The following is a 72,089-nucleotide window of genomic DNA, read 5'->3' on the forward strand; positions in this document are numbered from 1 at the left end:
CACTTGTGTAATCTATACAGACGGACATGCTCAACCCTCCGTTTGGGGAGAACAAGCATACAACCCCACATGTGAGATTACAAAAGAGGTGTGGCGCGGAGGTAAACTAAGACCTCTATTAACAAAAACACACTCAGTAGAAACTAATTCAGAACAACAGACTGAAATAATAGCATTGAAAATGGCGCTAGATAATGCGGATTGCGAATTCCCGACACTTATAGTGTCTGATTCATATTACTGCGTCAAATCATATAACAACGATTTGCAGACATGGATTCAAAACGGTTACAAAGATGACGCAGGTGCAACAATAAAGCAAAAACTGCTTTGGGAACAAATAGTTCTGCTACAAAAAGAACTACCAAAGACTCACGTGATACATACACTGAGTCATCAGCGTGATGGCGTTCACGTTGCAGGGAATTCATTGGCTGAGACAGCCACAGCGGTAGCAACTAAATCGGCTTCCGTAGCTAGAAAAAAGCGTACAATGAAATACATTGACGGTGAAACAGTGCTGGCGGTGAGAACGTCATCAAAAGGCGACTGCTCAGCGCTACCGATCAACTATCCACTCAATTATACATACATAATCGATGCAAACTCCGTTCCTTTTGCTCGAATCCCTGGAGTGGGGGATAGAGTAATTCCAAACATGGACAGGAGAACTTTGTTAATTGTAGACGCACATATAGGCGAGGGTCTTAGTCATCTCAAACTAAAAGATTCTCTGGAAGAACTACAATCAGTGTACTGGTGGCCAGGCATGAGCCTGCAGCATCACATTTTTGTAAAAAAATGCCCGGACTGCAACAGAGATCGCAGCGGCGAGAGAAACGGTGTAATACCATGGCGTTTCACTCAAGAAGGGCTAAGCAATAATCAATAAGACCAGTGTGAATAAGGCGTCCTATTAACAAACAAAGACTAGTTTCCACTTATAATGTAGACCCCAGCACTCGGCTGACGTCGGGACTGTTATACAAAGATTTGCGAGTCTAAATGGCATATACGCTAGGAGCATGCTACGTTTGACCAATGTTTTCACTTTAGCCCTCAAGCCTGTGGGGAAACATGGCCAAATGAGCATAGCACAGCGGGATTCTTCTCACTTCCTTCCTGAGGGATACGGGATGGTGTAAAGAAAAAACCAAGGCATAAAGCTATCTATAACGGAAAGGATATTAGGTTCGGGAGCTGGGTGGGTCAAACATCTAATAAGTGTCCAACGTAGTCTAAATAACCTGCCAAGAAATTCTCTGAAGGGATTCAGTCCGTACGAATTACTGTTTGGAACTAGGATGTTGGTCTTAGATCTTGACAGTCAGACTTCAGTGGTGAAGGAAAAAAGCTTTGATATCAAAGATCGTTTGGCTATTTTGCAGGACTTAAACGAAACAAGAAAAGACCTGAGCAACATAAAGTTGAAACAGCAGCCAACAACCACTGAAGAACCACCACCTGTCCCAGCAAGACCTGTCTGGATTCCAAAAGTCGGGGATCTAGTCAGAGAAAAGATCGCGGTAAAGAAGGAATTTGGGCCTTCTTACAGAAAAGCAGTTCCTGTCTTGTCTATCAACGGGACAAGATCAGTTGTACTACCGCCGCTTGCTGGTAAAAAGGAGAACCGAGTTGTATCCATCGACCTGGTAAAACCACAATCATGTGGCCGATAACAAATAGTAGGCCAAGTGGACTCCCGATAAGTAGTAGAACACCAAGGTTTGCTACCAATACAGAGGTCCTAACTAAGAGGCTAGTCACATTCAAAACACCTACAGAAGAACAACAAGGACTGTGCAACAATGCAATGGAACTTAAACCTCTGAAAACCCAAATAAAAACATTTAGTAGAGACACACCAACCTACAATGAAGTAACAAACGACTATGCAAGAAACAGTAATCCTGAAGCAATTGGAACAATTGACAGAACTGCATCCGGCTACTTCATAAACTTCGATGATTCCTCTGAAGACCTCAGTGAATCAAAAACACAGCCATCATCAAAAACCTTTAAAGATAAAGCTAAAGAACTTTTGAAACAACTGAAAGAAACCTATCTGATTTCTCCATGGATTGAATTTTGGGTGGCCTTTGGTGCATTTATCCTCATACTTTTGCTCATCATGGTACTAACTTTGGGACGCTTCATTGAGGGAAAATATGCTAAAATGGACACAGCAAGTCAGAAAATCAACTTGATCCTCAAGCCACACACATCTTCACACGTCGAGAAAAGAGAACTTTCTTCAGTCAACTTCACAGCCAATCCTATACCGGGTGGGGTAGCATGGGACAATACTGACTATGAAATTTATGGTCCGGTTGAGATCCTGAAATATCCACACTAAATCAAGATCTCGTTGAGTGACTTTGTAAAACCAAGCTCATTTGCTGATGATTGGGACTTTGAAAGCGTTAATAATATGATGTCTGACTTAGTGATGTCTGCTAAATTTACCAAACATGATTATTTGCAGGGTTCGACTAATTATGATAGTATGTACTGTTACAACCACTATGGTAACCATTTTCTACATAAATCGGCACAACCTAGAAATGTTTTAAATTATAATCAATGGGAACATTGTGCAACCCCTCCAAAAGGAAGCTCAAGAACCTTTTATGACAAATATTCATACTTTTCAGGGTTCAACACAAGTAATGCTGAAACATTTTATTTCAAATTGTCAAATAAGACAGGGACAAAGACCATGCTAACGAACACAAAATTGATATATTCAGACTCATTTTTTGAACAAATGAATACTTTTGGTTTTGATTATTGGGAAAAAAATGTTGAAGTAAAAAGTGTTTGGGGTACAAAAGAATGGCAAGTACAAGGTATAGAATCATTGTTTAGAGCCTGCATGATCCCAGAACAAATTATATTTTTAAATGACACTGTTCAACAGACTACCTGTCTTGGCCTAGCCAAAATCAAAGACTTAAATAAACCGTCTATTCCAAAGCCAACAATGAACAGCAATAGCTCTACAGATGAAGAGATAGACGTAAACTATGTATTATACCAAAACAGAACACATCCTGATTGGAAACAGTGGTTGATCTGGCCCACAGATACTAATAACTGTCAAGATAGATTCCTGAACAAAACACAGGGGTTCACGTTGACCAGGCCAGACCCTAGATATTCCCAAAGACAACACCCAGGGATAATAACCACCTACAGTGTGGGCAAACTCTGCCTTCAATGGCTACAAACTTCCACACTGACAGAAATTAAGCAACACCTAACTTTACTTACTGATGGTGCTGACTTGCGTGATTTCATTATGGGACCGCGCAAACAGCGTCAAAAACGCTTCATAGCAGCCTCTGTATATGCAGCTTACAACGAGGCCTGGAAGGTGACTCAAATTGAGACAGCAGAAAGCATACGGGAAATTGACCGTATTCATTTGGAAAAATCACTTTCTGTAGTGGACAATGGGTTAATGACTCTGTCCTCCAGAATTTTTTCTCTGGACAGCATTGTGTCTTCAGCAATCGACATAATATCGCAAGACTTACTGTTGTTACAACACGGTCAGTCTCAATTGCGTTCTATTGTACAGCTTGGCTGGACGTTACAAAATCTGCGTTCAGGCTATGTGCCTTGGCGTTTAATCAACACAACGTCACTATTCAATATCTTTAACCTTACTGATAAACAAATCAGTATGGCACAGAAGGGTGCTGATTATACAATCCTGAGCAATGAGAAACTCAAGAGATTACCAGTGACAATGTCAGAACGACCTGTCAGTGAATGGATAATACATGGGATAATTAATATTCCAATATCAACCTTCAGGTTTCAATACTGCCAAAAATATATACAAGCTGGCATGTACGAAAAATTGGGAAAAGGGTACATTAAGTCAACATGGAACTTGCCCTATTCACATGCATGTGTCAGTAATAAAGGACAGAAAGTGTTTCTTAGTGGGATTAATTGTGCGATGTCACTAAGCGGTACACTTGTGTGTAATGGAATTAGTTTGCATGGAGCCTGTGAAGGGAACTCAAATAACCTTTCATGTCACCAGCTAGGCGCACCTGCAACAGAGATAGAACCATTCTTTAAAAGACTCTATAACGGGAGTTACATTCTAATTGTGGATCGCAGATGTTGTAGTTTATTGCCTGGGATTCCTTATCTCATAACTACGACTGCGAAGGTCATGTGCTGTGGACACTCATTGTTCCCCAGCTCCTTTCCAGACAGGGAGGCAAGGGCATGGCCTAACTTGAAAATGACTTCTATACGAATAGATACTTTAAGCAGAATGAAAACAGTGCTTCTTCAGACGCCGACCAGACTCACGTCATCAAAAGAAACGTATGATCTCCTAGTCGCATGGACGACTGCAGAGATTCCCTCGTTGTTATCAACTAATTCCCCCATACATTTTGCAGAAATCCTAAATGAAATCTTAAATATTTCTGATACCAGTGGAGTCTCAAAAGTATTTAAGACAGTATTTTCGATGGCATTAACACCATTCAAAGCCATACTGGGTATTTTTCCAGATTTCGTCCATTCGATTTTTGGCGGACTTCCCCTCATTTTGGGACTAATTGCAGGAATCCTATTCTTGGTCCTTATATTTCGTTATGGCAAACCGTGTCACAGACAAAACACCTGCGACAAGGGAAGAAACAATCCGAGCCATTGGATACCAGGACCGGATATCAAAAATCCTGGGACTATCCCGGCTTAGAGACCTGAACATGACTTGGTTTCTTTCATTTCGACCAATGTGGCATCGATGTGTTTTACCTGTATTAAGGTGCTTGCTGTGCGGAGAAGAATGCGTGTTGGACACCTGTCTGACGCTACAATCGGATGCGCCAATGGATGCAGAAACATTGTTGGGTCCGGTAACGGCCCATGCTTTGTGCTGCCCTCAACGGCTACCAATCCTGATGACGGCATTCGTGGAAACTTCACCACTACGATTGAGGGGTAGTGAAGTTCAAGATGAAAAAAGCATCGATCAGGTACGACCTTCTGTCAGCAATACTAATCAAAACGTCAATGGAGACAATCATGCACACGAATGCATGGTTACATCTTTTTCCGAGTTAGTGGAACTCTCCCAGGAAGCTGCTGACAGCTTTTTCGACAGTCTAAATGATATGATGTTCTCACCAGAGCAGAAATAACGACTTTTGAGCAAGCTAGCACACGGCGTTCCCAACACCCTGAATTTGGCCTTCAACTTTAATAATAAAGTAGCATGAACAATTTTCCCTCCAGTTCACGGACAGCAATTTTTTCAGCAGCCCCAAAATATTTTTACGATTTTTCGGGACACTTATCTTCTGCTTAAAGTAAGAACTATTGTTGGGGAACTAAATTTCTATTTTTAGAAACTTTATAGACATTAGCTGCCCGCTGGTATGTTCATAAATATTTTATTCTGTGATGGAATGGTCTCGAACTTTTTCTTCTGTATTAAGAGCCATTTCATGTGTTATTCTCATATTCAAATAGTAATAATGTATACATATGCGTGATTACTTTAGCATTATTCTACAGCTTGAGTGCATATAGTAGATGTGACTGTTTTTTCCGTATATTACATAATTTCGAAATGCATTATATGTATTTTGGGGTGGTAAGGTATACACGATACTCTACAGTATGTTTTACTATGCCTAGATTCGTAAATATGGCCATAGTTAGCGTGGAGTGGGTGTGATGTATTCCTATAGGTTCTGTATCGATCCCCCTATTCCTGACCCTGTTCTGGTTAACAAGTTAACTAGCAGCCATCCCATGATGCAGAAACCGTTATCTGATTAAGCCACACCACGGCACAGGAACATGTTATCTGATTAGGTCATAACGCTTGCCATCTAATTAGACAAGCGATATTCCTCCAGCCCCTGATAAGGCATACGGAGTTCTCAAAACAAATCAAACCTATGACAACCTGGGAAAAACCCTGCGGCCATTGTTTTGATTTCACCGAGAACTTCAGCAAAAGAATGTGCTAACAACCAGTTCGTATGACATCCTTATTGACGTATCTATGTCCATCCTTACGTCAATCTCGGCACCTTACAGGTATAAATATTACCGGTATTGCCTTAAGCAAACACACGCGGTGGTGACGAGATCGGAGCAGCCAGACTTGCCGAAGCCCAGAGCAGAGCAGACCCCGCTGGCGCAGCCCCGCCTTCCTGACGCGCTGAGAACGAGACGCTGCTTTCTCCTGCCGAGAAATCCAGCTCTGGCGCTTCCGGGCAGCCCTCGCAGGCAGCCTGGAATATCGAGACCAGAGACGAGAGATACCATCCCTCATTCATCCTAAATTCCAGGTACAGAACTGAATAACCCCTTGCAGAGAATTCTTGAGTCAGTCACTTGGCAAAACAAACTTAACTTAAACTGCTACTTTCTATTCCCGCCCACGTATTAGGCTTAGGTCAGGTACACTGGGGTAGGCGTAGTTAGAAACACCAGTTGAGTACGATTAGTCAAATGTATATGTGTATGTATCTATGTTATCCATTTTAAACCACCATATGGCTTAGAAACCATATAAATGTTTTTACAGTATTATTTTATACTTCTGCTTTTATTGTATGCACTTTACTTAACCATAAGTATTGCGATAATATCGATCCATTTCTCTTGTATGAGAAAAGAGACTGATCAATAAATACCATCTTTTATTGAACACGCCCGTCTCTTCCTTTTCTCTACAATCTGGTGAAACTAAGAATGCACGTACTGACTGAGTAAAATAAGTTGTCTTTTGTTTTCACACGACTCTAGAGATACACTCTTGATTAGGGGAGAGCAAAGTTGTCATGTTCTATGGTTGTCAGAAACTAAATCCCTTCTTGTCTATCCAGGGAGGTTCAACTCCTCCTTGCCTATTCGAGAAAGTTTCTAGTGAACTCTGAGCTAGCTGGCAAACCCAAAACTTTAAGTCTAATATCGACAATAGAAGACCTAGTTAACGTCTGGTCTAGGCCTATACTATTGAAGGTATTATTCCAATGCGCAGAGCCTATTGGGATAATAGGAACTACACTACAAGATCTTGAGACTGCAGGTCAGGTCAGTGTGTGGGGTTGATTTTTTTTGTCTGTTTATGTGCTTGTCGGGCTAGGTGGCTAGGCTGGACTGCTGAATTTTCTGGAAATAAAATCCTGCATTAAGCTTAATTGGATGGAATATGACATGTGCAAAATATGTATATAGCATATTAGGAAAATCTGAAAATGTGGCAGCTATGGTGTAAGTCATGATCTCCTACTGTTGCACTGACTTGCTATACTATTAAAATGTGCTTTTGCTGGCACAGTCACGTTGCTCAAATGGGTGTAATTTCTGATATTTTTGTTTCCCTCCTCTTTAATGCTTGATTTTGCTTGCAAAAAAGTGTTACTCATATTCGTTGAATTTCACTCATAATTTCACTAAAATTATGAAAACGTCACAAATTCACAAATAGCAATTCGAAACCTTGGCAGCTATGATGGCTGGTTCAGCCAGTCTACATTGTATTTGGCATCCTGCTTACCGATTTACAGGACAAATATTATGCTGTGTTGTTAGGCTAATATGACCCCTGTGACTGTTGGACAGACATCAATTACCACACTACACTAGCCAACTTCCACCCTGGAATTTAATGGCGCAGAGACATTTGCTTTTTGGGCTTTGTGTCGGGAACAAGATGTGTGGCACAGGCACAATGCACCTTGGAAAAAGTCTAATCGAAATCTGTTTGCCTATGGTATGACCATCACGAGTCCAGCTTCAGTAGGCCAGACAAGTGTGATTTTTTATTTATTTATTCATGAATCCTGACTGCCAATATATATATATATATATATATATATATATATATATATATATATATATATATATATATATACATAGTCCCTACATTGCATTACTTTGCATTAGAGAGGGATTCCCTCACTTTTCTTTTGCATGTGGGTAGCCATGCACATCCGCTGTAAATATGTGCATATACTGAAAGATGACACCCGGCAGACCTGTAGAGCATCAGTGACTGCTACCTTCACTGGAGTGATAGCACATGTAGTTACACCTTACCATTTAATATTTCCTTCTATTTTATTGGTATCCTGTGTACAACAACACACACAGTTGGAACACTGGGGCAAACAGCAAAGATAGGTTATCAGTAAGACACACGTTTACAATTGAATCCATTTCTAGTTGTAACAGTCACATCCTTGCCTCGTGCGGCAAGTGTGCCTGCACTGGCCCTAGTTTGCCATTTCAGTCCCCGCACAGGTCAAGAGGTAAAAAAAAAAAAATGTAATCTGTTTTTATTGTTTTCATAAAAAACATTGGCATGAATAACAGAAAGCAAATAATCACATGTTGCAGTTAGTTTGCAGAAACTTTGATACACATCCTTGTGAAAACCAACAAAAATCTGGCTACTGTCAATTAGACCCTCCGGCGGTCCACCCAACCCATGTCTCCTACCCATCCTCAAACTCCTCATCTGAACTATCATCAGCAGAATCAGGTATCGGCTCACAGATGTCTCCCCGGTCTGCATTCCATGCCGCCCATATTTTGGTCCATTTCTGAGGGCATTTCTGATTAATGTAGACTGTCCTTTCAGCCATCATAGCGAGGTCCATATCTCTACACCAGTTCTACTGCTCCCCATTTTTGTGCTATGTTCCGTTTCACTACCATGAGTCCCAACGTGACCCATGCTTGCCCAGGACGTGTAAGGTCGTTGGGCTCCCACACGTTGAGCAAGCATCTGCACGGCTCCAGCAGAAGTGACATTCCCACTGTCTGCGATATTGGTCGCAGTACAGTCCACCAATATTCCGCTATTGCTGAACATTCCCATAATGTGTGGAAAAAGTATACCTCCTCCCCACACCCTCTGTGGCAATATGGATGTTGTGCCCTACCCATTTTGTGTAGAGTGGTTCTGGTATAGTACGTGCGGTGTACGATCTTAAGCTGCACCAGTCTAAGTCTTGCGGGTTTTCCTACCTCTTTGGGCGAGGCTAGGGCCTCCTGCCATTCTGTGTCATCCACGTCCCCCACGTCCGCCCCCCACCTGTTCCGTAGTGAGACTGTAGGGTCCGGCAGGTTATTGAGTAGTTTGCGATACGTGAAGGACGTGGCGCGTTTTGACATGTAATCTGTAAGCAATCGATATTTCAGTGGGGAAGCTTCAGGGACTTTAGTGTCCTGTGGCAATACCACAAGTAACAAGTGGCGTATTTGTGTGTATCTGAAAGCCTCAGTCGGGCCTAATTCATATTGTTGCCTGAGTTGGTCAAATGGCAGTATATTCCCTCTGTCCCACAGATCCCCCACTGTGGAAATACCTATGTTGTTCCATTGCTCAAATCCCTTTCTACTTCTCAGGCGTCCCAACTGCTTAGTGTACCAGAGAAGGGTAAGTTTGGTGATGACCCCCTTCCATCCCAACCGTGTCTGCGCTGTGTGCCATAGCATGGCCATGTGTTTGGTGGGGCCCACCATTTTTCCCGCTTGCCCTTTATTATACAGGACTGCAAGCATATTTCCTGTTCCTAGTTGAGCCCTATCTGCCCTATATGCTGGGTCGGCCTGTGAAGCGTGAATCCATTGATTAATGACCTTAAGGTGTGCCGCCAAGTAATACAACAGGATATTGGGGAGTGCTATTCCTCCATCATACCAGCTTCGGTGCAATTTCGTTAGTGCTATTCGTGCCGGCCTGTTACCCCAAAGGAGTGTGGACACCAGGAGCTGCTATTTGTTTAAAGTATTTTAATGGCACTGGAAACTGCGTGTTTTCGAGAGCATACAAAAACCGAGGCAAGGCCATCATTTTGTACAGTGCCGCCTTCCCCAACAGGGTCAGGGAAAGGTATTCCCAATGCACCAGGTCTCTCTTTAGATGCTCCAGGGGGGGGGTGCCAGGTTTTTGGAGAAGAAATCTGCAGAGTCAGTCGTGATGTGTATGCCTAGGTATTTAGAGGAATCCTGCGAGATTACAAGTGGGCAATGGTCTGGGAGCTGTGGTGCGGGGCCCTGTAGTACATATAGGACCAACTTTGACCAATTTATAGTGTAACCCGATATCCTTCCGAAGCTGTCACATGTCTTAAGGAGCACTCATATGGAGTTTTCGGGATCTGTGAGGTACACCAGAATATCATCAGCATACAGGGAAAGACGGTCCTCCCACCCTTCCTCCCATCGGATGCCTTTTAATAATGGAGCTCCTCTAATCCACGTCGCAAGGGGTTCTAATACTAACGCAAAAAGGAGCGTCAACAGGGAGCATCCCTGGCGCGTCCCTCTCGCCAGCGGTATAGCATCCGATAGGTACCCATTAGCTGTCACATATATCAGGGGCCCTGTGTAAGGAGACGGATCCACGCGCAAAACTTAGGGCCAAACCCCAAATGTGGAAGGACCGCAAAGAGGTAATTGCATTCCACCATATAAAAAGCCATCCTCGCATCCAGGGATATGATAACTGCCGGCTCTGACATGGATGGTGCCTTAGCCAGTGCTCCCTGCAAGCGCCTGAGGTTTAGTGCGGTATTTCTATTTGGCATGAAGCCGGATTGATCAGGGTGGATTAAGTGTGGGAGGTGCACCAACAATCTGTTCGCTAGTAGTTTGGCCAGAATTTTAGCCTCCGCATTTAGCAGAGATATTGGGCGGTAGGAGGTGCATTCGGACGGGGGCTTATCGGACTTCGGGATAGCCGCTATTGTGGCCAGCCGTTGGTCCAGCGGCAGCTCGCCTTTCTCGAGACTGTCAGTGTACATCTTCAGTAAGTGTGGACTAATCATTTCTGCCATTTGTTTGTACAATTCTATCGGGATCCCGTTGGGTCCCAGTGACTTGCCTGACTGCAGCGAACGGATTGCTACTTGCAACTCGTCCTCTGTAAGATCTGCCTCCAGTTCTAGAGAAGCCTCCTACGAGAGCCTGGGCATTTCTATATGTGTTATGGCTGCCTTGGCATCAGCCTCTGATATCTCCGATGTCGACGTGTAAACCTCTTGGAAATGCCCTGCTAGTGTACTTACTATGGTCCGAGGGTCCATCGTGAGCCGCCCCTCCTCTGTCCATATCTGCACTATGCCCCTAGCACTCCTCTCACGCCTGTCCAACCACGCCAGTAGTTTCCCTGCCTTGTCCCCTACATCATATATATTCTATGCCTGGTTGCCGTAAGCTTAGACACTGTTTCGTTTCGCAGATAATCCCTGTATCGTTGCTGTTTGAGGTGTCGAGCGTGCGCTGTGTCAGGTGTAGGGTCTGCCGAGTGATCTGTTTCAGCCGAGTGCAAGTATAGCTCCAAGTCCATTAGCTCTTTCTGTTTTTCTTGCTTATGCCCTGTGATGGATACTATTGCTTGCCCCCTAATGACAGTTTTGTAGGCTTCCCAAACCACTGACGGGGAATTAACAGATGCAGCGTTTTCCACAAAAAGTATTTTGTGGCTTTGCGGAGTTCTTTTCGAATTTTTGGGACTTTTAGGTACCCGGGGTATATAGGGTAAATCCTCCGCCGGGACTTATGGTGGTAGGAGAAGGTCTATACAATCGGTGCGTGGTCGGATATGCCCCTGGGTTTGATCACAATATCTACAACATTCTGCAGGGTGGTGCCTAATGTTAGGAAATAGTCTATTCTAGACAGACTGTTGTGCGCATTAGAGTGAAACGTGTATTGGTGTGCTGCGGGATGGGCATGTCTCCAGACGTCGATAAGTCCCAGTGCCTCTGCGAAGCACTGCAACCGAGAGACCCCAGGTGTCTGTTTCTTGACTGGATATCTGTCTAAGTTAGCGTCCATTGTGGCATTGAAGTCCCCACCCAATAATAAGGTCCCCTTCCGGTAGTTTGAGTAGAAAGTCGCTAAGTGCTGGGAGCACCACCGTATGGAGCGCCAGGGGGATGTATACAGATATCACGTTGATAAACCTTCCTTCCCATTGTCCCTGTAATGCTGCAAATCTACCCTGATCATCTTTCCTGGTTTGGAGTATTATGAAGGAAGAATATTTCCGCACCAGGATGCCTGTTCCCCAGGAGCCCGGCGAGAATTCGGAGTGCACCACCATCTTATACCCCCATCTGTCTTGTGCCTTACATGCCGTTCCCGTGAGATGTGTTTCCTGCAAGAGCGCCAACGTGGGAGCCTGATGTTTCAAGGCCTGGAATACCAGTCCCCTCTTAATTTTGTCCCCTAGGCCATGGACATTCCAAGTTAAGAGCGTGAGGGGGGTCACCTGAGCTTCAGAGGTTGCGCCCTGGTCGTGGTCAGCTCAGGTATGTGTTGCCATGGAGTCGGTGCTTGCGGAGCATAATCTATTTCCTGACCATGTTATGCGGAGAGCTGCCAGCCAGAAGGCCATGTGCTTTGTCATTCGTGTCGTTACAAACTAAAACAAAAACAATCTGAACCCAAACTTCCCCACCCCATATCCCGCCCTCCCACTCTGCCTCCCTGCCTGACGGACTCGAAACCGCCCGCCTGTCTGTGGCTCTTTCCTACATGGGCGCCTAATGCCCGGTTGTTGTTTTACTAGTAGTTCTAGCCATGGCCCAGATCCTCTGCTTCTGACCATTGCGAGCAGTCCGGGTCTGATTGTCGTGGATCTTGGCTGCCGGTATCAGTATTCTCGTCCTTTCGGCACTGACTTCTGTTTCCGCTGCGCGGCCTGTCTACTCGTCGCCACCCTTCAAGCCAGTTGTGCGCCTCTTCCGGAGTTTCAAAAAACCACGTCTTGCCCTCCGCCACCACCCTAAGTTTTGCAGGGAATAACATTGAGTATGGTAGCTCCTGAGCCCTTAGTGCTTTTTGACCTCCAGGAAACTTCGTCTGCGCCGTGAGACCGCTGCCGTGTAGTCCAGAAAAAAGGAGACCGGTGAGTTTTGGATTCGAATCGGTGGGGAGACTCTCGCAGTTTGATAGTCCCAATCGCGGAAGTTGAACAGGCGGGCAAGCACCGGTCTAGGGGGTGCCCCCGGTTTGGGTTTGCCGCACGGGACTCTATGGGCCCCTTCTACAGAAAAAAAAATTGAAAAGCCTTTGGGCTGCAGCCGGGTCTTGATAAGGTCTTCAACATAGGGATCCATTGCAGGAGCGCCTTCATTCTCTGGAATTCCAAGAATGCAAATGTTGTTTCTGCAAGAGCGCCCTTCTTGGTCGTCAAGCCTTTCCGTCGCAACTTATTGTCATTTTCGAGTCAGGACACCGCCTTCTGCAGTGCAACTGTGTCCGTCACCAAAGTTTTGGTGACTTGTTCAACTTCTGTGACTCTGGCCGTCATTTTCTGGAAGTCGGCCTTTAGTAGGGAAACATCCGTGGAGCTCGACCCCACTGTAGCCTGGACACTCGTAAGGGCCGCCATGATATCTTGCAGTGTCACTTTATTGGACCCATCGCCCTTTGCAGCCTTCCCTGAGGAGTTGCGTCCCTCAGGAAGTGGCGTAAAGTCTTTGCCATAGGCATATTTGTCCAGTTTGGTTTGCGTGTTCTGAGTCCGCGGGTCCCTGCCTGTCATGGAGTCGCTTGATGTTGCCAAGGTAGGCCTCTATTCGGTGTTGCCGTCTCGCTCGGGCTCTTGGTCCCTGTGTTCCGCAGATTATTAGGGGCCTCTTACTCGATATGGCAAGTTCTGCTAGGGCTTATCTAGGTGCGCAATGTCTGCAGGTGGGCCAGTGACTAACTGCCTGTTAGTATGTCCGGCGCAACTCACAGCCACCGGCGTTAACTATGTGTCCATTGACCAAGAGTGCGCTCCGCCCCAGCTACGTGTTGCCGGGCCGCTCAGGCTCCCAGGGTCTCTTAAGGTGCCGGGATTTGCTTTATGGATGGGCAGTTAGAGGGTGGCCGGTGCCTCGCGTAATATAGTCCCCGGCTCTGCCTCAGTCACCAGGCCTCACCTCGCCTCCGCCTCTCCATTTGTTGCTGCCCCTGTATTGCGGACAGTCACCAGCTCCTCAGTGCACTCGTGGGTCGCACCTCCTCCCGTTGGGACCTGGGGTGCTTCCGGCACCTCCTTCACTGTGCGATCCGCCATCTGTGCGTCATGCACCGGGATCACCCGGTAATTTATTCCCGGTTGCTGTGCAGGATGTAGGCCGATGTGGCTTGTCGTCTGGTGGCGCTGGAACCCGGTGTTGAATGTCAACCGGAGTTGCGCCTACCGCCGCCGCTCAGTCCTGGGCCCGAGCGCAGGCCCCTGGGATATATCTGTTCATCGGATAATTGGCCAGATTGACGTGGAAGTCTACGGCTTCCCCGGAGCTCCTTCACTCAGCAGCCATCTTACTCGGCTGCTAGCCACATCCCCCAAGAGGTAACATATTTAAAGTATTATGTTGGATACTGTACAAATCTTGCAATGGACTTGTAAACATAGCTGTTGCATAGGGAGACTATCTGTGTGGCCTTGTGTGGCCATTGCCAATATACGCTCCTCTATTTCTAACCTCAGGACATCATGTAGACTATACAGTGTTCCACATATGTAAGACCAAAAGTATTGTCATTGCCATGACCCCCTCATGCGCCCTAAGGGCAGTGGGCTTAACTTGCAGGGATTATGTTGTATTACCCATGTGGTGCTTCATGGACTGCAACTATGCCAAGACTGAGTTTTCATAATCCCTCAAATTCCTTGACTCTTGAGTCTGTTATTTTACCCATGTGCTCACCTATCACGCTTAAGATTCCATCACCATTGTTCCCCATTACCCGTGATGCCATTGTGCTTCAGTCACATCAAGCGTCCCCCACAACCCATGACCATAAAGGTACCTTGCACCCTCTGCCACTAGAGTCTTGGTTTTGTGTTTCTTTGTTCAGGTTTGAGCTGAATAGAAACATTAGTTTCCTGGCTGATTCAATCCAAACATCAGTTTGCACCTGCCCTGCCTGTAAGATGGAAGCCAGTGCAGCAACACATTTATCCTTCTAGAGTCACGGGGAATCTTCCAGGCTGCAACATGATGCATGTGTAACATGTGAACTGCTACATCTGTTGGATTCTCAACTTGGTATGTCTACCAGCCCTAAAACCCCAGGACCTTGCTTGTCCTATGCACCCTGCAAAACAATCTTCACACGTCCCAAGCACCTGAATAATCTGCCAGACCCATTCTGTTATCTGGTCTTCAGCAGTATAAGTTGGGCTGGTGATTCCAATGTGTGCCCAGCTCCCTCAACTCCGCCTTCTTCTCAGCCTCCTGCAGAGCTACTCCAGCTACTGTAGCATGATGTGGTATATGTGACAATGTAACCAGAAAACAGTTCACATTTGCTGTGTTTTGTAGAAAGCCACACATGTGTTTATACGTTGTTTACAAGTGACAGTTGTTAAATTTTCGCATGACCAACAACCACAATACTTTGCATCACCTGCCAATGTAGAAAAAGCTAGAGGTTTGCGAAGTTTCATGGAGATTCATCGAAGAGAAGCCGACTTATTGTTGTTCAAAAACCCAGGTAATTCATAACTCTGGAAATCCTAACTATAGCTACAGTGTGTATGTGTGGGTTTGTGTTACTATCCTTGTGGGGACTTGGGTGTGATAACTAAGCATGGGCGTAAAATCCGTTCCGCTCGTGGATTTTGCGGATTTTTGGCAAATTCGCAATCCGCAAACTCTCGCGAATTTGCCGAAAATCCGCAAATCCGCACGCGGCGGATTTTTTTGCTTGGTGATACAATATTGCGGCACGCGGCGTGGCGAGCGGCATTCACTTACCGTCATTCAGCGTTTGCCGAGTTGTTTTTCTCGATATTTTGCGAGTGCTGCGCCATTTTGGATCTTGCTGCGGGATCCCGCGGGAGTTTGGCGACCGCGATTACGTAATCGCGGCTTGCCACCTTGCACAGCACGCATCGCGAGAGTTCGCAATTGCGAACACGTAGGTGCGGCGGGCAGCAACAATCTTGCACTCACGAAATAGAGATTTTGCAATTCTGCACAAGAAATCCACCAGCAAACGGCATAAACCTTCAGAAAATGATGATTTTTATCAGAATCACTCCTCAGGTTGACATTTGCCTGCACTTTTTTTGGCAAGGAGTCCATTTTTGGGGGGGGGGGGAGGAAGTGCCCCACAGTCTCCAACTTCCTGTTCCTGTCCAGCAGGCTCCTCCCAGAGCTTTCTTCATGTGCTGGTCACTTTCATTTGGACCTTGACCTGGAAGGATTACTTTTTGTGGATGCTGCTGGATATTTGGATTTGAGGCCTTTCTGACTTTCTTTGGATCACTTTTGGATTAGAAATCAACTTTCACAAGTAAGTTTGTTTGGGGCATTACAGTTGCTGCAACTACAATTTTGGAACTTTTTCAGAACATTAAATAAAATATATTGTGGGTAGCCACAGTATCCAGTAGGACCAGGGTTGGTTATGGGTGCATGCTACAACTGTTTTGTTGAATTTAAACATCATTGAGGTCATGGATGGGCTGGGATTGTGCTTAATTTTGTGTTTTTTTGTCGATTTTTTGGGGCTGCTGTTGGGGCCTTTTGCCCAGGGGTAGTGAGTGGTGCATGGACTGGGTCTGCCTGTGGGGTCTTTTTAATGTAAACATCCTGGATGGCATTGGATTGTGGTGATTTTTGTGTGTTTTTCGTTTTTTTGGGGTGTACTGTTGATGTGGACTGGCCATGTGGGTGGTGGTGGCCATCTTGAGTGCTGGTACAGGCAACATGTGCTTGGGGTGCAACGGGCCATTTTGAAGAGAGGCAGTGTCTGAGGCCTGCACTTATTTTGCCTAGCTTTCATCCATTATGCCCAGGGGTAGTGAGTGGTGCATGGGCCTAGTCTTTCTGTGTGGTGTCTTCTTGAATTTAAACACCATTGAGGCCATGGATGGGCTGGGATTGTGCTGAATTTTGTGGTTTTTGTCGTTTTTTTGGGGCTGCTGGTGGGGCCTTTTGCCCAGGGGTAGTGAGTGGTGCATGGGCCTAGTCTTTCTGTGGGGTGTCTTCTAGAATTTAAACACCATTGAGGCCATGGATGGGCTGGGATTGTGCTGAATTTTGTGTTTTTTGTCGTTTTTTTGGGGCTGCTGGTGGGGCCTTTTGCCCAGGTGTTGGAAAGGCGATCCCAGGGGAGACAGAAGATGTCTGACTGACCACCCCGAGACCCACCTTTCTCTATGGGAGAGGCCGAGCGCCGTAGGGAGGCCTCCTTGGCGAGGCTCCTCTCCTACAATCGTAACAGCGGAGCAATCACACCACCACAGACGGACACCACACGAAGGAATATTCTCAAGAATCTTTATATAAGAAATGAAGGCACGTTCTCGTAAGATAATATCGCAGGGATCGTGAGATCCGTAAAGTCTTGGCTTAGGTAAAAGGGGGTAGCGGGACAGTCTTGGCACTAATTGGTGCGTGGATAGTTCAGGGGGGTCGGGCCGCGACAGCGTCAGCAGGGCCTCGAAGGTGGTTCAGCTTGGTCAGGCCGCGACAGCGTCAGCAGGGCCTCGAAGGTGGTTCAGCTTGGTCAGGCCGCGACAGCGTCAGCAGGGCCTCGAAGGTGGTTCAGCTTGGTCAGGCCGCGACAGCGCCAGCAGGGCCTCGAAGGTTCCAGGGGCATGAGTTCGGATCAGGATCAGCCGCGACCAGGTCAGCAGGGCTTCGACTCCAAGATACAACTGAAGTCCTAATCCAGGCTGGCCCAGATATAGGACTGGAGTCCTTTGATGTCCGGACCCTCGCGCCTGGGGGTCAGAGGGGCCGGGATGAAGGTGTCCAGACACCTAGCAGGGGGGTGGAGCCAGCGCCCAGGGAGGCTGGAGGGCGATCGATACCAGGCGTCCGGGGACGGCTGGCGGCCCATCGAAACTTCCCGCCTACGGGATCCGTCAAGTGGCCACTCTACCACCTGGGAGGATCTTGGTGCCTCGATGTCGGGGCTTGGCTGGGCCGGGGCCAGGGATGGCTGCGGCCACGTGCTCCGGACGTGATGGGCCCAAGATGGAGTCGGGCCGTAAAAGGTGGCCTGGTATGGTCGCTAGGCCGGCAGGGTTGGCGAGCAGGGTCTGCCGGGGTCCAGGGGGGAGAGCCGTGGGTTGCCAGGGGGGCTGCTCTCGTGGATAGTTCGGGTTCAGGGGTGGTCGACAGCGGGTCGACGGAGGCTGATGTCGTCCCGGGCCCACCGTGCGGGAGGAGTAGGACCACGCCACGAGGCCGGGTCCAACACACGTCCCCTCCAGCTGAAGGTGGGGAGAGTCACCCATCTTCCTGGGGATTCTCCTCGTCGAGGCAGAAGAAGCGGGACAGGCCATCAGCGTTGGCGTGGTCGTCGCCAGGGCGATGCTCCACAGTGAAGTCCATCCCTTGGAGGGAGATGGACCATCGCAGCAGCTTTGGGTTTTCGCCACGCATCTGCATCAGCCACCGTAGGGGCCGGTGGTCAGTCTGGACCCGGAAGTGGGTGCCGAAGAGGTAGGGCCTGAGTTTCTTGAGGGCCCACACAACGGCGAAGGCCTCTCTCTCGATGGTGCTCCATCGCTGTTCTCTGGCCAGCAGCCGCCGGCTGATGAAGGCCACAGGATGGTCAGTCCCCTCGGGGTCAATCTGAGATAGGACCGCCCCGATGCCGTGCTCCGAGGCGTCGGTCTGGACTACGAACTCCCGGCTGTAGTCAGGGGCTTGGAGCACAGGGGCGGTGCACATGGCTGTTTTCAAAGTCTCGAAGGCCACCTGACACGCGGGGGTCCATTGTACTTTTTGTGGCCTGTTCTTCGAGGTCAGTTCAGTGAGGGGCCCCACAATGCTCCCATAGTTCTTTATGAAGCGCCGATAATATCCAGTGAGCCCCAGGAAGGCTCGGACGGCGGTCTGGGTGACTGGGGGCTTCCAAGCTATGATGGCGTCAATCTTGGGTTGGAGGGGAGCCACATGGCCGCTCCCCACTTGGTGTCCCAGGTAGGTCACGGACCCTTGACCTATCTGGCACTTGCTGGCTTTCACAGTTAGTTCGGCCCGTCGGAGGGCCGTCAGGACCTCCCAGAGGTGCGTCAGGTGCTCGGCCCAGTGGTGGCTATACACCGCAATGTCGTCTAGGTAGGCGGCACTGAATCCTTCTAGCCCCGCCAGCACTTTGTTCACCAGCCTCTGGAAGGTGGCCGGGGCGTTTTTCATGCCGAAGGGCATCACCTTGAATTGGAAGTGGCCATCGGGTGTTGAGAAGGCCAAGCGCTCCTGGGCGCCAGGGGTGAGGCCGATCTGCCAGTACCCGGCTGTGAGGTCGAAGGTACTGAGGTACTTGGCGGCTCCCAGGCGGTCGATTAGTTCATCGGCCCGGGGGATGGGATGTGCGTCGGTTCTGGTAACAGCGTTCAGTCCCCGGTAGTCGACACAAAACCTGAGTTCTGGAGGGGTGCCAGGTGCGGCGGCTTTGGTGACCAGGACAACTGGGCTGGCCCAGGGACTGTCGGAGGGTTCGACCACCCCCAGGGCTAGCATTTTGGTAACTTCCGTCTGGATGCAGGCCCGAACTCGGTCGGGAACTCGGTAGGCCCGGTGTCGCACTGGCGGGCTGTCCCCGGTGTCGACATCGTGGACACACCACTGGGTAACCCCGGGGGTGAGGGAGAACAGGTCCGTGAATCGTCCCAACAGTTCTTGGCAGTCTCGGCGCTGGGCGGGGGTCAGGTCGGAGGAGAGAGAGATTCCCTCGACGGAGCCGTCCTTCTCAGCGCACTTGAGGAGGTCGGGCAGGGGCTCGGAGTCGTCTTCGGCCCCATCATCTGTAGCTAGCAGCAGGCTCAGTTCTGTGAGGGCAAAATGAGGCTTGAGCCGGTTGGCGTGCAGAACCCGGAGGGGGTTCCGGGGTGACTCCATGTCCACGAGATAGGTGACGGGGCTCTTGAGCTCGATCACTTTGAAGGGGCCCGACCATTTGTCCTGGAGGGCACAAGGTTCGACCGGGGACATGACCCAGACTCGCTGGCCTGGCTCGAACTCGATGGATGAAGAGTTCTGGTCATACCAGCGTTTCATGTCCTCCTGGCTGGCCTCAAGGTTGGCCTCGGCAAGGGCCCGGAACTTCCGAGTCTGGCTTCGGAGGGTCAGGAGGTATCGGTAGACATCCGGTGGTGCGCTTTGGACCGTAGTTTCCCAGCCTTCTTTGACCAGGCTGAGGGGACCTCGGACAGGGTGCCCGTACAAGAGTTCAAAGGGGCTGAATCCCATGGATTTCTGTGGTACTTCCCGATAGGCGAACAAGAGGCAGGGTAGTGAGTGGTGCATGGGCCTAGTCTTTCTGTGGGGTGTCTTCTTGAATTTAAACATCATTGAGGCCATGGATGGGCTGGGATTGTGTTGATTTTCGTGTATTTTTTCGACTTTTTGGGGTGTATAACTGATGTTCCTCTGTCTTCCATTGCTTTTAGGTGCACAAGAGAACCACCAGTGCCAGGAAGAAGTCCTGCTGCGGTGTGTGCAGCACAACGTCACGTGTGGCCACAGACAACTCTGCAACTTGTGCAACTGCGGCCTGCTGTTCAGAGTGACATCTGAAGAAGATGGCCCCAAAAAAAGTTCCCCGTAGCTCCTCTAGCAAGAAAGATGCCAGAAAGGAGCAGAAGAAGCAAGTTACCAAGCAGAATGGTGTGCCGCCCGCCACATTTTTTGGGAATAAAAAAAAAGTACACCTGCAGCAGCAGCGGGATCTGCTGGGGACCAAGCTGGGAGCAGCACCCCCGCTCCATTGGGCTCAGTGCCACCACCCCCACGCCAACTTAAGTCCAAGCCCTTGACTGCTGCAGAGGCAGCCAGTCTACTTGTTCAATCACCATCAACCAGTGATGTTGGCTCATCGCACGAAAGTAGCAGCAATGTCCCTCAATCAACACAGGTTGTTGTAACTCATCTGACGAGTGTTGAACAACCACAGCCGCAACAACAACCACATGTGCAAGTACAAGCCCAAGTACATGTGGAAGGAGAGGCGGCGCAAGGAGAGGAGCAAGCAGAGGTGCATGGAGGGGCACAACAAGTGGCCACAATAGTTGTTCCTCCAGAAGTAGGGGCACATCTGGAAATCGACAATCAAGCCGAGGTATCATTCGAGGAAGCCACTCCTCCTGATGATCATTCATTGTCTTCCACATCCCGAGCAAGGAAAAGATCAAGGGTGTTGGTGTCTACATCTTCTTCAAGCCCACCTCCTTCTGATGATATGGATCTTACTTGGGAACCAGCACTCCTGCCGTCTGAGAGTGAGGCTGAGGCACACCATGATCTGACAAAGATAGCTAAGCGTAAAAGGAAGGTCGTCGAAACTCTCATAGTTATGGAGTGTGATGACGCTCAACAAGAAGTGGTGTATACTCCTGCTGCTGAAGGCTCTCACGACGACAACGCAGTCATCACTAACGTCGCTGAAGCCCCAGAGGGCATGCAGCAAACAGACATTTTGACCCTAGCCCGACAAGCTGCTGAGCGTGATGATGAAGTCGACGAGGAGGCAATGGGAACACCACAATCATTGAAGTTAACTAGTACACCACAACCTACCGCTTCCATATTTCTTACTCGCCAGAAGGGACCTCCATCCACCTCGACCTCACTTAGTGGTGGGCAAAGTGCACAACGTAGTAAAGTTCATGAATACGCATCCTCCACTTCATCTGGCATTAGCAGCATGACCACCACCAGTATTTCCTCCTCCGGCCCCCCCAGACATTTCAAGTCCGCAGTTTGGGACTTCTTTAGTATTTGCCAAAAAAAGGAAAACCAAGCCATTTGTAGCATTTGTAAGCTTGCAGTTAGTCGTGGTAAGCTTGGTACCAACTATGGGACTGGAGGCCAGAGAGGTCATCTTGAAAGACAGCACACTGTCCAATGGTTTGCGCACCTAAAGGAGATCAAGGAAGCCCGAATTGCAAGTCGAGAAAACGTTGATGTTCCATCTGATGATGACGAGGAGGAAGAAGTGTCACACACTTCACTTACACCCAGTACCCCTGTCAGCACACCCCCTGTGCGCCACACTAAGAGTGTGGGACAGAGTGAGACACCAATGCGAAAAAGTTCATCAGCGAGCGTAACTGGGTCGAAGAAGTCATCAACATCATCATCATCCCGTAAAATGGTCCAGGACAACATTAAAACAATGTTGTTTTCAGACGCGCCATATGACCGCAACCACCCAACGGCGCGTCTGTATAACACTAAACTGGCTCAAATGCTAGCGCTGGATCTTCTCCTTTTTTTTTGTAGAAGGGGTTGGTTTTCTAGAATTAGTGGCAGCGCTCTGCCCTAAATGGAATGTTCCTAGCCGGTTCTATTTTGCCCAAGTTGCGGTTCCAGCACTACATGAAGATGTGCTGGAGGTGATTGGGGCAGCTTTGCAGAAGAGTGCTGTTCACACTATACATCTGACAACAGACATGTGGACCAGTGGCGCAGGCACTGATTACATGTGCATCACTGCACACTGGGTCTCTTTTTCAGGGGTTAAAGCAAAGCTAAACGCAGGTGTTGACCTGGACCAAGTTTTTAAAGCTGCTCGGAAACATGCAACACTAGCCATGTTTGGCTTGGAGCAACGTCATACAGCACAAAACATTTTGAATGAATTCAACACAAAGGTCTTTCACTGGCTGTCCCCAAAAAAACGCGACATTGGTTATGTTTCCACGGATAATGGCGCCAATGTAGTTAAGGCCATGGATCTGGGTCACTATTTCAGAGTGCGGTGTTTGGCGCACTGTATAAACCTGGTTGTTAAAACATTCTTGGATAAAGACAGTCCAGCATGCCAGTTAGTGGTCACCTGCCGAAAAATGTGCAATCATTTCAGCCATTCTTTTAAGGCCCGGAAGCATCTGAGGCGCCTGCTACATGAACGTCGAATGCCAGTGAAAGCACTCATCCAGGAGGTGCCAACACGTTGGAACTCAACCTTCTACATGCTTGAGCGTCTGTATGAGCAGTTTACGGTACTCGATCAGTATTTCTTAACACTGGGTACAGCTGTGAAGGACCTGACGTTAAATGCGGCGGAATGGGAGCTAGTTAAAAGCCTGACAGACATGCTTCGTCCTTTTGAGGTCTTCACGCGTGCAGTCAGCAGGGAGGACTGTAATTTGGGAAAAGCTATCCCATTGTTGTGCATGCTGGAGCACAAACTGAAGGCGGTGTATTCTAAGTTTCAAAAAGATGAAGAAAAGCAAGAAGCTTTTGTTTTGGCGGAGAAATTATTAGAGCGCCTACTTGGCGATGAACGTCTTCAAAAGATCCACTCAGAACAGTATTACATTTGTGCTACTATTCTGCATCCACGCAACAAAAAGGCACTGGCAGGCAGTGCATTATTTCCTTTTGGTGATGAAGATGTTACAAAGTACAAACATTGGCTAGCCTTGTCAGCCATGAGGTTTGAAAGAGACCGGAAGAAACTTGAAGGAAAAGGCAGTACATCAGCATCAGCAGGCCATCCCCAGTCAAAAGACTCCACTTCTGCACCTGTGGCTGTGGCAGAAGTGACCTCTCAGCCGTTAAAGACACCGGCAACCGGATCATCTGCACCAGACACAACAGAAATATCGGGTGATGATAGTGAAGAGGATTGGCTAGCTGAGCTTGGGTTTGGTTCTCAACAGGTCCGAGCAAAAAGTAAGCTAAGTGGAGGAACCGTGGAGAACCTTGAGTCGATGGTGCAGGACTATCTGAATGACTCAACAGAGGTCTATGTTAATGCTGACCCATTGGCGTATTGGCATGGGAAAAAAGAATTGTGGCCAGAGATCACCAGCCTGGCTATACATTACTTGTCTTGCCCACTCGCCAGCGTGTCTTCTGAACGTGTTTTCAGTGCTGCTGGTGGCATTGTAACTTGCAAACGGACCCGCCTCTCGCCCAAAAATGTGGAGAGGTTAACAATGATCAAGATGAATGAGCACCTCATACCAACAGATTTCAAAGTACCAGATCGCACGACGGAAGAAGACGAGGAGGACAGCAACTTAGATGAGGGAATTTCTTCTGTGTTAGGTGACACTGACCTACTCCTGCCTGAATTCGCAGAGTATGAGGACGAACTCTTCTTCCCTGACACCGAGCCCTGAAAATGAGCCAATGATTCAAAAATATTCTTTTTCGTACTTATTCACTTTTATTCCTGTGTTTCTGTCTTTTTTTGTTTTGCACAGTTAATATAATTACAACTTTAATCACCTGTACTTTTGCTTTTTGGCTGTTTGGGGGTCTTCTACTTGTTTTCGCCTGGGTTGACGGCTCTGGGGCCATTGCTGGGAAGGTCTATTACCGGATAAAACTGGTTTGGACAACATCCATGCGTGAAAAAGTTTTTGCATTTTCTGACTTTTCGCTCAATGTACAGTTTTCGGGGGCCTGTTTGGGGGGCTTCCTGGTGTTTGTGGGTGGGTTTCGGGGTCTGGGAGCAACGCTGGGTATGGATACTTTTCATTGCAAGAGGTTTGAAGGGAATCCATGGAGGCAGAGGGGAGTTAGGGCCTAGCTGCAGAGCGCGCGCTGAATGATTGTGGAAATTTCCAGAAAAGTGACTAAGTCCCAATTTTTGTACTTTTGCTTTTTGGCTGTTTGGGGGTCTTCTACTTGGTTTTGCCTGGGTTGACGGCTCTGGGGCCATTGCTGGGAAGGTCTAATACCGAATAAAACTGGTTGGACAACATCCATGCGGGAAAAAGTTTTTGCATTTTCTGACTTTTCGCTCAATGTAGCGTTTTCGGGGGCCTGTTTGGGGGCTTCCTGGTGTTTTTGGGTGGGTTTCGGGGTCTGGGAGCAACGCTGGGTATGGATACTTTTCATTGCAAGAGGTTTGAAGGGAATCCATGGAGGCAGAGGGGAGTTAGGGCCTAGCTGCAGAGCGCGCACTGAGTGATTTTGGAAATTTCCAGAAAAGTGACTAAGTCCCAATTTTTTTACTTTTGCGTTTTGGCTGTTTGGGGGTCTTCTACTTGTTTTCGCCTGGGTTGACGGCTCTGGGGCCATTGCTGGGAACGTCTAATACCGGATAAAACTGGTTTGGACAACATCCATGCCGGAAAAAGTTTTTGCATTTTCTGACTTTTCGCTCAATGTACAGTTTTCGGGGGCCTGTTTGGGGGGCTTCCTGGTGTTTGTGGGTGGGTTTCGGGGTCTGGGAGCAACGCTGGGTATGGATACTTTTCATTGCAAGAGGTTTGAAGGGAATCCATGGAGGCAGAGGGGAGTTAGGGCCTAGCTGCAGAGCGCGCGCTGAATGATTTTGGAAATTTCGAGAAAAGTGACTAAGTCCCAATTTTTGTACTTTTGCTTTTTGGCTGTTTGGGGGTCTCCTACTTGTTTTCGCCTGGGTTGACGGCGCTGGGGCCATTGCTGGGAAGGTCTAATACCGGATAAAACTGGTTTGGACAACATCCATGCGGGAAAGCCTTTTGGGACTTTTTGTAACTTAGGGTTCGTTAGGGTTTGCCCTAGCAGCAGGATTGCATGTGTTTCGGGGTGTTCTTGATTTTTGAAACTGAGTTCTGGGGTCTTATAGCACTCGTGGGAATGTGTAATTTTGGTTGCAAGTGATTTGAAGAAAATCCATGGTGGGAAAGGGGGGATCACTTACTCTGTGAGAGGCACTTAGTGTTGAAAACATTTAGCCATTTACACTTAACCCCTTCCATGCTCATGACGGAACGGTTCCGTCATCAGCGTCGGTGCTCCGGTGCTGATGACGGAACATTTCCGTCATGAGTCAATATGATTTATTACCCTTCAGCACTGCAGCGAAATTCGCGCAGCACTGAAGAGGTTAAAGGAAGAAAATGACACAGACTTAAGTTTCAGGAAAACTAACTTACTGTTAAACCCCCACCCACCAGACTCAAAAGCAGTAAAAAACAGGTATGCTCAGATAAAGTTTCAAAAAGTATATTTGTATAGCCCTAACAAAATAATCTCCCGCAAGACCCTCCCTAACCCCAACGATTGTCCTTCAAAAGTCCAAAAAAGAACCCACCTCCCAAATCCCACCCCCCAAAAGTCTCTAAAAAAGGGGCAAGGGACCCTACGGCAGGATGCTGTTCACTGTAGCGGCCAGGGCATCATACTCCTTGCGGAGGGTGGCATGGTCGGAGTGGAGGCCCTCCACCAAGTTCTTATAAGTTAAGATCTCCTGCTCCAGGTAGGACACTCTGAGGCATAAGCTGCGCTGGCGTGCCTTGCAACTCCTGTGGGGGGCAGCTGATGTCTTTGCTGCTCGGCGGTGGCGGTTGGCTTTGGTAGCCCGGCTCCGTACCGCTGGAGCACTGCGCTGGCTGGCAGCCCGTGTGGGCCCGGAGGAGGATGCAGCTGTCGCAGTAGATGCAGTAGTAGACTGCGTGTCCTCCTCCTCCAGGGCCAGCAGCCGCCGATATTCAGCGACAGTGGCATCCAGCCTCCGTTGCCGGGCCAAATCGAGCCTGCTCCTTCCTCAATGGTTTTTGGGATTTGGAAGGAGCAACTATATAAAGAAAGAAAGACATAGTCTGTAACCAATGCTCTTAAGATTAACACAAAATGATTGAGCAGAAAGTTGTGTCACAGTGCAACTAGCAACTTGAAAGCACAGTACATAACTATTGAGGCCAGTATCTATCTAACCTCCCACTTCTTCATCCTTGCTCTAACATTAGTGTGAGTTTCAGGAACAAATTCTACCAGCACTATGGACTTCCATTACAGTCGACTATGACAGTACACCAGTCTTATTCTTCTTCTTCTCTCTTGTTTAGGAAAATTAGTACGTTATCTTCTGCAAGCCGGCATAATGCCAGCGCAGTGAACTTGCACCCGAGAAAAACAGACGCACACCATGATGAGTGAGACAGACTTGCGTTACTGTACCGGTACAGTACATGCAGGTGGTGAAGCTCATATTTTTCCATTACAGGTGGCACTGAGAATACTCTGTTAAAAGGGCTACTTCTTAATTAATTTAACTTTCACCCTACAGTGCAAATGAGTACTAGAGAAGGAAAAAGAAGAAACTAAATAATCTGATTATCTATCACTTCACATGGGATGTATTTGATTACAAATGGGATGACTTTAGGTGCTTTGCTTTTTATTGAGTGAACAGTGATACACCCACACATGAATGACGTACTACTACTAAACTAAAATTATTAAGAGAGGTAGGGAGGGTCCACCGTAATAACCGGATATATGCTGTGCTTGCAGTTGCAATACAAACTACTGCTACTATTCATGGTAGTATTTGGACAAAATTACAACTTCTTTTCCTTGCCTTTCCTACACTGGAACGGACGCGCGGGTGCGGTGTTACATGCTCTTCAAAGTAACACTTAGTTCATCCAGGGACCGTCTACTCTCTCTAGATACACATATGCTATCTAAGAGTCAGATAGTACCATGATCCAGGCATCCATCCATTCAAAGTATATGCACACATACAGTTTCTGTTTCACCGACCAAGACTGTTCTCCTTCCACCCATTCTTGCTTCATCATTCACCCAGCCATGCACCATACCATATTCTTTCCTTCTCAGCCACCTCGGGGACCAAGCAAACACATATCATTCTTCTTTGCCAGTCATCATTAAATTTCTCGTCCTTCCACACTTACTTACACCCTTCTTTCGCTTTTCGTTCATCCCATCCATCAAGTTCATCTCAGATCTGATTGGCATTCTTCTCGCCAAAAACTTCACAGCTAAGTCGAAGTACATTTAGAGGAGGCTACTACCTGGTTGATTTATAATACACCCGTGCAGAAAGCACACTCTGCAGTCTTCAATCTCAATAAGTAAGTAATATATAGCTTACCTCTGCCCGCCACCACCGTGTGAACCCTCACAGGCACATTGGTGTAGTCCGGCACTTGCGCCGCCTCCTCCCCAGAAGTGTTGTCCTCCTCATCATGCACCACCACCACCTCCACGCTGGCCCCGCCACCAGATGTTCCACCTACAAAGTACATTTAAGATTGTTAGAATACACCACTCACTATTATATAATATTTGGTCTAGGAATAAAGAAATGTGAAAAAAAACAGAAAACAATGTAATAAATTGTGACTGTCAAATCTAAAGTAAAAATGTTCCTTTTTCCAGGGAAGGCTCAGTGCATAGAGCTATTGCTGACTAGAATGGGAGTCCAATGGAAATGCCAAATGTGCAATCTTAGTTAGCTACATAGACAGACTAATGAGAATAATCTAGTAATACCACAGGGAGTCATAGTCGAGGCAGGATAAGAATTTAGATACAGTCTACAAGAAGATCAAAGACGATTTATAAAAAATCGAATGAGGAACGCTAGGAAAAAATAGGTACTCTATATTAAAATGAAAACTTACTGGGGCCACTGCCCTCGCCTGGCCGATCCTGGCCTTCTACAGCAGCAGCAACCACCTCCTCCTCTGTCCTCTTGCCCCTGGGGGGAGCTGATGTACAACATGAAAGAAAGAAAGACCCGAAAACATGGATGATTGTTGTCAACCAAATCAAACATTTCAAAAGAACAATAACAAAATATTTTGGCGAAATAGCAAATAGACAACTATTCCACGGGATATATTGACTGATCTCATGTGGTCTACTACGTTATTAGTATTGCTTGATTTGCGGACCGTCGACTTGGAAAGTTCTTATGTAACTCACTAAACAAACTACTAAAAAGGTTTGCCTAGGACTGGCAGGCAGCAGTCCGCAGCACGCGAAGTGACAGACAAAGTCCATCGTGATTGCAGATCAGTGAATACTCAAACTATCAATCCACCACCACTATTTCTTCTTATCGCCATGTGTACAAAGGAAGGACTGGACTTGAGTCTGTAGGGGCTGATTTAGAAGTCCCTTGCGGCTCTTTTGCTCCATTGTTGCGTGACTTTTGTGACGCAGCGGCAGAACAAAAGAGGCGCCATGGTGCGGCATATATTAACAACGTGACGCATATGGGAGATGCATCACGTTGTAAAGCCCTGCGCCATCAGGGGGCGTTCCGGCGCAAGGGAGGGCGTTCCTGCTCAGGAACGCATCCTAAAAGTGGCTGAGGGAAATCTAGAAGATCAGTCACTTTTAGGACAATGATGCGTGACTCAAACCCTGCGCCTGCTTGTAGCAGACGTACGGCTTGATGCAGCATTGGGGAGATAGGGCACCCCAGAGCATTGCTGGAGCTGCGCCATCATTGTCACGCAACTCCAGCAATGCGCCGCCTTTACGGCACAGATGCGTAAGGCTTCTGTGACGTTTTGGGCCCATGGTGCGCCACATTGTAAATACGGCGCACCATGGGTGGTGGAGGTGGCGTGGCGCACAATTACTGGCGCATCCCTGCTACTTTGCAGGGATGCGCCGGTAATGGAAAATCTGACCCTTAGTGTCTAGCATTACGCAGTTCTTTACACTACACTCATACATAGTTTCTCAGGCCAATGAAATGACCACAAAATAGAAAACAAATAAGCATAGTAGCAAGGCTACTGAGAAGGAGAGCAGTGCACCTGAAATGCACAGAAGATTTTGAAATATAATTTACCTACAATGTAATCGGCAGCATTATTGCTCTTGGTAAAAAACAAAAATTTGCTATATAATAACACACAGAGCGGTAGAAAACAGAGTAGTGATGAAATAGCTAGAAATAGCTACTACTACTCACCAAGCCCGGGGATCTCGACGCCGAGCACGTCCAGCAAGTCGCGTTCCCGGTCCATGAGATCCGTCCAGCGGTGGGTGGCCTGGTTGTAGGTGCGCCGGACCCCAGAGTGTTCAAACATGGCCCGGCACAACTTCTCCCACCGCTTCCGGCGCTCCCGGATCCCGTAGCCGGTAGCGATCTTGCCGCCTCCCATGATGGTCTTGGGGAGGCGGCGCTGGAAATGAAAGACTAGTGCGGCCACCTCCTCCGCACTAAAAATCTCCCGAGCTATAACTTGCTCCCCCCTCAAACGCCCGCACGGGAGCCGGGCACGGGGTGCGGGACCCTTCCCCTTCGCGGGCTGCTTCCCGGCTCCCCCTACCATGGTCTGGGCAGAAAGGAAGCTAAATAATAAAGAAGAAATAGAATAGGGAAGAAGAAAAGAAAAGGGTTTAAAAAAGTAGTTTAAAATTAACAAAAAGTAGCAGAAAACACAAAAATATAGAGCTAGAAAAATAGAGGGATAGATAATAAGTAAAATAGATTTAAAAAAAACTTCAAACAAGCAAAGGATGGCAGAGATTCAGAGAGGATACAGAAAGCATGCCCAGAACCATAGCAATGAATGAGAAACAAGATGGCCGCGCCCGTTCACGACGGAGTGGGTAAGTTCGCGCGAGATTTTCCTCACGATCACACGCGAAATTGTACTAGCGAGCCGCACACTTTGCGAGATTACACATAGCACCCGGAAACGGAATTACGTCACGCAAACAAGATGGCCGCGCCCATGTACGACCGCTAGGGTAACTTCGCAAACGTTGCTCTACAAGCGGCTTGCGAACACGCAAAAAATCATGCGAACAAACATGCCGCAAAAAAACCAAATTGTGTATTCGCACGAATTTGCGGCTTCCGAAATCGATCTCGCACGGATTTGCGCCCCGCAAATCGCGCGAAATTGCAGAAAAACGATTTTTGCATAACTGAAAGCACTCAGCAGGTGCAAAAGTTCAATCTTAACATTAGTAACCATTCACTCTAGTGCTTCCTGAGGGGCCCCTCCAGAGTTCAGTTGCCTATTTGCAACTATTCTATGACCCTGCTCTGACCCTCACAGCAGGCTCATAGAATAGCTACAAGTAGGCCACAAAGGTCCTGTTAAAAAAAATTTGCACTGCAACAGAAAGCAAATTACAGATAAGGAAGCAGGTGCCAGCCAGACTGGAGGTTTAAATTCAGTGACACATTAATCAACCCCAAATTAATTCATGGCAGTTGAAGCAGGGCAGGTGTACTTGCTTTTTTCACCCCCATAATCTACAGTGATAAACCAACCAGAGGGTGGCAGTGATGTACCAGAGGGTGGCATGGGTGTACCAGAGAGTGGCAGTGGTGAAACAGAGGGTGCTGTGAACCTGTGATGATGAACCAGACGTAGAAACAACATAGTCGCGGCCGTTGCGAGCCGACAAGTAAGTTCGCAATTGCGAACTGGTACACAAACCTCGCGAACTGGCAGAAACCTTTGCGAACACAAAAAGAAAAAAAATCCGCAAATTCGCGAGAGTCCGCGGATTTTGCGGATTGCGAATCCGTAAATACGCAAGTTCGCGGATTGCCAATTCTCAAAATCCGCCCATACTTAGTGATAACACACTCACGCTGTGGGGACTTGATTGCAATGGGTCCCCACAAGGTAATGTCCTTTAAATGATAAAAAATGGCTTCAGGAACATCTGTGTCAATTTTTACAACTTTTAAAAAAATTGTCTTGTGGGGACCTGTGTTTCATAAAGTGTGTTTACATTTTTGCTCGCTCTGCCCCCGTAAACAGGAGGCGGTACTGCAGTCTTAAACACACTTTGCATTTAAACACACTTTGTTCACCAGGAATACAAGTTAGCAGCAGAAAGCACAGATATTTCAAAGGAAACGCTGCAAAACTCGGGGTTAAAAAATATTTTTCATGCAAAGTAACATTTTTCCCATTTAATAAAGTAAAACTTTATTTCCATGAAAATTTTGAATTCAGACTATTTGAGTTTAAAAATTGTTAAACATTGTTACAATCAATTTGGATACAATTTGAATCCCAGATTATATCGTGGTGTGTGGAATGCGGTGTGTGGAATGTGGTGTGTGGAACCACTCCACATTCCACACACACACTCCACATTCCACACACTCCACATTCCACACACTCCACATTCCACACACATTCCACACACATTCCACACACATTCCACACACACTCCACACACCACATTCCACACACATTCCACACACATTCCACACCACATTCCACACACCACATTCCACACACATTCCACACACATTCCACACACATTCTACACACATTCCACACACCACATTCCACACACATTCCACACACCACATTCCACACACATTCCACATTCCACACACCACACACCATATTCCACACACTACACACCAAACACCACATTCCACACACCACATTCCACACACCACGTTCCACACTCCACATTCCACACATTCCACACACCACATTCCACATTCCACACACCACACATTCCACACACCACATTCCACAAACATTCCACACACATTCCACACACCACATTCCACACACCACATACATTCCACATTCCACACACATTCCACACACCACATTCCAAACACATTCCACATTCCACACACATTCCACACACCACATTCCTCACACATTCCACACACATTCCACACACCACATATCACACACACCACATTCCACACACCACATTCCACCCACATTCAACATACCACATTCCACACACCACATTCCACACACCACATTCCACACACATTCCACACACATTCTACACACCACATTCCACACACCACATTCCACACACATTCCACACACACCACACACACCACATTCCACACACCACATTCAACACACACCACATTTCACACATTCCACACACCACATTCCACACACCACATTCCACACACATTCCACACACCACATTCCACACACATTCCACACACATTCCACACACCACATTCCACACCACATTCCACACACAACATTCCACGCACATTCCACACACCACATTCCACACACATTCCACACACATTCCACACACCACATTCCACACCACATTCCACACCACATTCCACACACATTCCACACCACATTTCACACCACATTCCACACACATTCCACACACCACATTCCACACAGCACATTCCACACACACTCCACATTCAACACACCACATTCCACACACCACATTCCACACACATTCCACACACCACATTCCACACCACATTCCACACCACATTCCACACACATTTCACACACCACATTCCGCACACCACATTCCACACACCACATTCCACACACATTCCACATTCCACACACCACACACCACATTCCACACACCACATTCCACACACATTCCACACACATTCCACACACCACATTCCACACACCACATTCCACACACCACATTCCACACACATTCCACACACCACATTCCACATACATTCCACACACATTCCACACACCACATTCCACACACATTCCACATTCCACACACCACATTCCACACACCACATGCCACACACATTCCACACACATTCCACACACTACATTCCACACACATTCCACACACCACATTCCACACACATTCCACATTCCACACACATTCCACACACATTCCACATACCACATTCCACACAGATTCCACACACCACATTCCACACACATTCCACACACACCACACACACCACATTCCACATTCCACACACACCATGTTGGACCCGGCCGCATGGCGTGGTCCTACCCCTCCCGCATGGCGGGCCCAGGACGACATCAGCCCTCCTCCGGACCTCGGGCGGCCCCTTCTGCCCGACCCTGCACGCCCCAACACCACAGGTCCGGCTACCATCCCAGATCCCCATCATCGGCCTGGCCCCAGCATAGGCCCATCACGACCTAAGCACGAGGCCGTGCCCGACTCCATCTTGGGCCCACCACGTCACGACCACGTGGCCGCGGCCCCAGCCTCGGCCCCAGCGAAGCCCAGACATCGAGGCACCAAGATCCACCCAGGTGATCGAGCGGCCACTCGACAGATCCCGGAGGGAGAGGAGTTTCGATGGCCCTCCAGCCGTCCCCGGACGCCTGGTATCGATCGCCCTCCGGCCTCCCTGGGCGCTGGCTCCACCCCCTTGCTGGGTGTCTGGACATCATCATCCCGGCCCCTCTGGCCCCCAGGCGCGAGGGTCCGGACATCAAAGGACCTCCGTCCTATATCTGGGCCAGCCCCGGAGTAGGACGCCAGTTGTATCCTGGACTGGAAGCCCTGCTGACGCTGTCACGGCCAACACCAGACAAACTCATCCTTCCTGTAACCTGACGACCATCTGAGAGCCTGCTGGCGCTGCCGCGGCCTACCTTGCTGAACCATCCGAGAGCCTGCTGGCGCTGCCGCGGCCTACCTTGCTGAACCATCTGAGAGCCTGCTGGCGCTGCCGCGGCCTACCTTGCTGAACCATCTGAGAGCCTGCTGGCGCTGCCGCGGCCTACCTTGCTGAACCATCTGAGAGCCTGCTGGCGCTGCCGCGGCCTACCTTACTGAACCATCTGAGAGCCTGCTGGCGCTGCCGCGGCCTACCTTGCTGAACCATCTGAGAGCCTGCTGGCGCTGCCGCGGCCTACCTTGTTGAACCATCTGAGAGCCTGCTGGCGCCGCCGCGGCTCGAACCTCTCGGAACCCCCCAGCTCGAGGACTGAGAGCTGTGCGTAGGGTATCCCTTCCTCCGCCCAGAGTAAGACTGTCCCGCTACCGTATCCTCCTTGTCCGAGACTTTACGGATCCCTCGATCCAGCTGTATATACTGCCAGAACCCGCAACCGTTATTACTTATAAAAGCTTGAGAACTTGACCTCCTGTGTGGTGTCCGTTTGTAGTGTTGTGATTACTCTGCTGTACGATCCTAGGAGAGGGCCCTCATTCAGGAGGCCTCTCGGTAACGCTCGGCTACTTCTCGACGGAGGGGTGGACCTAGGGGTGGTCAGTCAGACATCTTCTGTCTCCCCCGGGTCGCCTTTCTAACACACCACATTCCACACACATTCCACACACATTCCACACCACATTCCACACACCACATTCCACACACATTCCACACACATTCCACACACATTCCACACACATTCTACACACATTCCACACACACCACATTCCACACACATTCCACACACATTCCACACATCACATTCCACACACATTCCACATTCCACACACCATATTCCACACACTACACACCACACACCAAACACCACATTCCATACACCACATTCCACACACCACATTCCACACATTCCACACACCACATTCCACATTCCACACACCACACATTCCACACACCACATTCCACAAACATTCCACACACATTCCACACACCACATTCCACACACCACATACATTCCAATTCAATTCAAATAGTGCTTTATTCGAGTGATTACTCATAAAAGCAGAATATACACAGAATTTTTAAAACAGAATTAAATTTACAGTCAATAACAATGACACTGCACTAGTGAATTCATAAAAGACACATAATTTTAAAATTTCTCACAATGCTCATTGAATAGTTAAAAAAGAGATAATTGCAGCTCAAAAAGATTTAAAAAAAGCAATGATGGCAATAATCGTAAAGACAATTAATACAGACAGAGAATAGTTAAATAACTAGCAATCTCTATCTAAATGCAAAACATACAATAATAACAAAGTCATAAAAACAAGTTTTGCAGGCAAAGAATAGTTAACCAACTAGCAGTCTCCATTACAGACAGAGAATAGTTAAACAACTAGCAGTCTCTATCTACATACAAAACATTAATAATTTTGAGAAGCAATATAAACAGGATCTTTAAAAACACATTTTGCTAGCAGAGAATAGTTAATTAACTAACAGTCTTTGCCTTATCGCCCATGACCAACCTGTAAATTTAGCTATAGCTATTACTATCCATGTAGATGAACTTGAACATATAATACGAAGCGCAACAGAACTGCATGTAGTCCCAAGGTTCCTGCACATGGGTGCTAACCATACACGCCTTGGAGTACAATAGGCTTTACAAGAAAACAGGAAATGACCAAGTGTTTCCTTACCCATGCCACAGGCTGGGCACACGTCACTCCCCCCTGTACCCCATTTGGCAGTTAATGATTTTAATGGGAGGGCTCCAGCTCTCAGTTGGAATAAGAGCTTTCTGTCTCCTGGCTTCGTAATAATATCCCAATACAGCTCATACACGGGATACTATTTAGCCTCAAGAAAACTCAAGGACATAGACCCTATGCTAGATCGACTCAGGCTCCTGTTGGCAACGTTCTCCCAATAGATGTTTTTAGGATCAACTTGGTAGGGAATAGAGCACCAGCTGGATCTAACCAAATCGAGCTTAACCCTAGCTCGTATAATATAGCTTTCAATGATTTTAACCAACTAATTTTGTGAAAACTATCCGCTTTTATAACGTCGCTAAAACCTTCCGCATAATGCAAGAGCTCGGGGGTAGTCCACAATCTACGCCAATACAAAATAGGCCGCAAAACTGGCCAAGTCCTTAATTTGTTTCCTACCAAGATCGTATGTTAAGGGCAATAGCGGAGTGCTTTTCGGTGTACCAGTGACTAGCCGTAAAAATTTGTTCTCTGAAATCTGCAAAGAATTCAAATTTTCAAAGCCCCACATCTCCGCTCCATAGAGTGCAGACCCGATTGCCTTTGCTTCATAGACCAGCAAAGCTGGCTTGACAGGTTTAGTCAAGGACTTCTTGTGTTCTGCATTGATGGCACCCGCTAATTGTTTGTGTCTCAGCGTAGCAATGTTTATGTGCTGACTCCACCTATTATTATCTGCAATATGGATACCTAAATAAGTAAATGAATTTACAACCTCAAGGGGCCTGCCACTCATAACAATTTTTGACTTGAAACTATGATGCGGCTTAAAGATCATGAGTTTAGTTTTAGATGCATTCACCTCTAGTCCATGTTCCCCACAAAAATTTTCAAAAATTAACAGAGCACGCTGCAAACCACTAGGTGTTTTAGATAAAATTAGCGTGTCATCCGCAAACATCAATATTGGGATTTTTAGACCTGAAAGGGAGGGAGCATCTACTGGAGCTGGTACCATACGGGAGACAACACCATTTATAAACAACGTAAACAAGGTTGGAGCCATTGAGCACCCTTGTCGAACACCTCTCTCTACAGGGAAGTCATCTGTGACCATACCATAGCCACCCCACTGAATTTTAGCGTAAGTGGACTCGTGGAGGTGCATTATCAAGGTAAGTAGTTCCTCGGGTACACCCAAACTCTTTAGGACTTGCCACAATTTGGCCCGTGGCACCGGGTCAAAGGCAGCCCTCAGATCGACAAATGCCGCATAAAGGCTGCCTCCACCCAGCACCACAGTTTTCCATTGCAGCAATTGAAAACGGAACACTTGGTCTACTGTGCTAGTTGCTCTTCGGAATCCTGCCTGATAGGGGGATAAAATATTATTACCCTCTGCCCAGTCAAGGAGCCTGTTTACTACTACTCGACCAACAATTTTTTGCACAGTGTCTATTAGGCTTATTGGCCTGTAGTTACCTGGCTGGGTTCTGTCCCCCTTTTTGAACACAGGAATAATCACAGCACCTCTCCATGACGCCGGAACCTGTGCTCCCTTAGCAATGAAATTAGTAAGTAAATGGATGTATTTACACCATCTACCTTCATCATTTACAAAAATATCAGCAGGGACGCCGTCTAACCCAGGGGCGCGCCCTCTGTTCACTACATTAATAGCAGACATAATTTCTTTGTAGGTAAAAAAATTCTCTTTGGAAAAGGACATAATAAACTCGTTCTCCCCTGTAATCTGATTATTAAGAGCATAATGTGAGCTAAAAAATTCTACCCAATCCTCTTGTGACACGTTGTTATTAGGGGGTTCCTGTGCTCTCTCACTACCCCATTTTACAATATTCCAGAAGACTCTAGAATCCTTTCTGTCGCTAGTTTTTTCAATTTGCACCAGTGCTCCTCGTCCCAAGCTCTCTTCGCTTTAACTATGCAAGCTTTATAACCCTTTCTTGCTAGGGAGATGGTCACATACATTCCACATTCCACACACATTCCACACACCACATTCCACACACATTCCACATTCCACACACATTCCACACACATTCCACACACCACATTCCTCACACATTCCACACACATTCCACACACCACATTCCACGCACATTCAACACACCACATTCCACACACCACACTCCACACACCACATTCCACACACATTCCACACATCACATTCCACACACACCACACACACGACATTCCACACACCACATTCAACACACACCAGATTTCACACATTCCACACACCACATTCCACACACAACATTCCACACACATTCCACACACATTCCACACACCACATTCCACACCACATTCCACACATATCACATTCCACACATATCCAACACACATTCCACACACCACATTCCACACACCACATTCCACACACACTCCACATTCCACACACCACATTCCACACACATTCCACACACATTCCACACACCACATTCCACACACCACATTCCACACCACATTCCACGCACCACATTCCACACACACTCCACATTCCACACACCACATTCCACACACATTCCACACACCACATTCCACACACCACATTCCACACCACATTCCACACCACATTCCACACACATTCCACACACCACATTCCACACACCACATTCCACACACATTCCACATTCCACACACCACATACCACATTCCACACACCACATTCCACACACATTCCACAAACATGCCACACACCACATTCCACATACATTCCACACACATTCCACACACCACATTCCACACACCACATTCCACACACATTCCACATGCCACACACCACATTCCACACACCACATGCCACACACATTCCACACACATTCCACACACTGCATTCCACACACATTCCACACACATTCCACACCCACTTTCCACACACATTCCACATTCCACACATGTTCCACACACCACATTCCACACACATTCCACACACCACATTCCACACACACCACACATACCACATTCCACATTCCACACACACCACATTTCACACACATTCCACACACATTCCACACACCACATTCCACACACCACATTCCACACACCACATTCCACACACATTCCACACACCACATTCCACACACCACATTCCACACACATTCCACACATATTCCACACACATTCCACACTTATTCCATACCACATTCCACATACATTTCACACAACACATTCAACACACCACATTCCACACACATTCCACATTCCACACACCACATTCCACACACATTCCACACACCACATTCCACACAGATTCCACACACATTCCACACACACCACACACACCACATTCCACACACCACATTCAACACACACCACATTTCACACATTCCACACACCACATTCCACACACAACATTCCACACACATTCCACACACCACATTCCGCACACAACATTCCACACACATTCCACACACCACATTCCACACACATTCCACACCACATTCCACACCACATTCCACACACATTCCACAAACATTCCACACACCACATTCCACACACCACATCCCACACACATTCCACACACCACATTCCACACACATTCCACACACCACATTCCACACCACATTCCACACACATTCCACACACCACATTCCACACACCAAATTCCACACACCACATTCCACACACCAAATTTCACACACATTCCACATTCCACACACCACATTCCACACACCACATGCCACACACATTCCACACACATTCCACACACCACATTCCACACACATTCCACACACCAAATTCCACACACCACATTCCACACACCACATACCACATTCCACACACATTCCACATTCCACAAACATTCCACATTCCACACTCATTCCACACAAATTCCACACACATTCCACACACCACACTTCACATTCCACATGCCACACACATTCCACACACATTCCACAAACATTCCACACACCACATTCCACACACATTCCACACACACCACACACACCACATTCCACCTTCCACAGACACCACATTCCACACACATTCCACACACATTCCACACACATTCCACATACATTCCACACGCCACATTCCACACACCACATTCCACACACCACATTCCACACACATTCCACACACCACACACCACATTCCACATTCCACATACCACACACCACATTCCACACACATTCCACACACCACATTCCACATTCCACATACCACACACCACATTCCACACACATTCGACACACATTCCACACACCACATTCCACACACATTCCACACACATTCCACACACCACATTCCACACACATTCCATACACCACATTACACACACATTCCACACACCACATTACACACACATTCCACTCACATTCCACACACATTCCACACACATTCCACACACCACATTCCACACACACCACATTCCACACACCACATTCCACACACATTTTACACACACCACATTCCACACTCATTCCACACACTACATTCCACACACATTCCACACAACACATTCCAAATACATTCCACACACACACCACATTCCACACACATTCCACACACACACACCACACACCACATTCCACACACCACATTCCACACACCACATTCCACACACACACCACACACCACATGCCACACACCACATTCCACACACCACATTCCACACACCACATTCAACACACATTCCACACCACATTCCACACACATTCCACACACATTCCACACACATTTCACACACATTCCACACACCACATTCCACACACATTCCACACACATTCCACACACACACACACCACATTCCACACACATTCCACACACACACCACACACCACATTCCACACACCACATTCCACACACCACATTCCACACACATTCCACACACACACACCACAGTCCACACACCACATTCCACACACCACATTCCACACACACCACATTCCACACACATCCACACACACATTTCCACACATTCCACACACCACATTCCACACACATTCCACACAAATTCCACACACCACATTCCACACACATTCCACGCACATTCCACACACATTCCACACCACATTCCACACACCACATTCCACATACCACACACCACATTCCACACACATTCGACACACATTCCACACACCACATTCCACACACATTCCACACACACATTCCACACACATTCCACACACCACATTCCACACACATTCCACACACCACATTACACACACATTCCACACACACACCACACACACCACATTCCACACACCACATTCCACACACATTCCACACACATTCCACACACATTCCACACACCACATTCCACACACATTCCACACACCACATTCCACACACATTCCACTCAAATTCCACAACATTCCACACACCACATTCCACACACCACATTCCACACACACCACATTCCACACACCACATTCCACACACATTTTACACACACCACATTCCACACACATTCCACACACCACATTCCACACACATTCCACACACCACATTCCACACACATTCCAAACATATTCCACACACACACCACATTCCACACACATTCCACACACACACACCACACACCACATTCCACACACCACATTCCACACACACACCACACACCACATTCCACACACCACATTCCACACACCACATTCCACACACCACATTCAGCACACATTCCACACCACATTCCACACACATTCCACACACATTCCACACACAAGATTTCACACACATTCCACACACCACATTCCACACACATTCCACACACACACACCACATTCCACACACATTCCACACACACACACCACACACAACATTCCACACACCACATTCCACACACCACATTCCACACACCACATTCCACACACATTCCACACACACACACCACACACCACATTCCACACATCACATTCCACACACCACATTCCACACACCACATTCCACACACACCACATTCCACACACATCCACACACACATTTCCACACATTCCACACACCACATTCCACACACATTCCACACACATTCCACCCACATTCCACACCACACATTCCACGCACATTCCACACACATTCCACACACATTCCACACACCACATTCCACACACACCACATTCCACACACATTCCACACACATTTCACACACACCACATTCCACACACATTCTGTTAGAAAGGCGACCCGGGGGAGGCAGAAGATGTCTGACTGACCACCCCTAGGTCCACCACTCCGTCGAGAAGTAGCCAAGCGTTACCGAGAGGCCTCCTGAATGAGGGCCCTCTCCTAGGATCATACAGCAGAGTAACCACAACACTACAAACGGACACCACACAGGAGGTCAAGTTCTCAAGCTTTTATAAGTAATAACGGTTGCGGGTTCTGGCAGTATATACAGCTGGATCGAGGGATCCGTAAAGTCTCGGACAAGGAGGATACGGTAGCGGGACAGTCTTACTCTGGGCGGAGGAAGGGATACCCTACGCACAGCTCTCAATCCTCGAGCTGGGGGTTTCCGAGAGGTTCGAGCCGCGGCGGCGCCAGCAGGCTCTCAGATGGTTCAACAAGGTAGGCCGCGGCAGCGCCAGCAGGCTCTCAGATGGTTCAGCAAGGTAGGCCGCGGCAGCGCCAGCAGGCTCTCAGATGGTTCAGTAAAGTAGGCCGCGGCAGCGCCAGCAGGCTCTCAGATGGTTCAGCAAGGTAGGCCGCGGCAGCGCCAGAGGCTCTCAGATAGTTCAGCAAGGTAGGCCGCGGCAGCGCCAGCAGGCTCTCAGATGGTTCAGCAAGGTAGGCCGCGGCAGCGCCAGCAGGCTCTCGGATGGTTCAGCAAGGTAGGCCGCGGCAGCGCCAGCAGGGTCTCGGATGGTTCAACAAGGTAGGCCGCGGCAGCGCCAGCAGGCTCTCAGATGGTCGTCAGGTTACAGGAAGGATGAGTTTGTCTGGTGTCGGCCGTGACAGCGTCAGCAGGGCTTCCAGTCCAGGATACAACTGGCGTCCTACTCCGGGGCTGGCCCAGATATAGGACGGAGGTCCTTTGATGTCCGGACCCTCGCGCCTGGGGGCCAGAGGGGCCGGGATGATGATGTCCAGACACCCAGCAGGGGGGTGGAGCCAGCGCCCAGGGAGGCCGGAGGGCGATTGATACCAGGCGTCCGGGGACGGCTGGAGGGCCATCGAAACTCCTCTCCCTCCGGGATCTGTCGAGTGGCCGCTCGACCACCTGGGTGGATCTTGGTGCCTCGATGTCTGGGCTTCGCTGGGGCCGAGGCTGGGGCCGCGGCCACGTGGTCGTGACGTGGTGGGCCCAAGATGGAGTCGGGCACGGCCTCGTGCTTAGGTCGTGATGGGCCTATGCTGGGGCCAGGCCGATGATGGGGATCCGGGATGGTAGCCGGACCTGTGGTGTTGGGGCGTGCAGGGTCGGGCAGAAGGGGCCGCCCGAGGTCCGGAGGAGGGCTGATGTCGTCCTGGGCCCGCCATGCGGGAGGGGTAGGACCACGCCATGCGGCCGGGTCCAACACATTCCAAACACCACATTCCACACACATTCCACACACATTCCACGCACATTCCACACACATTCCACACACCACATTCCACACACACCACATTCCACACACATTCCACACACATTTCTCACACACACCACATTCCACACACATTCCACACACCACATTCCACACACCACATTCCACACAGATTCCAAACACATTCCACACACATTCCACACACACACCACATTCCACACACATTCCACACACACACACCACACACCACATTCCATACACCACATTCCACACACCACATTCCACACACACACCACACACCACATTCCACACACCACATTCCACACACCACATTCCACACACCACATTCCACACACATTCCACACCACATTCCACACACATTCCACACACCACATTCCACACACATTCCACACACCACATTCCACACACATTCCACACACATTCCACAAACACACACCACACACCACATTCCACACACACACCACACACCACATTCCACACACCACATTCCACACACCACATTCCACACACACCACATTCCACACACATCCACACACACCAAATTCCACACACACTCCACACACATTCCAAACACATTCCAGACACACCACATTCCACACACCACATTCCACACACACCACATTCCACACACCATATTCCACACATCACATTTCACACACATTCCACACACCACATTCCACACACATTCCACACACCACATTCCACACACATTCCACACACCACATTCCACACACCACATTCCACACACCACATTCCACACATATTCCACACACCACATTCCACACACCACATTCCACACACATTCCACACACCACATACCACATTCCACACACATTCCACACACATTCCACATTCCACACACACGCACTCCACATTCCACACACACACTCCACATTCCACACACTCCACATTCCACATACATTCCACACACATTCCACACACATTCCACACACATTCCACACACATTCCACATTCCACACACATTCCACACACCACATTCCACACACCACATTCCACACACATTCCACGCACATTCCACATACATTCCACACACATTCCACACACATTCCACACACATTCCACATTCCACATACCACATTCCACACACATTCCACACACCACATTCCACATGCATTCCACACACCACATTCCACCCACATTCAACACACCACATTCCACACACCACATTCCACACACCACATTCCACACACATTCCAAACACATTCCACACACATTCCACACACCACATTCCACACACATTCCACACACCACATTCCACACACATTTCACACACACCACATTCCACACACATTCCACACACCACATTCCACACACATTCCACACACCACATTCCACACAGATTCAAAACACATTCCACACACATTCCACACACACACACCACATTCCACACACATTCCACACACACACACCACACACCACATTCCATACACCACATTCCACACACCACATTCCACACACCACATTCCACACACATTCCACACCACATTCCACACACATTCCAGACACATTCCACACACCACATTCCACACACATTCCACACACCACATTCCACACACATTCCACACACATTCCACAAACACACACCACAGTCAACACACATTCCACACACATTCCACACACAACATTCCACACACCACATTCCACACACCACATTCCACACACCACATTCCACACACATTCCACACACCACATTCCACACACCACACACCACATTCCACATTCCACATACCACACACCACATTCCACACACATTCCACACACCACATTCCACACACATTCCACACACCACATTCCAAACACATTCGACACACATTCCACACACCACATTCCACACACATTCCACACACATTCCACACACCACATTCCACACACATTCCACACACCACATTACACACACATTCCACACACACCACACACACCACATTCCACACACCACATTCCACACACACACACCACATTCCACACATTCCACACACCACATTCCACACACATTCCACACACATTCCACACACATTCCACACACCACATTCCACACACATTCCACGCACATTCCACACACATTCCACACACATTCCACACACCACATTCCACACACATTCCACACACATTTCACACACACCACATTCCACACACATTCCACACACCACATCCCACACACATTCCACACACCACATTCCACACACATTCCACACACACACCACACACCACATTCCACACACCACATTCCACACACCACATTCCACACACACACCACACACCACATTCCACACACCACATTCCACACACCACATTCAACACACATTCCACACCACATTCCACACACATTCTACACACATTCCACACACCACATTCCACACACATTCCACACACCACATTCCACACCCATTCCACACACATTCCACACACACACCACATTCCACACACATTCCACACACACACCACACACCACATTCCACACACCACATTCCACACACATTCCACACACACACACACACACCACACACCACATTCCACACACCACATTCCACACACACCACATCCACACACATCCACACACACATTTCCACACATTCCACACACCACATTTCACACACATTCCACACACAATCAACACACATTCCACACACATTCCACACCACATTCCACACACATTCAACGCACATTCCACACACATTCCACACACCACATTCCACACACACCACATTCCACACACATTCCACACACATTTCACACACACCACATTCCACACAAATTCCACTCACCACATTCTAAACACATTCCACACACCACATTCCACACAGATTCCAAACATCACATTTCACACACATTCCACGCACATTCCACACACATTCCACACACATTCCACACACCACATTCCACACACATTCCACACACCACATTCCACACAGATTCCAAACACATTCCACACACATTCCACACACACACACACCACACACCACATCCCACACACCACATTCCACACACACCACACACCACATTCCACACACCACATTCCACACACATTCCACACCACATTCCACACACATTCCACATACCACATTCCACACAGATTCCAAACATCACATCCCACACACATTCCACGCACATTCCACACACATTCCACACACATTCCACACACCACATTCCACACACACCACATTCCACACACATTCCACACACATTTCACACACACCCTATTCCACACTCATTCCACACACCACAATCCACACACATTCCACACACCACATTCCACACAGATTCCAAACACATTCCACACACATTCCACACACACATCACATTCCACACACATTCCACACACACCACACACCACATTCCACACACCACATTCCACACACCACATTCCACACACACCACATTCCACACACCACATTCCACACACATTCCACACCACATTCCACACACATTCCACACACATTCCACACACCACATTCCACACACCACATTCCACACACATTCCACACACCACATTCCACACACAACATTCCACACACATTCCACACACCACATTCCACACACATTCCACACACATTCCACACACATTCCACATTCCACACACCACATTCCACACACATTCCACTCACCACCTTCCACATACATTCCACACACCACACACAACACACCACACACACCACATTCCACACACATTCCACACACCACATTCCACACACATTCCACACACCACATTCCACACACATTCCACACACCACATTGTTGGACCCGGCCTCATGGCGTGGTCCTACCCCTCCCGCATGGCGGGCCCAGGACGACATCTGCCCTCCACTAGACCTCGGGCGGCCCCTTCGGCCCGATCCTGCACGCCCCAACACCACAGGTCCGGCTACCATCCCAGTCCCCCACCACCGGCCTGACCCTAGCGTAGGCCCATCACGACCTAAGCACGAGGCCGTGCCCGACTCCATCTTGGGCCCACCACGTCACAACCACGTGGCCTCGGCCCCGGCCCAGGCCCCAGCGAAGCCCCGACATCGAGGCACCAGGATCCACCCAGGTGGTCGAGTGGCCCCTCGACAGATCCCGGAGGAAGAGGAGTTTCGATGGGCCTCCAGCCGTCCCCGGACGCCTGGTATCAATCGCCTTCCGGCCTCCCTGGGCGCTGGCTCCACCCCCCTGCTGGGTGTCTGGACACCATCAACCCGGCCCCTCTGGCCCCCAGGCGCGAGGGTCCGGACATCAAAGGACCTCCGTCCTATATCTGGGCCAGCCCCGGAGTAGGACGCCAGTTGTATCCTGGACTGGAAGCCCTGCTGACGCTGTCACGGCCGACACCAGACGAACTCATCCTCCCCGTAACCCGACGTCCTTATGAGAGCCTGCTGGCGCTGCCGTGGCCGACCTTGCTGAACCATCTTGAGAGCCTGCTGGCGCTGCCGCGGCCTACCTTGCTGAACCATCTTGAGAGCCTGCTGGCGCTGGCGCTGCCTACCTTGCTGAACCATCTTGAGAGCCTGCTGGCGCTGCCGCGGCCTACCTTGCTGAACCATCTTGAGAGCCTGCTGGCGCTGCCGCGGCCTACCTTGTCGAACCATCTTGCAAGCCTGCTGGCGCTGCCGCGGCTCGAACATCTCGGAACCCCCCAGCTCGAGGATTGAGAGCTGTGCGCAGGGTATCCCTCCTGCTTCCCAGAAGCCAGACTGTCCCGCTACCTACCCCCCTTTTTGAGACTTTACGGATCCCTCGATCCGCCTGTATATACGACAAAGAACCAGCAACCTTTATTACCTATAAAAGCTTGAGAACTTGACCTCCTGTGTGGTGTCCGTTTGTAGTGTTGTGATTACTCTGCTGTACGATCCTAGGAGAGGGCCCTCATTCAGGAGGCCTCTCGATAACGCTCGGCTACTTCTCGACGGAGAGGTGGACCTCGGGGTGGTCAGTCAGACATCTTCTGCGTCCCCCGGGGGCGCCTTTCTAACATTGGTGGCAAGCGCCGGGATCCGAGCCCACGCAGATCGTACAGAGAGCAATTCACTCACTACCAAGAAAAACCCACTACGACCATGAGCACAGAATTCCAGAAGGAGAAAATGGAAGACTACAGTCACAAGGAGCTAAAGCAATTCTGCAAAGAACTAGGCATCGCTACCACGGGCTTAAGCACCAAAGAAGACTTTAAATCGGCCCTGCAGGCCTGGGTGGACGCCGGCGAGGCGCCACCTCCGAGTGAAGATAACCCGGGCCCGAACGGACGCCCGGAGGCCGAGACGAACCCAGCGGGAGGGAGACCCGCAAACCCAGACACGGGCCTCTCCCACGAAGACGCCCGAGAACGAGAGAGGAACCGGCTCCACGAGTTGGATCTGGCTCGACTCAGACAAGAAGGAGAAATCCAACTGGCAGAAAGGAAGTTAGCCCTCGAGGAGAAAAAACTCATGCTCGAGCACGAGCGCGTCCTCAAAGAAATGGAACTTAAAGCCAAGGCAAATGAGACGGGCCTCTCCGGGGGGAAGACCTCACCTCCCCCGGTGGACACGAAGGTGCACATACCCAAGGATGTCGTCAAGGAATACTATAAGAACGACGACATCCAACAGTGGTTCAAAGCCTACGAGGTCGCCATGACCGCCCATCGAGTACCCCTCAAGGACTGGGGCGCCGGCCTATGGGGGAAGTTTATCAACGAAGGGAGAGACGCCCTGCTGGAGCTCCCTGATACCGAGGTGACCTGGTACGAGCACATGAAGAACGCCCTCCTCACTCGCTACGGACTCACCCCCGAGATGTACCGGCAGCGATTCTGAGACTGCAAAAAAATCCCCGGTACCACGTGGGTAGAGTACGTGAACTATTACAGCAGAGCCTTCGAGGGGTGGATTCGGGGATGCCAGGTCACCACCTACCAGCAGTTGGTCGACCTCATTCTATGGGAGTGCCTAGGGGGTGTGTGGATGTGCCGAGGGGGTGTGTGGATGTGCCTAAGGGGTATGTGGATGTGCCTAGGGAGTGTATGTGGATATGCCTAGGGAGTGTGTGTGGATGTGCCTAGGGGGTGTGTGGATGTGCCTAGGGAGTGTGTGTGGATGTGCCTAGGGAGTGTGTGTGGATGTGCCTAGGGAGTGTGTGTGGATGTGCCTAGGGAGTGTGTGTGGATGTGCCTAGGGAGTGTGTGTGGATGTGCCTAGGGAGTGTGTGTGGATGTGCCTAGCGGGTGTGTGTGGATGTGCCTAGCGGGTGTGTGTGGATGTGCCTAGCGGGTGTGTGTGTGGATGTGCCTAGCGGGTGTGTGTGGATGTGCCTAGCGGGTGTGTGTGGATGTGCCTAGCGGGTGTGTGTGGCTGTGCCTAGCGGGTGTGTGTGGATGTGCCTAGCGGGTGTGTGTGGATGTGCCTAGTGTGGATGTGCCTAGCGGGTGTGTGTGGATGTGCCTAGGGGGTGTGTGGATGTGTGTAGGGGGTGTGTGGATGTGCGTAGGGGGTGTGTGGATGTGCCTAGGGGGGTGTGGATGTGCCTGGGGGGGGTGGATGTGCCTAGGGGGGGTGTGGATGTGCCTAGGGGGGGTGTGGATGTGCCTAGGGGGTGTGTGGATGTGCCTAGGGGATGTGTGGATGTGCCTAGGGGGTGTGTGGATGTGCCTAGGGGGTGTGTGGAGATGTGCCTAGGGGGTGTGTGGAGATGTGCCTAGGGGGTGTGGATGTGCCTAGGGTATGTGCCTAGGGTATGTGCATAGGGTGTGTGTGTGTGTGTGTGTGTGGCTCTGGGTGTGTGTGTGTGGGTGGCTCTGGGTGTGTGTGGCTCTGGGTGTGTGTGGCTCTGGGTGTGTGGCTCTGGGTGTGTGGGTGTGTGTGGCTCTGGGTGTGTGGCTGTGGGTGTGTGGGTGTGTGTGTGGCTCTGGGTGTGTGTGTGGGTGTGTGTGTGTGGCTCTGGGTGTGTGGGTGTGTGTGTGGCTCTGGGTGTGTGGGTGTGTGTTTGGCTCTGGGTGTGTGGGTGTGTGTGTGGCTCTGGGTGTGTGGGTGTGTGTGTGGCTCTGGGTGTGTGTGTGTGGCTCTGGGTGAGTGGGTGGGTGTGGCTCTGGGTGTGTGGGTGTGTGTGTGGCTCTGGGTGTGTGTGTGTGTGTGGCTCTGGGTGTGTGTGTGTGTGGCTGGCTCTGGGTGTGTGGGTGTGGTAGTAATTGCTGTCTGATGAGCTCGTCCAGTAGGGTACAATAGGTCTTACATTTGCGAGAGATTAAGCTGTTGGCAATGTAAATGACAATGCCATTTATTTATCTGTTTTCAAAACCAACACATACATAAAAATTTTGTCATTTACAATGCCAATAGCTCTAACTTTTGCAAAGGCGAAACCGTTGCATTGTAAATGCTTGTTAGGACTTGTGTTCTGATTCTGGGGGTATTGGGCAGGCCTGTACACACTTGGCAAATCTTTGAGGGTGCGATATGAGTGTCATACAAGGTGTTGCAGCATTGGCTCTCTCTTCTGCTACAAGTTGTTTACAGATATCTTCAATCAAGCAATGTCTTACAAAGTAGACGATTCAAGACCTTAACTGCTTCCATAACGATTTTATAGACTGTCTTATGCAAGCGACAGAAAGGGCCATATTAGTACAGATTATAAAGTGATACTTTTGGGTGGTATGTCAAGGAATGTGGATATGTTTCAACATAGAGCACACACATGGAGTATGTATCTGGGATTGAGGTATCATGCTCTGAAATTAAGAACAGCAACAGCTGCACACAATCTATGTTGACTGTTTCCCGCATTACGGTTCATCATTTTATATTTTTTAATTATTATTTGACATCCCTGCACGTTTATTAAAAATCAAGCTATGGCAAGCTGGGAAATGTGTTCGTTGTGGGACCCAAGGTGCCGGTACTGTGCCTTTCTTTGCCTCCTGTCCTGCTTTACGAGGAATTTGTGATTTCGTTTTATTTAGAAGCTGAGCACAATTACTCATACGGCTGTCACCTCGGATATTAAGATGATAATACTCGGATACTCACCGTTAATTCCATCTAGAGTAACCGGGTTTGAGGAAGAGGAAAAAGTGCATTGTGAACTGTGAGAAAGAGGTTCGTCGAGAGCAGAACGGTGAGGAAGTCTACCTTGTTTTAAGTATGAATAGTGGAAACTGAGGTAAAATGAAACTATTGCAAAAATAATGAAAAAACATTTTAATCACGGTCGAAATTAAATCAACAGAGTACAGAAATGTAAGCATTTTTTTTTCAAACACAGGAATCCAGAACAAAATGCCTATCTCGAGGAAGGACTACAGTCGTCCGAGTTTCTATTGGATAGTAAGGTTAATCTACCACAGGGGGTCCTATTGTTATCGGAGAAGGAGAACCCAATTACATTTTCTTTCTGCCATCAAACAATAAAATAGGTCGCCACTCCTGAGGAAAGCGTCCTGCCTTTAATTTTAGACTCCAAGTTTCGGCCTGGCCTCACACTGTTCTTGTTAGCCGAAAGGCCGCACCTCTGGCCTAATGGTTGTTATCCATCATACTTATCCCAGCGGGCAGTCGTCACCTTCACCTGAGGAGCCCATTCATCCTTGTCTCCTGTAAGAGGCAAGGAAATACACTATCATTGGCTCTTTTGTTAAAGCACAAAGGTTGCTTTACAGCGATGATCCAGAGAGCTGCCTTCTGAGGCCATGCGACAGAGCACCCTCCTGTCTGTGGCAGTGGAAGGCAGCGACCCAAACAAACACGAATCCTCGCTTGCTGCTTTTTGCTGCTGGTGGCAGTCGTCATTGACAAGTTAGCAGTGATGTCTGTAGAAGAGTTGTGCTTCCAAGATGCAGATATAAAACTGCATGTTAGCATCAAATCTATTTCTGTGTGCTTGGCATATATATGTGAAAGAAAGCCTAGGTCATTCAAAGCATAAACTCAACTACACCTCATTACCTTTCAGACTTTGTTAATCGAAGAATTAACAGAAGGTTTGGAAATATATCTGCAAACAGAAGTAATCATCCACATGAACTAATGTTTCTTGCTCATGCAAACCTTGCGCTGTGCTGAGTGGCAGGCTTTGGGAGCACTCAAATAGAAATTTCAAAGCACAAGAGTACATCGTGAATAAAATGGCTTTGTTATTTTCAGTTTTCAGGCTGAGATTCCTTGCGAAAACACAAGGAAAAGGAAACAGTAAAGGGACAACCTCTCCCTCTGCCCAGTAACTCACTAGGGGTTCCATGGAAAACGGCGATAACCTTGCTGATACGACGATCAGCATAATCCACCCCCATTGTAAGGTATAGGTAAATCTGCATTTTTGCAGGCGTTAGTTTTTGGTGTAAACCGCGATTTTCACCGAATACTAACGTCACCCGCAAAAATGCGGGTGCCTCCTTGTAAATATTGCGATGTACATTTCACAATATTTTACAAGATAGTGCGTCAGGGGTATGCCCAGTGACGCCCACTTTGCATTTCATTAGAGATGCGAAGTATTGCGTACTGGAAATGGGCGCTGTCAAGGAAACACGCGCTAGCGTGTCCTTGATGATATTGCGATAAAATTATCGCTGCTTTTCGTCCAAAAAACGGACGCTAAAGCGGCGATAATGTTATCGCCAGCCCTTGTTAATTTGCCCCTTAGAAACTTTTATAATGCAGAAAAGGTAACCAGTTCTTGTTGAGATCAGTCAGTACCTATTAGGAAAGTGGAGCTGTCCATATTGTACAACTTTCAAGGAATGACCATCGGGAAGCAGACAGCAGTCCATGACATCGCTGCTTCCCTCCCCTGAACTGTGCCCCAGGTTTTTAGATCTCATTTACCAGACAGCTTTTAGCAGTCTCATTGAGAAAGACCTATTGTGGACCCCACTAAAAACTTACAGTGGACGTAGATCTTGCCAATTGCTCATCATTGATCGGCTTCTTGTCACTCTTGTTTGCTTGCTTCTTATTTCACTTATTCATTGGCTTGCCTTCCTCTTCTTGCCTTTGTCCCTTCTGTGGAGCATTGTCTCTTCACCATCCCGTTGATTGGGTGGCTTGTATCATTGCATTGCTCATCTTTAGGGAACTACTTTATTCTATCAGCAATCCATGAGCGTGTGCGTGTATTCTAGCTCCTACTGTTGTGTGCTGCTTCCTCTCGACCAGCATCTTTCCCACATGCGCACTTCATGTTGCTCCTTGATCCCCAAGCTTATCCATTGCTATTCCTACCCCTCCCTTACTTTTTAAAAGGCTTTTCCCTCTCCAAGAGTCAAGCTCCTCTATTGCTCCACCGCCCCCTCTCCATTGCTTATCTCTCAATCCCCTACCCACTCCCCAGTTGTTCCCCCACCTCTCGCTTTCTTTTTTAAAACAATATATTTTTTGTTTCTTGGTGGACCCTGCAGCCACCATTTGCTGCCGGCCCAGCCTCGCATGAACAAATGTGCAAATGCTAATTCACGGTCACCTCGGTATGCTTCATCCTCAACACCAAGTCTACCAGAGCAATTTCTTTTTTTTTTGGACTTACCGATCCAAGAGACGTCTTCCTTCTTGGATCAGTAAATATAAAACAAAAGAAAATGGCATACTTATCACTCTGCAAGCATGCGTATCTGTGTGACGCATGAATGCACATATGACATCACAGATATGCATGCCTATGGAATGTTGCAGCCACGTCATTGCTCTTTTTCCCCTGATGCTGCAGAGATTGGCTATTTTGCTTTTTAACAATACTGTACAGGATCGGCAAAAAGCATTGGATAAGCCAATAGGTAAAAAACGTGAGACCCTTGGCATTGCTAATGTTTAGTAATGTAACCTATGTCTCTTAAAGAGACAAGAGTTGCAATAACCGTATTTTGAAATTGGAAATGTAGAGATGGAGTTCTGCTGTATCTTGCATGTCTCCTTCTCTGCATTTGCCGCTATGAAAAGAATTTTCACAGGGAATTGCACCGGTGTATTTTAACATGGAAGTTCTGCAAATCCTTGCAAAAGGCCTTTTTAACTGAGTCAAATTAGTACCTTTTCCTGAAGCACCTATGGGCTGCCTTTTGCTCTTTTGTGGATCCCACAGATCAGTCAAACTACTAGGACATTGCATTGCCCCTGTCACTTCAAAGGCAGTTTGAGCTTTGCTCACATATGTTTACCCAAATCCCTTGCATCAGCGGCCGGTGCAGGTAAGCGCAGTGGGGTGGGAATGTCGACAGACACGAGAATAGGATTTATTTACAGTGCTCTATTAACCAGCCTTTTTTTCACCGGTTGGCAGTTCTTTGGTCTGGATCGGAGTCGCTCAAAAAGGAAAGACAAATATGCAGCAGGCAAGTTGAAATGTTTGCTTCACAGACAGGGTCCCTTTTTAATTTCTTAACTTCTCATTTCTTGTCCTAGCTAGTGATATTTTCCACTCTTAATAATGCTTGTTCCTAGTCCAAACTTTCTCCTGGTATGAGCAAATGGCCTCCCTTAAAGGAAAATGAAGAAAAAAAGAAAGAAAAGAAAACTCTTGTTATCGAAGCCAGCTTGGTGCCCTTCAACTTCCTCTTAAGATCTTTCAGAAGCACAGTGGGCCCAGTGGTGGCTGGCATGGCTAGCGGGTGGCGGGGCATGTGCAGGCATGGAGAGGGAGGGTATTTCGGGGATGGGGGTACACAATGTAAAAAAAATTAAAATAAAAGAAACTTAACTTGCCTTTGGGTCCCACGTCTCTGCTCCTGCTGCCCTTGTCGGGCTCGAGGAACAGGAAGCACAGTCAGGCTCACCTGACCAATCACAATTATGCAATGCAGCATTGTGATTGGTCCTGGCCTGGGCATGTTCTCCACGCAGGCTTTAATGGAGAACAGGGAAAGTGCGCATGACTGTGCACTTAGGAGTGGGCAAACCACTTCACTCCTCCCCTGCCCTGCTCCAAGAGCACTAATACAGACAAAATGGTCCAAGCTAAACACACAATTAATTCAACTATAGCATCAATAAAATACATAAAAAAGTAATTATAACAACATTGTTTTTAATCACAACGTGTATTGTAAAAAATTCATTCATACAAATAGATACAACAAATATAATGCCCCTAAAGAGTGGAGTAGGGAAGGGTAGTACTGGGATAGTGAAAGTATAGAAAATAGAGCATGGGTCACTAAGACCAAAATACACCAAGAATAATGATAAGTTAACACAATGGAACAAATAACTCATCAATTAGTTTAGCAGTCATGCCTCAAATAAAATCACAAATGATAAATCAGGGAAGAGGCTGAACACAGGAGGGAGTGTCGACGTTTCGACCCAAGTTGATGCAGGCGTGGTGGAAACCTTGCTAGAGGGTCTTCATCAGGACAGGGGTTGCGGGAAATGGGGCAATGGTTCTTAAGTAGGTACTGTGATGCAATGATTAGGGTTCAACAGTCGTAAGATCTTGAATGTGAGGTTGTGTCTCTCAGTAAATAAAGTATCGATGATAACGAGGGTTCACATGTGAAAGTATAAAGTTGTGATCACTGCCGAATCGTGTACTCGGAGGATCGTGGGTGAACACAGGATCTGCCAAGAGCAGAAATCCAGCAGATAAAGGGGGTTCAGCTGTGATTGTCAACCGGGGCGTGCATTGGTCGCCGTTGAATTCGGGTCGGAATCGTGTATGTGGAGCAATCGTGAACCACTCGTAGGATCCTAAATGCCACTGATCATCGATGATCAGTGGCATTTAGGATCCTACGAGTGGTTCACGATTGCTCCAGATACACAATTCCGACCCGAACACATTACGAGCCGCATAATAATACAGCGGTCCTGGGCGTTTACCACAGTTACATTCAAGCTTCCACTTTCTGTGGTAATTCTGCTTTCATCAGATTCATTATTATCAAGCTGACCATGACTGCGTTTAACACATAATTCAACGGTGACCAATGCACGCCCCGGTTGACAATCATAGCTGAACCCCCTTTATCTGCTGGATTTCTGCTCTTGGCAGATCCTGTGTTCACCCACGATCCTCCGAGTACACGATTCGGCAGTGATCACAACTTTATACTTTCACATGTGAACCCTCGTTATCATCGATACTTTATTTACTGAGAGACACAACCTCACCTTCAAGATCTTACGACTGTTGAACCCTAATCATTGCATCACAGTACCTACTTAAGAACCATTGCCCCATTTCCCGCAACCCCTGTCCTGATGAAGACCCTCTAGCAAGGTTTACACCACGCCTGCATCAACTTGGGTCGAAACGTCGACACTCCCTCCTGTGTTCAGCCTCTTCCCTGATTTATCATTTGTGATTTTATTTGAGGCATGACTGCTAAACTAATTGATGAGTTATTTGTTCCATTGTGTTAACTTATCATTATTCTTGGTGTATTTTGGTCTTAGTGACCCATGCTCTATTTTCTATACTTTCACTATCTCAGCACTACCCTTCCCTACTCCACTCTTTAGGGGCATTATATTTTTTGTATCTATTTGTATGAATGAATTTTTTACAATACACGTTGTGATTAAAAACAATGTTGTTATAATTACTTTTGTATGTATTTTATTGATGCTATAGTTGAATTAATTGTGTGTTTAGCTGGGACCATTTTGTCTGTATTAACCTTCCGCCCAGGTCCCAGTGACTTCTTGGGTTAACCCGTGTTTTTGCTGCACTGCTCCAAGAGCACAGCAGCCCCAAACCCGCCAGAACAAAGCCCGCCCGCAAAGCAGCACGGTAACATAAAATGATAAAACTCAAAGTTATTTTCATTTTAGGTTTCCTTTACTTTGCACTGCTTAAAAGCTGTGGGGCGATTCTCCTGCGCCATAGCAGAGGAGCCGCCTTGGAGTGGGCCCCCTTGTAAAAATGGCACATAAAGCTATGAGTGGCAGCAATCTACTAATAAAGTGTCCTGGTTTGTCCTAGCAGTCTCTTCATCATGCCTTTCCCTCCGCTCCCCTGTAATGCACTGGCTGCTTTCTCCACTCACATACGCAAGTACTGACCTGAATGAGCCACACTCCCTGGTGAGCGTGTCTGGAGGCAGGCACTACTCCAGTCCCTCTCGCTGTTGGGAGGTGGGGCAGCTGCATGTGTTGCCTCCTGAAGCTGGAAATCTCCTCTCTGGGCTCAGCGATTCTCTCCCAGCTGGAATCCTCCAGGAGCCAGTCCTTACCGGACTCCTCCTTTCTCTAGTGGACTCCCTTCCTTCCTCGAGTCCATCTTCTTCCGGCGCTTTTCCGCACCCTGACTTTCATCCCCACCTAATTTCTCCTTCCTGATTCGCCCCCTATTTCTAATTTTTTCAATTATTGGTAGTCTTTCTTTTATTGCTACCATTTCTTAAACTTTTTTCCTTTTAATGTCGATTGTGGACTATTATGGAGGGTCGCCTCAAGCGCATTACAGGTATATTTTCCAAATCCTTCTCCTTCCCCTCACAATTCCCCCCACCTTCTGCCCCTCCATTATATTTTTTCATGTGGGAAAAATAGGGAAATAAGACAAGAAATCCACGTTGGCTTGATCTTGAACAGTCGACCCTCTACATAATATAGGAACTTGTCAATGACCCATTTAATCGCCCGACACTCATTTTAGATAGCAGATATTTTACCTCCCTAGAGAACAGTTTCCTACTTATGGATAGGATAGTTTTTACTCTGTTATCATTCAATTGTGACAATATGGCCCCCAGTAATGCATCCAAATGATCTGATTGCAAAATGAATAGTTCTTTAAAAAAAATTGGGTGAATGGAGAATTGGTCTGGAAAAAATATGTTTTTTAAATCCTATATGCTTTCAGGACCTTTTAAATGTCTATTACCAATAGTTTTCCTTAGTGTTTCAGTTAAGGGGCAGATTATTATGAATAATTAGGGGTGAACCTTCAGCTGTAACCCAAAAGACACAAATAGGCTCTCATCTTCTGTTTGTTCTTTGGAAAAGGGACCTCGGTTATAGTTTTTACCTTCTCTTCTTGCAGCTCGATCAATCCATTCTCTAGTAAGTAACATAAACATTTAACATTTGTATGTGCAAATTTGGATTTTTTTGTGTTTACATGAAGGCCTGTTTTTTGAAGAGTATTAAAGATATCTGTTAGATGTTGCAAATGTTATTGCCAGTTATTACTGAAAATGACTATACCATCCAGACAGGCAGACACATGTATTACCTATGTATTTCCAAAACTTGATTAATTCGTTTCTGAAAGGTGGCTGGAGTCCCATGTAGTCCGATTAGTAAATTGATATAGCCAGTGGGGGTGGCATAAGCTGTCATTCCCTTATCCGCTGGCCTTAAGGGGATTTGCTAGTACTCTTTTGCCAGAACTGTTATAGATTTATATTGTGCCTCGTCCAGTTGTTCTATCAGCTAATAGATTCTTGGCCACAGGTAACTATCACATTTTGAGACTTTGTTAACTGCTCTGAAGTTAATACAAAAGTGTAGGCTCCAATCTGGCTTGGAGACTACGACTATGGGGAAGGACCATTTACTGGAAGAGAGTTCTATTGCTCCATTTTTAAACATTTGGGTTACTTCAGTTTGAATAGCTTCGCTACGAGCTTCTGATGTGCAGTAGTATCATTGTCATATAACAAAACCTGGTTCTGTTATGATAGCATGGGAGGCTAAATGTGTTATCTCTGGTAAATCTGAAAAGATTTTTATCAAAAAGCAATAAAGTTGTGTTGAAGTTTTTCATTTTTATATTCACCAAGGCTATCCCCCATAGAGATAACTGCTAATGCACTTTCTTCTGATAAAGGGGTTGCCGCTAATTCTACTGTATCGGAGAGGCGACATATCCATTTCTAGAGAAGGTTGATATCATAGTTTTCCTTTACAGTTCTAAAAATCTATAGTTTATATGCAAGTCTCCCTATTCGTTTGACTATTGGGTATGGCCCTTGCCATTCAGACTTAAGCTTGTTATCGGTAGTAGGTAATATTACAAGAACCCAGTCACCTACTTTTAGTTCTCTACCCTTATTAAAAACCTGCTGTTGTTTTTGCTTTGCTTTTTTCTAGTTTTGTCTGGGCCAATTTCCTTACCTTCCCAAAATGGGTCTTAAGTTGAGTAGTCTAGTCTAGCAAGATTCTTACTTCCTGAGAGGTCTCCAGCCAAGCATCACGTGACATTGCAAGTAGGCTTTTGGGCTTATGACCCTAGAGAGGCTCGTAAGAGGAGCCTCCTAAACTGATTTGGGTTTCACTAAAGATGACATATAATGCTGGAGGTAGTAGCTGGTTCCAGTTTTTCTCTTCACCTGTCATGATTTTGTTTAATGTCAACTTTATAGTGCCATGGTACCTCTCAACCAAACTATCTGTTTGGGAATGATAACAGTTGTACATATATATATTTTATTTTTTTGTATGTTCTTATATAGCGCTCGAATCACCCGGAGGCATCTCGGCGCTTGCCTTGGGAACCCGTCCTGGCTTTTCACTGTGAGATAGCCCCTACAGGGCATCCCCAAGGTGAAAGCCAGGCATCCCGCCGCGGGGGGCCGTTGTGGAGATTAAGCAAGCTTAATGCCCAGAGTTGCAGAGTGAGAACCCATGATTAGGGCAGGCACCGGAGCGAGGCATTAAACATATATGTTTAATGCCTAGGTTTTAGCAAACCTGTTGCATTAATTTAGAAACAAATGGGGTACCCTGATCAGTCAAGATTTACTTTGGAAAACCTTCTCTGGAAAATTTCTCAATTATGGTATTAGCAATTGGAAAAGCGCGAGACTTGAGAGCGCGCCATTAGGGCCCGGGCCCCTGGACCATCGCCACGCCCCTTCACTGTGGCCAGGACAGCCCGATTGGCGACCAGCCGCAGGAAGTACTTCCGGGGCAGAGGTGACGTGTTTCCGACGCAGGAGGGGGTAGAGACCTAGGCCTATTTAGGCCACAGGGTCACCTAGTTCGGTCTCTCTTTCTCCTGCGCCGGGTTAACGGGACACACCGCTTGGACGAATCTCGGACTGACGTGGGGACATCGTGACCTCGTGGAGTTGCCGTGACCTCCCTGTGGATCTGCTGTTCGGGTGGAGACGCGAGGACCACCCTCCGTTTTTTCATCAGCAGTGGAGGTGGGATCGGCGCTCTCTTGCGGGCTTTTGACCTCGGGAGTCAGGTTGCAGAGGCAGAAGCGGGCAGGCTTGCAGGATCGGGAGGTAAGGTGTAGGGGTCTCTGGGGTCTTGGGCAGCCTTGGGAGGCTGGTGGGGGCAAGGAATTTCACGCTCCTGTATCGAGCTGCACCATCTGCCCTCCGCGGCTGCCATGGGCTTCCATCGTGATCTTAGCATGTGGTGTGTGGCGCGTAGTGTTTGGCGCCTTCCTTCCCGATCCGGAGCCTCAGCGGGGGGAGTGGGGGCAATTTAACTGTTCTAGAGTGAAAGTATTACTGCATTTTTCGGCACAAGCTGGAGCCTTAGCGGGGGGAGCGTGGGGCAATTTAACCATTCCAGTGTAAAAGTTTATTGCATTTTCCCACACAATCTGCGTATAACCTTGCCTGGAGAGATAGTACTGCTTAAACCTTCCTGTACGACCCGGAGCGTTAGCGGGGAGAGTGGGGGCACTTTACCCTGCCTGCTAAAAGGGATTAATTTCGGAGTTTAGACTGATTAGGTTGTTTTAGCGGCGCAGGCAGATCTGTCCCAAAGACTGTAGTTTAAGCGCGCGTTAGGCAGTACATAGTCAGCTGGTGCAGGGACATCAGGTCGCAATATGCCAGCAAGGGTGCGCAACCGGAAGAGGAAGGACAGTGACCCTGAGCTTGCGCAATTGCTGAAGCTAGCGTTGGCAAAACTCAGCAGGGATACTGAGAGCGAGGAGGAACAGGGGGGCAGGCCCTAGAGTCAGAGAAGGAACAGGCCCCAGAGCCGGGGTTAGGGGATCGCCCTCGCAGAACCAGTGTGCCTCCCAAAGCAGCTTTCCCTCCCCTGATGAAGATGCCTAGGACGCAGCTGAGAAAAGAAATGAGCGGGAGTAGTAGTGGTGCTAAAAGGAATAGGGAGGGACATGGGAGCAGGGTACCTGAGGTGCAGCCTCCTGCGCCAGTTGCCCCTTAGTTACCCCGCTGCCAGAACCAGTGTACCCGGGTCCCATGCTCCCCTGCAGCCATTACCAGATGTACCCTCACTGCCAATACCTATAGTATCCCCTCAATCAGTACTTAAGGAAGCCCCGCCAGTTCGGAATGCACAACCACACCCGGAACCGGGGAACGGTATGGGGGCAATATTGGTCGAAATCAGGGGGGCCTTGAAGGCTTTAGTGCCTGCGCCCAATACCCCAAACCTAGTAGTGCGGGAGGTGGCGCAGGTAATAGTGCCTCCCATACCTAAGGGACAAGGAGGAGATTTGCCCGCACAGGCGGCTACACCAGGCGCAGTAGTTCTTCCCGCCCCTGCTTAACCCGAAGTCCCAGCGGGAGGGGTTCAGGACTCCACAGCAGTATACTGGCCTCAGTGGCAACTCTTTTAGCGCAGCTGGCAACACCGGTGGGGGGGGGGCAGGCCAGTGGGGCGGCTTTGGCACCATGGGCACCACCTTCGGCTACAGAGAGTGCGCTTAGCGAGATTAGCAAGCAGGTGGCTCTCCTGGGAAAGATTCAGGACAAGAGTGTAAGCGCTCCCCCTCATGTGGTGGGTCAAGTGGCCCCTGCTCAGCCAGAAACAATGGTGACCGCAACAGATAAGGCGGTTGGGAGTTCATGCAAGGGCTCAGATGGTGGGTCTAAATCAGTTGGTGGCCAAGATACCGTGTTATCTAAGCCTTGTAAAATGGCAACGCATGTTCCCCTTGACACAAAGGAAAACCTTTGGAAGGGAGAATTCGTGGATATATTCTCTTTAATCAGGCCAAAGAGAAGGGAGGTTGAATTTAAAGAGAAAGAGGGGAAGGAAGGTTCTTTCAAAGACAGGAGAACAAAGGTGGAAGAATCTATAATTAATTGGTTGTTCGGTTTTCATGTCTTTACAACAGTAATGTTGGAAAAGAAGCCGGAATTGGCAATACCTTTGGTGTACTATGCAAACAAGATTCTGAAGGCCCACACATCGTATGGTGATATGGCATGGTTAGGTTATGATAGGGATTTCAGATAGGCAAAGGTTGAGGACCCTGGCATGGGATGGGATCAGACAGAGGTTAATGTGTGACTGGAAAGCGTAAACAACAAGACACAACACATGAAACAGCCCTTTCGGACCTCTCAGGGTGGGCCAGGGGAGAAGAAAGGGACTTGCTGGGCATTTAACAGAAAAACATGTACTTGGCCTACCGGCCAATGTAAGTTCAAGCATGCCTGTGCATTCTGCGGTCACCCCTCTCACCCAGAGTTTAAGTGTGTTAAAAAATCAAAAAAGAGAGGTAGGGAGTCCAAGCCTCCACAACAATAGTTTGCCCACGCTTGTGGATGTTGTTTTTTTTGGCTGAATCAGTATCCGGAGAGAATGGCAGCCATGACCTTGTATCAAGGGTTTTCCAAGGGCTTTTGCATTCCAGCACAAGGGGTACCCCCGGTAGATCATTGCAATAACTGGTTGTCAGCGCACATGCACCCCACAGTAGTGCCACAAAAAATTGAGAAAGAACGGACTCTGGGTCGGGTGGCTGACCCTTTCTCTGCCCCCCCTGTTGCCGGGTTATGTTTGTTCACCGCTTGGAGTGGTTCCTATGAAGGAGCCCGGCCAGTACAGGATGATTCATAACTTGTCGGCTCCAAGGGGCGCATCAGTGAATGATGCTATATATCCATCCTTGTGCTCTGTGACTTACTCTTCTTTTGACATGGCACTGAAAAAGCTGCGCGATCTAGGACGGAATGCCTTCATGGCAAAAACTGACATTGAGTCTGCTTTCCAGCTCTTGCCTGTGTACCCTGACGATTATCACTTGCTTGACTTCCAGCTTAATCACCAGTTCTACTATGACAGGTGTATGCCAATGGGTTGTGCAGTGTCATGCAGATACTTTGAGAGGTTTTGTTCTATGCTGCAGTGGCTGCTTACCTTCAAGACAGGGTGTAGGGATGTTGTACATTATTTGGATGATTTTCTGTTCATGGGCCCTGCAACCTCAGGGGAATGTGCTCTGGGGTTGGGACAACTAGTTGCCATGTTTGAAGAATTCAGAGTACCATTAGTGCCTGGGAAGACTGTTGGGCCTGCAACATGGATGTCTTTCTTGGGAATCGAGATAGACACAGTGACAGGGGAATGCTGGTTACCAATGGACAAAGTGCGGGCCTTCTCCCAAGCAATTGATTCAACATTGGCAGGGGCTAAAGTAACCTTACAACAACTACAGGTGTTAGTGGGTCAGTTGAACTTTGCCCTTCGGATAATCCCAATGGGGCGCCCCTTCTTAAGGTCAATAGCACGGGCAATGGTGGGCTTGACTCAATCACACCATCATGTGCGCTTGCAGTCGGAGGTGAGGGAGTACTTGAGAGTGTGGTGCAGTTTTTTGAGCGATTTTAATGGTACAGTGTTATGGCCTGAACCGCCTGTTTCCAGTGTTGAATTAGGCTTGCTCACAGATTCAGCTGGTAGTGCAGGTTTTGGAGAAATTCTGGGATCATGCTGGTGCAGGGCCGATTGGCCAACTGAGTGGCATGAGAGCGTTTTGACTAGGAACATAGCCTTTTTGGAATCGTTCACTATCATAGTAGCAGTAACTGTATGGGCTGAGTTCTTTGTGAACAACACTGTGGTATTCTGGCCACACAACATGGGAGTAGTGGATGCGATCAATAGGCAAGGGGCTACTTGTAAACATGTACTGAGGTTATTGAAACACTTAGGGGTCCATTAGGATGGCGGGCGGACTTTGTCAGCCCGCCACCCTAACGGAGATCGGGACCGACCGCCTAAAGGGCGGGGGTCCCGACATTGGCATTAGGATGCGCCCGCCACAGTGGCGGGCGCATTCCTCAATTTAACATTGTGGCGGGCGGTGCTCACTGCACCGCCCGCCACAATGTTAAAAACAAATGCACTCATTTGCATATTCGAAGCTGCAGGCACCGCGCGGTGCCTGCCGCTGCGATTATGCAAATGCAGGGGGGTACCACAGGTACCCCCCCGTGTGCCACCCCCCTTTGGCCGTCACTCTGGGGGCCCACAGGGGCCCCCCAGAGTGAACACCGCATGCCTTTCCCTGGCGGCATTGCCGCCACGGAAAAGCATTGAAAAATGTCCATGCTAATATGGCTGGCGGTGTCTGATAGACACCGCCACCATGTTATCCCTTTTCCGCCCCGGCCGCAAGGCGACCGGGGCGGAAAACAGGCGGGCGGTGTTTCCCACCGCTGCGGTCCCCTCCGCCATCGTAATATGGCGGGGGGGAATGCAGGGAAGGATGTCGGGCGGATTGCCTCCACCAGGGTGGCGGTGCCCACCGCTACCCTGGCGGAGGAAATCCGCCCGACATCCTAATGGGCCCCTAAGTGTTAGCTTGCTTAAGGCTAAACCTACTATTCAAAGCGGCACATATTCCAGGTGTAGAGAATCAGGCTGCTGACGCTTTGTCTCGCTCCAAATTGCAGGATTTCCGGAGGTATCACCCAGTAGCAGAAGATCAGATGACAGTGTTCCCAACATCACTGTGGAAGATTGGAGCCCCGCTTTAGCGGGGCTGGTAGGTGCCTCACTGAGTGAACGCACAAGGAGAACTTACCAACAGCATTTCAAATCATACAGGATGTTTGTGTGGCGCGCAGGAATAGTGGGCCTTTTTTCTACAGGAGCGATATGTGGCTTCTTACAAGCATTGAAAGATCAGGGCAGGCCAGCCTTCTATGCTAGGGTGCATGTGACTGTAGTAGGATTCTTCGCCAAGCTAGCAGGTGAACGTGATCCAAGCAAAGATTCGTAGTCAGACGAGCTCTGTCAGGATGAGCCAGGTTAGAGGAGGTAAAAAGGGATTGCAGGAGGCCTCTAGATGTGAAGACACTGGGCGACATTCTTGGGTCACTGCCCTCGGTATGCTGCTCATCATATGAGAGCATCCTTTTTGGGGCCGCTTTTTCCCTGGCCTTTTATAGGGCCTTTCGGTTAGGAGAATTGGTATGGTCCTCCAAGTACGATCAGTTAGGGAGTCTACAACTTCGTGACACCAAATTAGTCCAGGGTGGGTTGGCAGTGACCTTAGGAAATCAAAATCAGACCCTTTGGGGAAGGCGACCACGATTTGACTTAGCCCTGCTCCTGGGATAATAATCTGCCCAGTAGCTCTGATGGGGTCCTACTTAGGTCCCGTAGGCCCTGTTCATACATGAGCAGGGGGATTGCATGTCCCAATATCAATTCAAGGCATTCTTTGAGCGGGCTTTGGCAAATCTGGGATTGAGTTCATCAGGCTATTCGTCACACTCTTTTTAGAATTGGGGGTGCAACTTTAGCGGCGGGCGCTGGCCTGCCAGCAGAGACAGTGAAGAGGGTGGGGTGCTGGTCATCAGAGTGTGTTAAGCGTTACGTGCGGCCCAAATTACTGTAAAAGGATACACAGATTTGTCGACATGCCTATTCCTGACTTTTCCATTTATTTTCCGTCAATTAGTATGCCCGCTAAGGTGGTATGGGTGTTGGGGCACTCGTTCGTACGGCACGCTACGGTCCGGTTACAACAGCAGCGAGTGTCAAAACCACAAGGTCTGAAAGGGATGTCGTTCCTATGTTGAGGCGTCGGGGGCTTGCGAATTCGGCAGCTGCGGCAGCTCGTTGAGGAGACAAGGGCACACGAGGGACAGCAGTCCCCAGATTAAATAATTCTGCAATTGGCTGGCAACGACATGGTAGATCATGGACGCCTGGTGGTCAGGGAAGCCATATTGACGGAGTTTGCATGGCTGGGGCAGGCCTTCCCCCGAGCGCAGATAGCCTGGTCATGCATGATACGACGCCGAACATGGGGCGCTGGAGTACGATCACGAGCCTTGAATGTATCAGTAAGACGACTTAATGGGGAATTGGCCAAGTTGTTTTCAGGGCAGGGCCGCTTGTGTCATATCCCGCACCGGATGATCACAGGGGAAGTAATGTTTCACCAGGATGGTGTACATCTATCAGACATTGGAAAAGACATTTGGATCAAAGGAATATGGTCTATTGTGTAGAACTTGTTTTGTGGTGGGGAGGGTGAAGGACCTGTGGGCCCTGGTCACCCTAGTGGCGGAAAAAGGCCACAGAACATTGACACATTGACTTGCAGGGATAACGGGAGTCCTCCTTACGTACTCCCTAGGCCAGCACAGAGGGGAGAGACGGTAAGCTCTACGCAGGGAGAATGGGGTCAACGGCTGGGGAGGCAAGGGCGCCAGGTCACGAACTAGGGCAGGGGGCAGCGGCTCCTTGGTATTCCCTAAGAGCCTCCTTGGCAGCCTGGTGGTAGAGGGGTGGGTCCCAAAAATGGCGGACAAGGACCAGAGGGCTGGGGCCCACCTCTCAAGGACGCACGTGGGTTGCGCCTTGCGTGGTTCTAATTAGGAGATGCGAGCCAGAGGGCCACTTGGTGCTGGAGCTAATTAATTTTCATTACTTATGTGTATGATATTTGATGATAAATGTCGATATTAAAAGTGAAATATTAATACCATAAATATATAATATGTAAATGTTTTTGTCATGTTTATGATTGTTGATAAAATTAAACATGGCCAATTTATACCCACTTTCTGGAAGTAGTAGTATTGATTGTGGGATTGGTCTCTTGGGGGCAGGGTGGGGGTCATCCTGGGGGCTCCGGGTCCTATGGAAAAGCGCAAGACTTGAGAGCGTGTCATTAGGGCCCGTACTCCTGGACCCTCGCCAAGCCCCTTCACTGCGGCCAGGTCAGCCCGATTGGCGACGGACCGCAGGAAGTACTTCCGGGGCAGCGGTGATGTGTTTCCGGCACAGGAGGTGGTAGAGACCTAGGCCTACTTAGGCCACAGGGTCACCTAGTTCGGTCTCTCTCCTGCTCCGGATCACGACACACCGCTTGGACGAATCTCCACCCACCCGTCCCTCTGAGTAGTGGTTTGAGGGGAGGTTTGGAGGAGGGAGTGTTAGCTGAAAAGAGGCCACAGAACATTGACACATTGACTTGCAGGGTTAACAAGAGTCCTCCTTACGTACTCCCTAGGCCAGCACTGAGGGGAGAGACAGTAAGATCTCCACAGGGAGAATGGGGTCACCAACTGGGGAGGCAAGGGCGCCAGGTCACAAACTAGGGCAGGGGGCAGCGGCCCCTTGGTATTCCCTAAGAGCCTCCTTGGCAGCCTGGTAGTAGAGGGGTGGGCCCCGAAAATGGCGGACAAGGACCAGAGGCCTGGGGCTCACCGCTCGAGGATGCAGGTGGGTGCGCCTTGTGTGGTTCTCAGATTAGGAGATGCGAGCCAGAGGGCCCCTTGGTGCTGGAGCTAATTAATTTTCAAAACTGATGTGTATGATATTTGATGATAAATGTCGATATTAAAAGTGAAATATTAATACCATAAATGTATAATATGTGAATGTTTTTTGTCATGTTTATGATTGTTGATAAAATTAAACATGGCCAATTTATACCCAATTTCTGGAAGTAGTAGTATTGATTGTGGGATTGTTCTCTTGGGGGCAGGGCGGGGGTCATCCTGGGGGGTTCGGGTCCTATGTTTTGGAGGCAGTCTCTCTCAGATGGACACCCTCTGGATACCGCATGGGGCACTTGACCAACACAAGTATGTACCTGTATCCTTTACTAGAAGTGTTCAAGGGTCCTACAAAATCTAAAGTTATCCTCTTGGGTGTTTCTATTATTTTCATTTTCTGAAGTGAAGCTTCTGGAGGTCGATGTGGGTTTTTCTTTTGAAACTCTTAACATTCTTGATATCATGTCAAGATGTCCCAAAATAGCTTTTGAGGTTTATTCCAACCGAAAAATGTCCAGCCAGTAAATGTGAATGTCCCTTACAAAATTACTTGTTCCCAAAAAATATTAGGGACTAGAAGTTGTGGTATATCCCCAGCTTTTCCTACCCAATACAACAACCTTCCTACCATATTGGTAAGGGGGAATACCTGATTCCCATTTTATTTATCATCCTGAGCCCACTGCCAGGTACTTTGTAAAGGGTGGTCATTTATTTGGGCTGCCCTAAATGTTTATTCATTTTGCAAGTTTTTTTACTAAGAAAATATTTTTTGGGGGGGGCTTTTTTCTTTGTTGGCACCTCTCTTTTCGGGTTTTACATAGGTTAGGGTGAGCTGGAGTTTCTAAATCTTCCTGTTTAGCAAAGGGAGCTTGCTCTAGCCAGGATTTGGTTAATTTTAAATTTTCTTTTATGAGACTAAGGAAATGAGGATTGTCAGTACCTAGCATGAGTTCCGCCAGAAGATTAGGGAGCACTCTAACCTCTATAAAATGTTTGTGCCCATGTGGGCCTAAAATAAGGGACTCCTTCTGGTCCCCATGGATGCACTTAATTATAGATTTATATTGTTGTATTAGTATGGAGAAATTAGACTGTCCCTAATAACTGAACGTCTACAGTCTTATTTTATTTTTTTATTTTATTTTAAAGGTTTTATATAGCGCTGGCTAGACCCGAAGGTATCAGAGCGCTTTACATGAGTATCAGATCATAGTTACAGGTTACATCGTTACAAATGTTACACAGTTCTTAGAGCATGGCAACATAGTTATTTGTGAGGTTGTGATAAACAATAAGCACAAATATGTAAGGGGAAAAGCAGGCAAGGAGAGATTCAGGGGAGGGGGGTAGGAGCAGGGGAAGTAGACAGATAGTGAAGGCGGGAAAGAGGAGGGGAGGGTGAGAGACACAGCATGGGAAGGGAGGGGATGGGTGACGGGGACACCAACCGGTAGACGAGTCAAAGCAATGTCCAAAGTCCAGTAAGCTGTGATCCCAGGGGAAGTGGTATCACTTCCCTATCTCTGTTGTGAGAGGCTCCCTTTATGCAGTGGACTCTCTCCGGGGGGTCTCTGAGACTCCTAGGCCTACATACTGGTTCCTTCCCCAAAAAGGGGAGAGGGAGTGCTTTGGCAAGTGGTGCCATATCATACCTCAAGTGTGAGTGACTCCCTTGGCGCAGTGGACTCTCTCAGCGGGTACGTTGAGACTCCAAAGTATACATATTGGATCTTTCCCCAACAAGGGGAGAAGGAGTGCTTAGTCAAAGGGCACAAAGGACGAAGGCTAGGCAGAGTAGCAGGCAAGAGGAGAGATTCAGGGGAGAGGGGATAAGAGCTAGGCAAGTAGACAAAGAGAGAAAGAGTATTAAATGGGAACATATTTAATTAATGAGTATTTTCTAGCGCTGGCTAGACCCGAAGGAATCAGAGCGCTTTACATGAGGAACAATAATGTTGCAATTTACATCAGTTAAGAGTTAGAGAAGCATCAAGAAAATCATTTAAAGAACATAGGGGACAAGGTGGATGGAGCGAGGAAGGGTAAGGGGATAGGGTAAAGGGTAGGAGGAAGATAGGATGTAGAGACAAAGGGAAAATCTGCCCAAGGTCCGTCTGGGTAGGTGACGGCAGGGGGGAGTCCACAGCCAATCTCCTCTTTTAGCTATCTGGTAGCTCCACCAGGCATCAGCCAAATCACTTGGTCCCCACAGTCTGGGGTAAGTTCCGCAGGTTCCAAGTCCTGATGTGTAAGCAGGTTAGGGGATAGGTTCAAGGTCTGGTCAATGTCCAGTTATTATCCCAGGGAAGTAAAACAACATGGAGGGGACCACTATGGCAGCCATCTTGGGGTCAGGCAGGGAACTGTCTTGCCCCTTCATTGATCCTGTATTAGCAGGCCAATCGGATATTGCCCCAATCCTAGTAAGTAACAGGGATTTGCACCTTGCGCAGAGTGTCCAAGGAGCCTAATGGCAATCAGTTTCATGCCCCTGGGTCTCCCTTTCCTCCAAGTAGCCTGCGAAACGGAGATGCCCAGGTCGGTCTCACTCCCATGAAGAACACAGTTGCCCCCAGTCGGCCCAGGACCCTCAGTACTGTACTCTGGACTTCCTTGTGGTTTCCCGCCAAAGGGCCCTGAGAGTAGGCCCACACAAACTATTTGGGGGTGCAAATTGTCTGGGGGTGCAGCGCCACCAGGGGGAACATCCTTTACAATGCAACTTTTACAACGCAGTTCCATTACAACGCAACTTTTACAACGCAAGTGCTTTTACAACGCATGACTTTACAACGCATGCCATTACAACGCAGATGTCATTACAACGCAAGTCTTTACAACGTAAGTATAATTTTTTTTATAAATGTATTTAATATTTAATATTTTTATTTTAAAAATTAATACTCAAGCAACATTAAAACATAATAAGTAAATATTTTAAATAATGGTAAATAATTGTTAATTAAATAAAATAATACTCAAGTAACATTTTAAAATATTTACAAAATAAAGTGTTATTACTTTAATATGCAAGTATTTAAAAATAACTAAAGTTATATATTAATTGAAATTATTTAAAAAAAAATTAAAATATAAATAATAATTTTGTATACATTTTTACAAAAAAAAATTAGAGTAATGTAAATTAATAATATTTTTTTAAAAATAGAATTATTTCAAAGTTATTGAGAAAAAAATTAAGTAAAAAATAAATGTAAAATATTTTTATATTTAATTAAAATAAATTAAGAATTTTTAAAAAAAATTTAAATCTAAAGAAATTAATATATTAATAGCATCTACATTGTCAGTAAATTTAGTATAGTATTAAAAGTTTATTTAAAAATACTATTCTGAAACTTTCCCACGCTTTTCTATTGAATTGAATGGAGAGTTTGGTCCTTTATTTATTTCCATAGTTTAAACTACAAATCCCGCGGAACTACTTTGTAAGCTGCTAAAAAGGTAGAAAAAATAACATTGGGATGGAAATGGACTCAGTATAGAGGTAAGTACAATTTATCAATAAAAACAGTGATTTAAAATGTTAAAAGTTTTGAATGTTTATTAAATTTGATATTAAAACTAAAAGACACGTTCGTTATCATTTTCGTTTTTATTATTTAAAAAATTGATTTATAAAATGCATATTTTACTAAAATTTATTATATTTTTTGTACATGTTATAATATAACGAAACATTAAATAATAAATGTTTTTATACGATTAAGATTGAAAAAAATAATAGTCCTTTTTTCATCTTTGTAGCTCCAGATGACATTGACGTGTAAACGTCCAATCAAGCACCCATTTTCAACATCGTCTATGGAGGAAGCAGCAGGAAGCTGATCTGCGCTCAGGTAGGAAACTTTTTAAGCTTAATTTATAAACATTTGAATGTAAATTCGTATATATATATTGTAAAGAAAGGTTACGGAGAGGTTGCATATGAACATTGTTATGTTTTCGTTGGATTTTCAACATGTCGCCGATCATATTAGTAGTGTATGCCTTTGTCGGGTCGCGATATTTAATAGGTTTGCAGTATTTAAGGATGTAATTGAAAAATGACAGGTGAATGGTATTGTTATTTTAGAATGTTTATAAAATAAATTGATTAAAGGAAAGTTAAAATGTAAAATGCCTTGTTAAAAAAAATCTAATTGAAATCGAATACATGTTTTTGGAATTCTTTTGGAGATCTGATTAGAAAGAAAGGCGGTTTCGTTGATTTTGGTTTAATTGGGTTATCTTTTTGATAAGATCTTTGTTTTCTGGAATTGTGGTTTTAATGGTGTACTTGTACTTATACAAAATGTGTATAAGAGGAAATTTAGAATATTGCAAAGATTATTATAGTAAGGTAAATGATTTCTAGGACTT

The sequence above is a fragment of the Lissotriton helveticus genome, chromosome 2_1, assembly GCF_964261635.1.
Source record: "Lissotriton helveticus chromosome 2_1, aLisHel1.1, whole genome shotgun sequence".
Taxonomy (NCBI): domain Eukaryota; kingdom Metazoa; phylum Chordata; class Amphibia; order Caudata; family Salamandridae; genus Lissotriton; species Lissotriton helveticus.